Genomic DNA, 67,644 nt, shown 5'->3' on the forward strand with positions numbered 1-67,644 from the left:
AGTCCACTAGGGAATTTTTTTTTTTTTTTTTAATTCAGGTGATCAGATCATCCACCAATATGATTGAAAGCATCAGTGGACCTAATAAATGCCACGTGGCAATATAAAATAATCTTAAATACGTGGAAGAAGTATTATAAAAATCCCAGATAATTAACGCATTTAGGGGACTTAGGGTCGGTCCTGCCGAACCATTTTTAGTTATATTTCTATTTCCTCTCTTCCCGCCGATTCTTGGAAGATAGCTTCCCCAAACCCTAGATTGGCAGAACTCTTCGACTAAATTTACAGGCTCGTCTCTCTCTCTCTCTCTCTAGGGTTTCATCTGGTCTTTTTTTCTTTTCTAGGGTTCAATAAATTAATCGTGTCTAGGGTTTTTTTTCTAGTTCTTAATCACAAATTTCTTGTTTGATTTAGGGTTTAAATCTTCACGCAGAAAAAATCCTTTTTTTATTTATTTATAAATATTTTGATGTTATTTAAATTCTTCTAGTTACAGGAAATTCTTCTTGTGTTGGATTCTTAAATCTTAAAATCCCCAATCTTCTGTAATCTGTAATGGCGGGAAGAAATCGAGGACCTCCACTTCCAATCAAGGGTGCTCCACATTACGGGCTTCCCCCAATTCACGAGCCTCCATTCGGTAGAGATCTTGGGCCGATGCCCCATCCCGCATTGCTTGAAGAGATGAGAGAAGCTCAATTCGGTCGAGGGCCTCGACCACTACCACCTCACCCTGCTTTAATCGAGGAAAGACTAGCAGCTCAACATCAAGAAATTCAAGGGCTTTTAGTAGACAATCAGAGGTTGGCAGCTACCCATGTTGCCCTAAAACAGGAATTAGCGGCTGCACAGCATGAGCTTCAAAGGATGGCTCATATTAGCTGGATCGATGCACGCTGAGAAGGATATTCAATTGAGAGAAACTTATGAGAAATCGATGAAGATGGAGGCAGATCTTCGTGCTGCGGAGGCAATGAAAGCTGAACTTGTTCAAGTTCATGCTGATATTCAAAAGATCAATGCTTCACGACAAGAGTTGACGGGTCAGGTTCAAGCTCTTACACAAGATTTGAATAGAGCTAATGGTGATATTCAACAGGTACCTGCGTTGAAGGCAGAAATTGAGCGAATGAAACAAGAATTGCAGCGGGCAAGGTAACTTTTTGTATTGTGTTAGATGAATTATGAGTTTGACTCTATGTGGTACATTGTGCTTTGTGTCATGGTTTAAGTTATTGGTATCAACTATGACTAATACCAAACATTGACCCCAATGTTTCGGTTTTTTCATTAACCAATACATTCAATCGTTTAAATCTTGCTTTGTGATGTTTATATATGCACTTGTGGGTGTGTAGGGCTGCCATTGAGTATGAGAAGAAAGGGCATGCTGAGAATTATGAACATGGTCAGGCAATGGAGAAGAATTTGATATCGATGGCTCGTGAGGTGGAGAAGCTGCGTGCAGAGATTGCTAATGCTGAAAAGAGAGCACGGGCTGCAGCTGCCGTTGGGAACCCTGGTATGTGTTTGCATCAATTTTAAATTTGGAGGTTTGAGGGTTCTATAGGCTTTAATTTAGTTAAAAGTACTGCACTAGTGGAATAATCGTTAGAAACAGTACTTGTTATGTGTCGGATTAAATAATAGTGGTGTTTGGCTTAAGGATAAGAGGTTAAAAGCTGTTTGGTTTTTGGTGGAATAAGGGAATGATGAATATATTTATTCACAAAAGGCACATTTTATGAGACCTTATGCGTTTTCTTGCATTTGACGTAGCAAGAAGGATCCCTGAGTACTAGGACAAACCGTAGAATTTTAAGCAACTTAGATTTGGAGCCTTGAGAGTTTAAAGTTGTGCCAGAGGAGATTCCTTATTGACTGGTCATTTATTTTCCATAGGTAAAGATAATTTATTAAGAAAGAAGAAGCAAACATGCAAGAATGGAGGTTGAGAAGACCATCCAAAATCAAGATAACAAGCAAACCATAAGAACTAGGCTCAAAGAGGGCCATACAAAACACCCTGCCAACTAGGACTCATAACTAGACATAAAATCCCATAGATTAGTTGGTTTGACATATTGCAAAGCAAAGCAAAAAAAAAAAGCAACTTTGAGGTTGTGGTTTCAATTCCTACCCATAAAAAAATGTTCTCAAGAAGGAAGCATCTAAACCCATAAATAACTTATACCAAAAGTACAACAAACGCAAGACTATTATGACTTAACTAACACCAAGCTCTTTTCCCTCAAAGATATGCCTATTCATTTCCTTCTAAATTCCCAGAAATGGCAAATTTGTACCAGGTTTTGTTTGTTTGTTTTCTTGGGGGCCTTTGATTTATGGAGCATTTTGCTATAAATCCATTGCGGATATGTTTTTAGCTTTATCCTTTTGATGTTGACCTCCTTTATTATTCTTGTTCCAAGGAAACCTCTTCTTTTGTATGTTATTTTAATTAGCAATATAAAATTGTCATTGCCTGTACAAGTAAATATGATCAATAGGTTGCATATCATTTGTTCTTACCTACATTTCATGGATACAGGTATGGGTGTCACAGAAAATTTCAATTCTAAGGGGTAGAACTCATGAATTATTATAAATACTAATTAACTTCTTTTAAAAAGGAATGAAATAATTTTCTAAAAATATAATATGGCTAACTGCTCTGCAACCCATCTTATAATGACTAGGTTTGTTATCAACATTACAAAACAATTTATCTAGAAGTCTGGACATGCAGTATAGAAACACCATCCCAAACTCATATTTATACAATCAAACTATCTCTTATCGAAAAGAAAGTCAAAATCATGCCCCATCACTTCATTTTCATATTCGATAAGTTTTCTTCTCTCCTCAACAATCTAACTTCTTTCTTGCCTCTTCTTCACTCAGTACTTGCATATATCATTAGGATTTGAGGTTAAATTTTGTCTCTGCAGCTGCTGGTTATAGTGGAAACTACAGCAATCCAGAAACTGGATATGGAGGAAACCCTTACCCTGCAGGCTATGGCGTGAATCCTGTAAGCTTTTCATTGAAATTTTTACATGGACACGGGCTGTATTCTTTGTAAAGATTTCCTCATGTTTGTTTCACATTTTAGGTACAAGGTGGTGGAGAAGGTAGTGCTCAATATGGATCTGGACCTGGTGCGTGGGGTGCATATGACATGCAGCGAGCTCATGCACGCCGTTAGACTAGTGTGCATGTCATGCTAAGTCGTAGGTACTTAGGTTGGAGTCTGAAGTGTTTTTTCATGAATGACATTTTGGCTAATATACTCAATTATGGTGATTAGTGGATATCGAATATCCTGGTTTGCTTATATTGACATTCCATATTAGCCGTATGGTTCATCCATACTGTTTATTTTGATATGTTCTAATACTGAAGTTTGCATCTGGCTGCTCCATTGTTAAATGAGATAAATTCTGAATTTCTTGATATTTTCTATTTAAATTTTACATCAGACATTAATCGTGCTTACCGTTCTGTTTGTTATCCAAAGAGCAGCTATTGCTAATGTTTGAGATGTTCTAATTCTGAAGTTTGCATCTTGGCTGCTCTATTGTTAAATGGGATTCAACTGTGAATTCTTGATATTTTCTATCTAATTTTTACCTCAGACATTAATTGTGCTTACCTTTTTGTTTGTTATCCAAAGAGCAGATATTGCTTCTCCCTTTGCAGTTTTTGGCATCAAGTAATCCATTGTTTTTTATCTAATGAGTTTTAGTACTTTTGTCTATTCACATTGGCAGAAAATATAGCGCCAAGGATTCCCTTTGAAGTTTTAATAGTAGGAAACGTGGTTATATTCTACTATTTTGATTTACTCCTGCAACCAGATGAAGTGCCTATTGGCTTGCATATTTAAGAGCTTTACTTATTAGAATGAGATTTTCTTTAGTTCTCTGGGCACAACACGGCACAGGTTTTGAAAATTTGTCGTGGAAACTAATGGTTTTTTGCTTTGAAACACGTTAGGATCATGAGGTTGCATGTGAAGTAGATTGATGAGGGTTTGTTTGTTTGTCAACCTAGCATAACTGCCCTTCCAATCCTGAGACCAGCAATGCAGCATCCGAAGTGTGGACATTTGGATGCTTATTAATAACCTTCCTAGAAATCGTTTTTAGTCTATTCAGTGTTCTTATTCTTCCGAGTCATTGGTTCTTCCAATATTTAATTTGAGATCTCTTGTATAATCCTTTTTAAGGTCCTTGTTGGCATCCTTGTAAGTTCATTGTTTTGACCTGCTTTCCCATCCATTAGTTTTAGCATATGTTTTAAACCTGACGGTTTGCGAAGTAGTTGGTTCATCTTTTTCTTTATAAGATTTAATTCGGTGCTTTCACTCAAGCACTTATTTATCTACCCTGTTACCTGTCCAATTACTCACTGGGTTCATTAAGTCCAACTGAGACTTACAAGGCTATTAGTATCTTGTTGATGAGCGAATAAAAGTTTGAAGATTAGAGTTTTTTAGGCTTTTATTTTGGATTTATTTTTATGTTTTTGAGCTTATTTTCATGCTTTATTAGTCCATGGTCATAGTATAGATGTTTGAGGGTAGTTTGGTAACTTTAGTACGTCTTTTTATTAAGTTTAATGAGGTTGAAAATTTAGAAGGGATAAAGTTATGAAAATTAGAGAATTTTTGTAATTTATCTTTAAGTTAAGGGTAGTTTAGGTCCTTCCCTTTAGGCTTTTGCTTTAGTATTTAAACACATTTTTATGCTATTTTGTGAGTGCTATCGGTATAAAATTTATAGAATCTTCTGGTTTCTTGTTTGAAAGTTTGTCCATTCAACTTGGTGTTACCATGAAAATCACTGGGGTGACTCCAAGTTAAATCTTTCATGTTTTTTCTCTCTTTAATGTTCTTTCTCTTTTCTTGATTTCTTTTAATTTCCTTGTTCTTGATTTTCTTGAATTCAAGAACTCTTGAATTCTTGATTGTTCAAACCCTTTTTTCTCAATCCTTAACCTACAAATTTTAACCTTTAACCATTTCCTTTACCATATAATCCTAAACTCTTAAACATAATTGCAAAATGCTATGTTTAAACCCCACAACGAAACCCTTATTGGTTCCATCCTAAACCCTTTGGGTAATCCTATCGTAGCACAAATCCTTAGCCTAAATCCCAAACCAGATTCCCAAAACCCCCATATTCATCTTATTCCCTCTTCATCTTGCATCACTTGTGTAGTCAGATTCTTCTACGTAGAGCTCACTGTTGCTTCCAAATTCCAATTCTCAAATTTATGCTCAAAGGGATGGAGTTTGCCTTGTTTGTGCTCCTGTTGTGATAGATCCATGCCTCCCTTGATGGAATTGTGATTTTATCCAACAGCCACACTTAAAATGCTAGATTAAAGCCCATACTATTATCTTCTTCTTCTTTTTATTTTTTTCGGTTTCTATTTCAGATATTAGCTTCGTAGATAAGGCAAGGATCTCTCCATGATGGAATGTTTTCATTATTGTTTTATAGTTCTTGATTTTATTGAATCGATCACCTTAAATATTATATGCTATTTCATCCATATACATATTATGAAATGTGAAAACAATAAGAAATACATGTATATGCTATTTCCCTAGGATCATACACATAAGAAACATGACTTCCAAAAATAAGGCTTCCGCTATGCAAATTTTATTTCATACTCTCCAACATGCGAATTTTATGTCACTCTTCAATATTCTACATAAACTCAGTTGCTTTTTAACACCATGATGCCTATCTACACAATTCCTTTGCAAAAGGATGCATGGTTGGCATAAAATATGGGAACTATGAGAGTAAAGTTCAAGCACAAGAGTCAACTTCTTAAAAATATAAATGTGAAATGAGAATTTATAATTATATATATTTGTTTATTATTAGATATCTTACTGTTCTTTCAAATGTGTGCATAGAAAATATCCTTGCTGAGAATATGCGGGGACCATGGATTTGGTCCATTATTATATCTAAGTGCCAAAGACTGTTAAAGTGTGAAACTAGATATATTTATCTTGCTTTTCTTTGAAATATTTATATTTTAAGAATATATATTAATTTTACTTATGACTTTATCTGTATATTATATTAATAAGAATCTCTATTTGTATTCTATATGTTATGATTGTCATGGTCAATGCCTTATCCCTAAAATATGGAGCTACCTAAATGGATCTTGTTCCTCCATTATAATCTTTCTAAAGCCATGTCTTCTGTTAATTACATGCTGTTCATATCAGATTTCATGATCTCAGTTCAAGTCTGCTTTAGTCTTCCTTTTGCTCCTCAGTGGGCACTTTTCTTTTAACTGGAGCTGTTATCAATCTCAATCGACTTTCCCTTAGTTTATCGCCTATTTGGGCTATTCTATCTTTTTCATGAACTTGATCATTTCTTATTTACTTTTCTTATTCTTTTCACTCATCCATCTCAGCCTTCTTGTCTTTGCTATGTTATGCTAAATTTATGAACATGTTTGTTGGTTACCCAACTTTTGGCTGCATAAAGCACAACAAGTCATACTGCCATCTTATAATTTTTTTTTCAATTTGATGTGGCGTTTCGTTCTCGAAATGTTTCATAAGCACAGTTTGACATTATCCCTTCATTTCTAATTTTTATATGCAATATCCTCACATTCTCTCCATTATGATGGATAATAGAACCCAGGTAATGATAATGGTTGCTTCAGGGGGTTTCTTGATCACTCATTTTTTTTCTAGCCATTCATCTCTGTGTCATTACCAAAGTGGCATCCCGTATGCTGTCTAGGTTCTACTTTTTCTCACCTGTTCTAGTCCCCTACATATACACACACACTCATCATGCGCCTCTGTTAGCTTCACTAACTACTATTTTGGCTGCTTCTTCTATTTTTATTTATTTTAGCATTTTATATCTTTTAAATTTTTTTAATAAGTAATTAATTATTACAATTTTTGTTTCTTGTAATTTCTCAAGAATTTTAATATATCATTTTCCTTTGATGATTTTCTGAACCTCGTCGTTCCACCACCTTGTTTCCTTTTGTGTTTGCATGCATGCATGCAGAAGTATGTGTATGCATCCGTATACCAAACTGACATGCACACTATGTGCTTCCAACCTGTTGAACCTCTGCTTCTGTGTTGCATGTCTTCCAAGTTTTGTACTTATCAAGTTATCATTCTCTCGGGGAAGCAGTGCAGCATCATTTATGAAGAGTATTGCTATGGGTATGGGCTATCAAATGAGCTTGGTAATTTTGCTATGTTATTATTGAAGTTACTTCTTCCTTTTGTACTATCATGGCAGTCAATGTCTAGTGGTCAGATTACATTTCAATTCCATTTTTTAAACTCTCTTGATTTACCTATTTAATTGCTCTTATTCGGATCTTTGGTCAGTTGCTTGAATTACTCTAGTGGCTGCTTTTGTTGACTTTAGTTCAGTTTCAACAGTTAAACTGAGCTATCACTATACCTTCACCTTATGTCTGTCTGTTTTAGAGGTAAATTTGGTTGTCTAAGGGTTTTGCATTCCATTGATCCTAATATGATGCAGCTGTCTTTAGTTATATTTTGTTGCTCTTGCAAGCAACTGTCAGTAAAGGGCCCAGTAGTTACAATTATTGGCATGTATTGGCAACCTGTTATTAGTTTTTGAATGCCAACTCACTAGATTACGGTGTAGAAAGCTGTCATCTGTCTCTAGTTTTAAGTGTCAAGCTAATTAGATTAAGGCATAGGCAGTTGTTAGCTTCTGGTTAAGCTCATTCCATATGTTTAGATTGTCAAATAGTAAAGATAACCAAATGGATGTAACAGCTAATTTTAGTTTTACTGGCTTGAGTGAGCCTTTTTTATCCTTATGTTTTGTTTAGGTTCCTTTCTGGATTATTTTGTGGGGTTGTGGGGGTGATGAGGGGGAGGTTTATTAGGACAATATGAATGTTCAAGTCACGTCCTTCTAGAAGTACAGCAACAAGTAACAAGTGCAATAGTGCATCTTATTGATTGCATTGAGAATGGCTGCTGGTTTGACAAGACAGATTCATCAGTGAAGCCTCAGAATGGGTGTTATGGTCAAGTAAGTGTCTAGCTATCTAAACCTCTTGTATTGTATTACTTAAATTGCATCCCACTTATAGTTCTTCTATGCTTGCTTCAGTGCTTGTCAACGATCTCTTTGGATCTGTTATTACACCTCGAATCTGTAGATAATTTGTTGCTAGTGTCATCTTACCAATGCTGATTGTAAATGACCTCGTTCTAAATTAAGGCACTGGTTCATGATCAGAGAGTAGCGTTTCTGTCTTAGCACGGCCCTTGGATTAGTATTTCGTTTTGGCTGTCTTGAAGATTGTTTGGTTTATCTTGAGTAGAAGTCTATATTGTTGTCATCTGAATTGCATAAAAGATGAGTTGTATCATTATTATCCAAAAATAAAAAAATGAAAAGAAAAAAGAAATGAGGTGTCATTTCTCAGTTTTTTATTCTTTGCCTAAATTCCATTTAGTTTGTAGTTGATAAATTGTTTGATGGTTTTTCTTTTTATTTAAGCTAGATCCGCTAAGTATTTTTTGTTTGATTTTTTTTTTTTTTTTTCGGAAGAAGAAATTGTAGCTGCATGAACTTATGATAGGAAATCCACTCTGGATACTTTCCTGGTACTAAGAGAGAAATTAGCTTGTGATTGACTAGAGTAAATCACTTGATTGTTTGACCTTTTATTCTGCATTTCTTCTGCATTTTAAAATATACAGAGATACAAAAATAGAAACCAAAGCATGGAAAGGTTGGTGAAAAGATGAATGATTACCATACCAAATTTATAATTGGACATAGCAATCGTGTTATGGATTACTTTAAAAACCAGATGAGATTATCTTCTAGATTTGAGAAGGAAATATGAACTTCTTTTCCATCATGATATTGGGCAGAATACTGCCAGAGATTTGCTGATAATTGAGAGCAAGGGAAGGCAACATACCTATCCTAATCGTACGTTGTCTTCCTTAAGTACTACTTAATGAAGGTCGCTCGTTGACTATGCCCTAGATGACCGACGTCCCAAACAACACGCTTGATTGAATTCCCTGTCACTCTTTTTGTTAATTGTGGTCAATCCTGTCTTCCTAAACTTGGGCCCTCTGGATAGGACTCCCAAATTTAACATCGGCTTCTCTAATCTTGCTCCCTAGATTTTTTCTAGGCTCCAGATTCGATCTAAGGCCATCAAATTGTATATCGAAATCAAACTACAGGTCGATTTAGTCTCTCTCCTTACCCTTTTTCACATTGGCATAGGGTTACTATTAAGAGCCCCAATTTCTTGAAATCGCTTACATCCCCTTCATTGGAGTTCTCCGATCTCTCCCCAGTATTGAATTTTCTAGATTTGCACCCCCCCCCCCCCCCGGGTCTAGGACCAAGGCTGTGACAAATTTGGGGGTACAACTCAAAACCAATTGGCAATGAGCTTATAAGGAGAGAGACAAGGCAATGAGTGTCCGATGTGAGACTAAACTCAATAGGCTGGTCATATCCTACATACTTCATACTTCTTGTTCCTTAACTTATCATTGATTGACTAACGATTGTTGTCTGAGTCTAGTAGATTGGGATTGTCAGTCCTCAGAATTCTTACTGCAATTGTAGAACACATTGCAAGGTTCACGCCTTTTGATCACTATTTATGATGTGTTGATTGGGTTTCTTAATTACCTTGGATTGGTTTTTTAGCACATTTTAAGTGGAAATTAATGGTGGATTTCTTTGGTAAGAGTTGTCGACATAAATATCAATTTTTCTATTTTTTTCTTCATATTTTAATAGACCAATGTTTATGATCCTTTATTCAAATTTTGAGTTGGGAGGCTCCCCTGGCTTTCGTCTCTTGACGTTAGTGTTGGCCTAGCAACAGTTCTTTTGCTGTTAGTGTTTTTTCTAATCTTTGTGTATTTCACTGCTCCACCGGAAATTTTTTCTATTCCTTAGTTTCCAACATGTCCAACATCGCTTATCTCCACCAATGCATAGGACATACATCTGTCCCAACATGTCCACTACACAAGACATAGTAGACTTTCCTTAGGGGCTATGCAGATGATCTTAGATTTAGAATTTTGCCAAACTTGACCTCTCAAATCTAAATTCTGATCTTCCATTGGATTAGGCAGAGTTAAGTTGATGAAGCTTTCTTGTATTCAATGTCAAGCAGTGATCTCACTAGTTTAGGCCCTTCTATTAGTGGTGTTGGGGAAATTGGTTTTGCGACAGAGACAAGGAGATAGTGGGTTCATAGAGCCTATTCGTGATTTGGAACTGCAATGCACTCCAAGAGGGAAGCCAGAGGCTGAGAGACAATCCATAATATTTTTTCGTAAGGTCTCATTGAGCTAGTAGTGTAGTGGACATGTTGGGACAGATGTATGTCCTATGCATTGGTGGAAGTAAGCGATAAGGGAGCAGGTACTGTTTCTACTCTAGGACTAGGTTGCCAAGGCTTTCTGGAGGGAAACATGGGTTGGTTTGTCGACTGAACTTTGATGGGGAGTTTGTTGAATGTAGCCATTGAAGTTAAGAGGAAGATTACTGTCAATCGATGAAACTCTAATTTTGTGTTGGAATGTTAGGGTATTAGATAATTAAGATGGAAATGTGGTGGTTAAAAGCTTGATTGTAAGTTGAGGAGCCACATTGTCATGCCTCGAAAAATTGGAGGATCATATCGATAGTAATCCATGGGGTAATAGAGATTACAGGTTGAATGACTTCTTGGGTTTGGGTACAACATGCATTATCCTCATTCTTTGAGAATAAGACTGTTGAACTACAAAATTTTAGTTGGGGCCTTTTCCATAATGGTTTTTTGCAGTTATGTAGGGTAACAATTCTAATGAGTCCTCAATAGTGTGCTCATCCCCACTAATGGGAATTTTCATTCTTAGTTTTGGAAAGAAGCTGGATGATGTGGTGGGTTATGGGACTTATTTGATGCATTGGTAAGATTTCAAAATGGGAATTTTCATACTCGATTTTGGGAAGAGCTGGATGATGTGGTGGGTTATGGGACTTCGTTTGGTGCATTGGTAGGATTTCAACATTTTTGTGTCTTCTAATGCTAAAAAACAACATATCTAGGTGTGTAAGCGTGAAAGACTTTTGGGAATTTGCTAATAGAAATCTTCTCAAGGATCTTTAGTTGGAAGTAGCAATGTTCATTTGGTAAAATATCGTAGAAAACATTATTATTTGAAGGCTGGATTGATTTCATATATCTAGAAACCGAGAGAAATATTTCTTCAATGTTTCTCATATACCAATTCCTAGACTGACATCAAACCATGTGCTTTTTCCTTTTTGACTAGGGGTGTATTTCTCTCCTTCCTTCTCCCTTTCAGTTGAGAATGTGACTTCAAATCCACAACATTGAAGGATGTGGAGTTATGAAATTCATTCTCTTTTGAGGGAATGCCTTGATATTCTTGTAAAAAATGAAAAAAAGAAAAGAAAAGAAAGGAAAAGAAAAGAAAAAGTGAATGCCTAGATACATGTTTCATAAACAACTTAAAGCTCTAAAGGAAAAAAATCCATGGAGATGGTTGAGTTATATTCTATGTTATACTCTTGAGTCATCTTCCTACTATTGGCGACGAGTTTATGGAGATGGTGTTAGACTTCCAAGTAGATGTTGACCTTAACTATTGTTCTAAAATAGCATCTTCATTTCCTTGATTCCAAAGAGGAAACATATTGGCGTGTAGATTTTAAACCATTAGTTGGTGGGGAGCATGTATAAGATCATTCATTGTCAAGCTTGGTACCAAAATTTGCTCTGTGCTCCCTTCAATGATTTCATTTGTCTTGGTGGATTTTGTTAAGAGTTGGACACGTTCTAGATTGGGTTCTACATTAATGAGTGCAGTGGTTCAAGGGTTCAGTATGGGATTCAGAGATAATGTGCTAAATTCCTATGGAGAAGCTAATGACCTTGTTATTCTTACTTGGGAGGATGGGCTTTTGCTTGAAATGGGTCATGTGGATTTTCAAAGATTGTGTTAGTTCTGCTTCCTTTTTATTTATGGTAAATATCTCTCCAAATTCAGGAGTTTCTAGGGGTTGAGAAAAATGAAATCCCCTCTTTCTGTTCATCTTTGTAATTTTAAGAGAAGCTTTGGGGATAATGGCATCACCAATTGTTGACATTGGCCCTTGTTCATTTTCGAAGGGGACGTTAATACTTGGATTTATTAGGTTCAATTTGCAGGTAATACCTTTGTTTAGTATTAGACATTTCTCACTCTCAAGTACTTGAGGGATCATTTGTTGCTATGAGATGATATCTAGTTTGAGCGTCAATTCAGCTTAAACCGAGTTATGACAACTTGGAGAAATTGGTGGGTATATTGAGATCCAGTATTCGTATTTACCCAATGACATATCTAGGCCAACTATCGTCTTAAGACTTTGTGTGACCCTTTTAAAGTGAGGTTTAAATGGATTGGCCACATGAAAATATAAAAGGCCATTTTTCCCAGTTTTTTTTCTTGAAAATTGACCAACCCCAAGGATCTCTAGAGCGAAGAAACATCCAAAGTTTGTAGAAAAGAAACCAACCAAAATTCTCTTTAAAGAAACCTCAGGAACTAAAATAACGAAAGAATTCCCCAAAAATTATTCAATTTCAAAGTACTACTTGGAAAGCCATTAGTTCCTTGTGAAATTAAATTTATGTTTCATGTGCTCCCTCCAAGGCTGACAACCCTATTTACAATCACAGACCACTTACCGCGGATACAACAGACTTTACATCGTCTACATCTATTATTGCTGCATGAAGAAGATACCACGTCAATCGAGACCTTCAACTCATCATCTACGCGTTGCTTGACAATTGGGGTTTCTAAGATGAATCTTTTTTCACCATTCAATTGTATCTTCCATCAAACATTTCGTTGGATAGCTTATTTCTACTTCAATCCATACTAGTTTCTCCTTCCTCTTGCCTTTTTTTTTTTCTTTTATAATTAAAAGGGACGAATCTGAGGGACATGAAGCTGAATCTCAGTGGATTTTGGTAGCAAGACCATTATGTCCTCTTGCCTTCTTCAACTTGCACCAAAATGCTCATAATTGACGCCTCCATTAATCTTCATTGTATATACCTAAACCTCTTTGTCGACTTTCCTTATTTTATATTTTATTGAGATTTTCCTAAGATTCCCTCAAGCGTACTCATTTATTTTTTACTTTATTGCTTAACCCTATGCTATCTAGTCCATCGTTTGCTCAGTTAAAATTTGGGTTTGCAATTCACCACTCTAGAACAAGCCCAGTTCTTGGGGGTAGTCAGAGACAAATCAATTTTTGGTTCTCTACTTTGGTTTGCTTGTGAAGATATATAATCATATGTAAGTAACAAGTGCATCTACAATGTTAAGAAGTTCTAACGACTGTAATGGTTGGTTTGCAAATTGGTTAGCTTGGGTTTGGTATATTCCACAAACCTGGTGCAAATGGTTTCTCAAACTGGTTCCTTCATACTCGTTCGCAGTTTGGTCTAGTAAGAACGAATCTGGTTACATAGGTTTAACCACTCATTCATCTCAACAGCCCTATCTCTGCTACTCATTTTATGGACATGCTTATTAACTATTGTAGATGCAGGTCTATAAATTATAGTTAGTCTTATTGTTGTACTGTAAAAAAAGTTCTTTTAATTTGACCTGTAAGTGACATAATACACTAAAAGCCCATCTTAAATTTAGCCACCTAATACAAATTCTTTGACATCCCCACCACTATCTTTATGGATTGAACCATAAAGATTTACTAGTAAAAAATCAAAATTTGTTGCTAATGAGTAATAATGTCAGTCAAGAATTGTTTGGACATTGTAAGAGATGTGACAGCACTAGTTGGAGTAGAAATACAAGAAAACCCCTTTATCAAGAATCAAAAAATTACAAAAGAGATAATATGATCCACACTCACGTACATGTGAGCTTGTACTCTAGAGACTTTGGACCTCTCAAATTTAGTGCTCACATGTTTAACATTCCTGCTTTGATATTGGATATTGATTCTGATCCTTGGGTGAGGTATACACATTGGATATTGGCTCATTTCTATACATATCTGTTCGCTTATGTAAGCAAATTGACTTTTTTCTCCATTTGTTTTAGCAATAACAGAAACTTATTCTCATGTATGGTTTGGAATTTTGATTGACAGAACAATTAGATTGGATGCATAATCTATCTTCATTATGTTCACATGTATATCTTACATTAAAATTCCCGGTACTTCCAGGGGATGTCTCATGCTCTGGTGCCCAATTCACTGCTTATCTCATTATGCTGGACTAATGTCAACTCCACGAGGTATTTACTCTTACCATTCATTTAATTTTTTTCATTAACTTCATACAATTTTCACTATTGAGATGCTGTTACTGTCACGTCATATATTGGATGAACAAAGTGAAATTTGGTTATGCCTTACAATGTTAGTTCAATGAATTGGCTCTCAAGTATTTAAGATATGGTCTGTTTTCAGGTTATGATCTCTTATACCTCCCTGGGAAGATTATCAGACCAGGGTGTGTAGGAAAGCTCGATTTCTACTTCGGGGTTCAGTTCGGTGCTAAAGTTTTCATTCTATCTGATGAGCTGTTTTTCTTGATCGTAATACGTTGGTCACTTTGGATGGATGACAAATGTATTTCAAGTTCTCTTGTAAATACCTCAGGTAAGTGTACAGGCTAAATTATTGTCTGTTTCTTTATATGATCAAATTCTTAAAGGTGGGAAGAATGCATGTTGTTAGTTACCCAGTTAGGTTCGATCATGTTGGCACACAATTATACAAATAGATGCACGCTTTAATAAAAATCTTTACTGTTATTATCTGCTCCTCATCCTAGTTATTGGATTGGTTTATTTTATTTTAAAAAAAGGTATAGATGTATTGATGTTAAAATAAATGATCTGACCATCTTAGTACCGTGCTATAATTGTCAAGCCCTCGGGCTTGCATGGTGATTCCCATCTGAATAATAGATCTTCAAAGAACACATTCCTAAATTCCTCAATCAGCTTGCACACACACACACACACAACAAAAAAAGGCTGAACTGATTGCTCCTTCCCATAAAAAAATTTCGTCTATTCTTCTTCCTAAGACCCCGATTGACAGGAAAACAAATTTGATGGCACATCCTCCTCTCTCCCTTGAGATGCCTGTGATTGACAACTTTCAAGCAAAGAACAAATCGAAAAGGGCAGACATCCAAAGTAACAAAGAGAAGAAATGAGACCACACAAAACAAGTAACATTGCAATGAATTAGATTGATGACTCCCCATACAACCTTCACATGGAATAAAAGCTGACTGAACTAATGCCATGAGCCATGATATCATCCACTAAAAGAAATATTCTAGAAAACGGACTGGATGTAGAAAGTTACCCATGACATTGGAAATTTCAACTAACTTGGAACCTGCATAAGGGATTTATTGAAAGATTAGACAAAAACACTGGTGATTTGGTAATATTTGACATTTAACCAGTGAATCCAATTACAAGGGTTCTTGAGCATCAAAGAGTCTTCTAAAACTGAAATCTAATGTTATCTTATCTCTGGATTGCATCATGAATTTTTCAATAGGTAGTAGAGTTGAAAGAGAGAGAGAGGTTTTAATTGATTAATTACTTAGCCCTAATTAGTCTTTAAATGGATGATTACACATATTGTAGTTAATCATAGTTGACAAATCAAATGTGATTAGTGGCAACATAAACAATTAATAAAATAGTGTTTTATTTCAACACTCCCCCTCAAGTTGATGCGTGGATATCGGCAACACCCAACTAGGACAAGATACCTTCAAATGCGATTTTGCTAACACCTTGGTAAGAATATCGGCAAGTTGTTGAGATATAGGAACAAAAAAGTACAAACCTACCCAGAAACAATCTTTTCTCTAATGAAATGTTGATCAACTCGATATGTTTCATTCTATCATAAGGGACTGGATTTGTTACTATGTTAATAGCTGATTTATTATCATAATATAGTGAAAAAAGGGTTATCACGGGAAGACATAAATCAGTTAGCAAGGTTTTGAGCCACAAGAACACACACTCCAAGTGTCATAGCTCTGTATTTTGACTCAGCACTGGATCGAGAAACCACATCTTGCTTCTTACTACGTTAAGTTACTAATTTGCCACCAACTTTAGTATAGTATCCAGAAGTGGACCATTTATCAATCATTGAACCAGTATAATCTACATCTGTCCATGTCTCAATGCGAAGATGACCATAATTACTGAAGAAAATACCTCGACCAGGATATCCCTTGAGATATCTAAGAATGCGATAGACAATAGTAAGGTGAGATGTGCGAGGGGAGTGCATAAACTGACTTATAGAACTAACAGTATAGGCAATATCAGGACAAGTCATAGACAAATAGATCAATTTTTCTACAAGATACTAATACTAGCCAATATTAGACAAACACTCTTCCTCAGAATCAGCCAACCTGTGATTCTGCTCAATAGGAGTATCGGCTGGACGAGAACCAAGCTGACCGGAGTCACGTAGTAAATCAAGAACATATTTACACTGAGAGATAAATAAACTAGAATGGGACCATGCAATCTCAATGCCAAAAAAATAACAAAGATGCCCAAGGTCTTTAATCTCAAATTGACGTCCTAAGTAAGACTTTATCATGATAATGTCATCACAATCATCTTCAGTAAGGACAATATCATCCACATAAACAATTAGAGCGACGATTTTACCTTGGGAGTGACGAAGGAAAAGGATATGATCAACAGAACTTTGATGGAACTCAAATTGATGCATTACTTTAGTAAAACGCTTAAACCATGCGCGAGGAGATTGCTTCAGTCCATCGAGAGAACGACGAAGGTGACAGACATGTCCAGAAGAAGCAGATGCAAGAAAATCAGGAAGTTGGACCATATAGACTTCTTCCTGAAGATCACTATTAAGAAATGCGTTTTTGACATCTATCTGAACGAGGGACTACCCTTAGATAGTAGCAATAGAAAAGAGAACATGAATGGTGGTCATTTTGACAATAGGAGCAAATGTTTCCTGGTAATCAATCTCATAAGTTTGAGCATATCCTTTGGCCACCAGACAGGCTTTATACCGAGCAATAGAACCATCAGAATTATGTTTAATGGTGAATATCCAACGACATCTCACAGTCTTCCTTCCAAGTGGAAGAGGAATAAATTCCCAAGAGTTTTCAAGAGTATTCAATTCATCAATCATAGTTGTTCGCCATTCAAGATGTGCAATAACATCTGCAACAATATTAGGAAGAGAAACAACAAAAATAAAAGAAAGAAAATTCTAATAGGAGGGTGAGTGCGAAATCAGATACATATTTAGAAATAGGATAGGTATAAGTGTGCTTCCCCTTACGAGTGGCAATAGGCTGATCATCACAAGGGTCAATAGGAGGCGGAATTGGATGTTAGAGAGTGAATTGGTCTGGCATAGAAGTGACGGTAGTATCGTGTGCCTACAAGGGAGGAGGAGGAATAAGCATGGGAAGAGGAAGTAATAAAGAAAAAGGGGTCATCATTAGGAGAATCTAGAGGAAATTACTTAGACTGACTCAATGTAGAATGAGGTATGCTCAAAGAAAGAGACATCCCAAGAAATGAAATGCCGTTGAAAGGGAAGATAACATCAGTATTCATTCTGGATAGAAGAATAACCCAAAAAATACATTTGACGGCTTTAGGATCAAGTTTAGTACAAGTTTAATCAAGAATTTGAACAAAACAAACGCACCCAAATACACGAGGAGGAAGTGGAAACAAAAGACAATCTGGATGAAGTTGAGAGGGGGAAGTGGCAAACTAAAGAACCCGAGAGGGTGTCTGATTGATAATGTTAACCGTAATAAGAATTGCATCGGCCTAATAGGATTGTAACACGTTCATGTCAATAGAAATGACACGAGCTAACTCCAAAATATGGTGATTTTTTCTTTCTGATCGGCCATTCTGCTGAGGAGTCTTAATATTGGACATTTGATGCTCATTGTCAGACTCTAAATAAATCTTCAAGACTTCACTGTAAGTGTACTCGGTAGCATGATCAAAACGGGAAGTCTTGACAGTACGACCAAACTAAGTATGAACCATAACAAGAAATTGCTTGAAAATCCCATAAACTTAACTCTTATGTTTCATAAGATAAACCCGAGTGGTACGACTATGATCATCGATAAACAAAACAAAATAGCGAAAACCAAGAATGTATGTGACGGGGAAGGAGCCCTACACATCAAAGTGAATTAAGTCGAGAGGAGCAGGTACAGTAGTATTCACATTAATAGGTTAATGAGAACGAATATGTTTAGCTAACTGACAAGTTTCACAAGAAAAATCAATCAAATTTATATTATTAAATAAAGCAGCGAACATGTGTTTCAAATATCTAAAGGAAATATGGCCTTAATGTAAGTGCCAACGCATCACAAGGGCCTTATTAGATTGATTACTATTACTAAACTGAGAAATAGTATAAGAGTTAGGTGACACAGGTGTGTTCAAGAGATATAAGCCATTCACTTCACGTCCAGTGCCAATCGTCATCTTCAATTCCAGATCCTGAAAGACATAGTGAGAGGGAAAAAAAGTTACAATTCAAATGTTTGGTAATGCTACTAACAAAGATAAGATTAATAGTAAGTTGAGGAACATGCAATGTATTAGTTAAGGATAAATGTGTAACAGAAAAATAACCTTGACTAGCTATAAAAGGCAAAAAATCATCAGTAAGGTGAATCTTGCGATAATCAGAACAAACACTATAGGTTTTGAACAGGGAGGACATATTGGTCATGTTATCTGAGGCGCCATAATCAATAATCTATGGTGAGGATGTGGTGGAAACATTATGTGCAGATGCAAAGGTACCTAAATGAGCGAAAGTAGAGACCGGTTGATATGAAGTCTCCATCTGATTGAAAAATTGTCAGAACTTGTCAAATTCAACCTGGGACATAGGTATCGAATTTCAAGAAAAGGTAACTGAAGGAGATGCATGATCAGTAGTCGACTGAGAGACTGCATGAGTTGAAGATCGGTGAGACTATTGATATTGTTGATTAGGCCGATCATGAAGTACATAGCAGTGGGCTTTTACATGACCCAACTTTCCATAATGATCGCACTTAGGTAGTTGGCATGTAGGTAGAGATCTACTAGGAGGCTGTGGAGAGAGCGTGCAAGCAAGCATAGTAGAGTGGTCTCTAGAAGAGTGAGGTAGTACAGCTGTGCGATGACTCTCATCCGTTAAGACATAAGAGCACGTAGTCTGTAGGGACGAAAAATTATCCATACCCAATAAATGATCTCTCGTATAGTCAAACTCATTCCGAAAATTAGCTAGAAACTGGAAAACTCGATTCTTATCTAGAATCGACATATATAATCCTTCATAAAAAAGGTCCTTCCAAACATAGGAATAGCAATAAAAGGTTAATTCTTCCCATTGAGCATGTAGTTGTGATATATATGTGGTGACTAAAGAGTCACCTTGCGCAAAGCGGGAAATCTCACTCTCTAAGTTGAGGATCTAAACATTGTTTTGACGTTGAGAGTAGATGCTTTTTGCGAAATCCCAAATTTGTTTTGCGGTCTTGGAGAACATAAAACCAACCGCAATGTGGTTGCATTGTTGTAACTAGCAAAGAACAAACCATAAAATCATTCACAAATCATTGGGGGTAAAAAGTATCAGTTGGTGCAGGTTGTTTGTCCGCCATTGTTAGGTGACCGATCTTTCCTTTTGTACCAATAAACATCTCAGCCGATCATGCCTAAAGTAAATAATTGTGACCATCTAATTTCAAGGTGATAATTTAGATGCTTGAAAACGGTCGAATGAGAGGGAATACCACCCAATTCATCACTATGATTGGTGACCGAGGAAGAAGATGTCCTGGAGGCCATCAAAAAATTGATGTGTTTTGGGTGGAGGAGAGTTTAAATAAGAAAATGAGAAGATTCACAAGGAGAAATTGATCGCAGCACCCTAAAACTGGCAATACCGATTGGAAGAGGTGTGGAAGGTGATCAAACACTCTTATAGGTGACACGAACAGCCATCAACTCAATTGTAGGGCACTAAGGAGCAGTTTTGCAATTGTTGTAAACCTCAAACAGGGGTTTAGTGGCTGTCACGTGCCCCAAAAATTCTCGAACAGCAGCTTCTTGTTGTTGCAACCATCAAACAGCAAGTCTGTTGTGAATGCAGCCCTTTAGGGTGGTTACAAGACCCTATCACATGATGCAATTAGGGTGTGGAGCACTAAAATAATTGAAGGCGAGGTTTTGGAGTTGTAGCAAGGTGGGTGAGGGGGGGGGGGGGGGGGGGGTTGATACCAAGTTGAGAGAGAGAGAAGAAGTTTTAATTGTGTAATTACTTTACCCTAATTAGGCTTTAAATAGCTGATTACACAGACCGTAGTCAACCATAGTTGACAAATCAAATGTGAGAACAACTAAGAAAATAGTGTTTTATTTCAACAAGTAGTTTTTATTATATGATAAAATACAAAGCAGGAACCTGCATTTGCCAAGGGAGACATGCCACACCATTTATTCTCCCTAAAGCAGACTTTATTCCCCTTTTCAATCTTTTCTTTTTCTGATAACATTAACAAAACGGGGGAGTTTTGTCAAGGAGATCACCCATCCAAATAAAAAAAACAAAAGAAAATTGCAATAATTACACCAATCTCAAGCATCACATATAACATTCAATTTAAACAAAAAAGTCCTTGAAAGATATTCCTCTGAATTCCTTGAAATTCTTTCTCCAAAAGAAGATACGCCCCCATTACAAATGAAGTTATTTTCTTTAAAAAATCATGTCGCTATGCCCCAACCATGTACCCCTATTTACAACAAATGTGGTCAATCTTGAAAGATATCTTTTTTTGAAATTTTGGTAAGATAGTAGTGATATCCTTCCATACTCCAATCCTGAATGACAATCTAACCTTGCAAATCCCACAATCTGGATTTGACTCTCTAAATTTGGCCTTACTGACCCTTATTCACGTACACTGGTTTTTCACCCCAAACCTTCATAGTCATTTTCTCAACTAAGCATTCATTTCATTTAATCTACATGGATGCTCAAATACCCTTGCTCTTTAGGCTTATTCATAGCTTTTTTCCTTGTGCTTCTAATCTTGTTTTGTCATTTAACTAACCATGTATCGTACTTCTAGTCAAGAAAGTTCACATCTTTTCGTATGATCTCCGTCAAATGACATTTTCGGTTTTCCTTTTTTAAAGAGTCCTTGACTTGTTCTAAATATGTTCCTCTCTGCTATTGTTATTGCTCTTTCAAATATATATAGTGTTCGGTTGCCAAAGTCCTGTCCTACATGAGCTAAAATTTTCTAAATGAGCTGATTTTATTTTTTTATTTAGATCTTCTCAAAAAATCAGCTAATTTTGAAACTTTAACCGCAGCTTATAAGTTTAAGAGTCGTGGACCATCAGTTTATGAACCACTTTTGATGGGATTTCAAAATGGGCTGATTTTTTGTGAGGATGATCTCTCACCATAAAGATCACCCGCACAAAATATCAGCTCATTCCGAAACTTTTAGCCCATATAAGATAACTGACTGTTGAACCCGACCCATATATATATATATATATATATATATATATATATAGGGGGCAGTTCATGGGACATACGTAAAAACAATGGTTTTTCAAAATATGGGTTAGAGGTTTTGGATTGAGCTGATTTTTTGCGAGGATGGTCACTATGATGAGAAGATCATCCTCACAAAAAATCAGCTCAATTTAATACTTCTAAATCCATCAAAAGTGATTTACAAATTATTAGTAAAAATTGACGGTCCACATTCTAAATCACTTTTAATGGGGTTAGAAATTTTAGATTGGACTGATTTTTTTTTTCCAGATGATCTTCCCATCATAGAGATCATCCTCACAAAAAATCAGCTCAATCCGAAACTTCTAACCCTTATTTTGAAATTTTATTGATGTTAATAGTTTTTTCATGTCCCTTGATCCGTTCCCATATATATAGCAAACGGATCAAGGGACACATGTAAAAATCATGTAACATTAATAAATTTTCAAAATAGGGGTTAGAAATTTCGGATTGAGCTGATTTTTTGTGAGGATGATCTCTATGATGGGAAGATCATCCGAAAAAACAAATCAGTCCAATCTGAAACTTCTAACCCCATTAAAAGTGATTTAGAATGTGGACCATTGATTTTTTGCCAATAATTTGTAAATCACTTTTGATGGATTTAGAAGTTTCAGATTGAGATGATTTTTTTGTGAGGATAATCTTCTCATCATAGTGACCATTCTCGCAAAAAAAGTCAGCTCAATCCAAAACCTCTAACCCATATTTTTCAAAAATCATTGTTTTTACATATGTCCCATGAACCGCCCCTACCCACATATATATAATATATGAGTAGGATCAAGAGCCAACCATTTGGTCAAAAAATCCGCCACATTCCGAAATTCCTAACCCATATTGGATAAAACACGTTTGCCAAATAGTTGGCTCTTGATCCTAATATATATATATATATATATTAGCCCATTTTGAAACTTCTAACCTCTGGTTACAAGTTGAGGAAGTGTGGACTGTCAATTTGTAGACCACTCTTGATGGGGTTAGAAGTTTGAGATTATCCTTAAAAAAAATCAGCCCATTCCAAAACATCTATAACCCATATAAGATGAAACACATTGGCAAACTGTGTATATATATAGAAATAGCATTTCGTAGACAACGTTTGTCCTATATGACTTGAAAGTTTTGGATTGGACTGACTTTGTGAGGATCTCTATGATCATCCTCTAAAAAATTCAGTCCACTTTGAAACTTCTAACCCTATCAAAAGTGGTTTAGAATTGTGAATCGTAGATTTTTTAACTGTAATTTTATAAATTACTTTTGATGGGGTTAGAAGTTTCGGATTGGGTTGAGTATTTTTATAGGATAATCTGCTCACCCTAGTAATCCTCATAAAAAAATCAGCCCAATCTCAATCCAAAACTTTTAAGCCATATAAAGACAAATTGTCTCCCAACGTTGTATGTAATACAAGACCATATATATATATATATATATATATAGGGAAATGTTCAACACCCTACACTTTACCCTATGCTTTACCAAACGTGTTTTGTCCTACATGGGTTAGAAGTTTTGGAATTGGCTGATTTTTGGTGAGGATGATCTCTATGGTTAGAAGATCCTCCTCACCAAAATCAGCCCATTCCGAAATTTCTAGCCCCGTGTTTACAAGTTAAAAAATCGTGGACCGTCCATTTTTTGTAAATCATTTTTTATGGGGTTAGAAGTTTTAGAATGGGTTGATTTTTGGTGAGGATGATCTTCTCACCAAAAATCAGCATATTCCAAAACTTCTAACCCATGTAGGACAAAACACGTAGGGTAAAGTGTAGGGTGTTGAACGGGACCTATATATATATAGGGAAATGTCAACACTCAACATTTTGCCCAACAATTTACCCAACACGTTTTGTCCTACATGGGTTAGAAGTTTTGGGATGGGCTGATTTTTTATGAGGATGATCTCAATTTACCCAACATGTTTTGTCCTACATGGGTTAGAAGTTTTGGAATGAGGAGATCATCCTCATAATAATCAGCCCATTCCAAAACTTCTAACCCCATGTTTACAAGTTGAAAAATCGTGGACCGTCTATTTTTTGTAAATCATTTGTGATGGGGTTAGAAGTTTTGGAATGAGCTGATTTTTGATGGGGATGATCTCCTCACCAAAAATCAGTTTATTCCAAAACTTCTAACCCATGTAGGACAAAACATATTGGGCAAATTGTTGGGTGCCAAACAGGACCCATATATATATATATATATAATTTGAATCCGTGTACACACATATCTACTCGTATATGTACAATGTGTTTTGTCTTAGGTGGGCTAAAGTTTTTGATTGAGCTGATTTTTAGTGAGGATGATCTCATCATAGAAATCATCCTCACCAAAAATCAGTTCAATGCAAAACTTTTAGCCACTACAACCAAACGCGTTGTAGATATGCTAGTGGATATGTGTGTACATGGAACCCGACCCCCATATATATATATATATATATATATATATGGGTGACGTTCAATAGTCAATGTTAGGGAGTTAATTTTGTCTCATTGCTTAAAAGTTACGGATTGAGCTGATTATCACAAAAAATCAGCCCAATCAGAAACTTTTATTTAAATCCATCAAAAGTAAACACATATTATTGATAAAAATTGACGCTCCACAATTCTAATTACTTTTGATGGGGTTAGAAGGTTTAAATTAGGATGTGGAGATCATTCTCACAAAGAATCAGCTCAATCTGAAACTTTAAACCCATATAGGACAAATTGTTGGCTCTCTAACGCATTTGTTCTATATGACTTAAAAGTTTTGGATTAAGCTGATTTTTTGTGAGGGTGATCTCTAAGGTGAGTAGATGATCCTCACAAAAAATCAGCCCAATTTGAAATTTTTAATCCATTAAAAGTGATTTACAAATTATTAATAAAAAATCGACGGTCCACAATGCCAAATCACTTTTGATGGGGTTAGAAGTTTCAGATTGGGCTGATTTTTTGTGAGGATCATCTCCTAATTATTTAGATCAGCCCAATCCGAACTTGGATTTAATCCATGACCTCGAAGGTGCCTTGAAATGTGTCAAACCAACCGAGGTATGGGTCTCTAAGACCCTATTTCAAATATAAAGTAAATACGAACTGGTTTCAACTTCTCATTATCCCTTCAAATTGTCACACTTGAACCAAGAATCACATTTCAAATCCTCAGTAGCCTTTTAGAGAAAGTTATGTCAGGCAGTCCAATGGCGAGGGGTTTTCAGTGTACAATCTATTACTAACTGTGTTTTCTTCCATCTTTAATTAAATTCAGGGTTTCTCCTATTCGTGGTTTGACTTAAAACTCTTACTGATACGCGTTTGGTCTATCTTGTATTCTGTCTTGCAGAAACCAAGTGCCATCCCTCACAATGGTTACTTGATTAATCAAAATCAAACTTGAACCAAAATTTATTATTGGAATTACAGGTCTTTGTTTCAGTACAATAACCAGAATTATTATTAAATATAGTAAGTTTTGGCCCTTCTAATATTGGTTCCTAAATTTAATTGGACCAAGAATATGATCAGAACCCCTCACACGATTCAGGCGCTTTTTGTTTGGTGTGCATGGTTGATGAAGACAGAATTTAGCAGATTTGGTCTTTTTTGGATCCACTCTTGTAATTTTTTTTTAAATATTTTTAATTGAGAGATTCCATTGTCACACAAACATTTGCTAACGCCACCTCAATTCATATGTAAATGGGATTTTCCCCAAAACGTGTGCAACTTATATCCAAATTCCAGTTTTGGTACACTGTTCATTTTAATTCCAAAAACATGCATTGCGAGTGAATTCATCGTTTTTAAAAGTAATGAATCTGTCTCGTCATTTTTATAAGCAATGAAAATGAATTTGCCAGTATATCTACAAATTCGTATATGTTAAAAGTAACAAACTCATAAGTTTGTAGGTTATTAAAATGGCAAATTCATGTTTTGGGAGTTAAAATGAGCAATGTACTGAATTAGGATTTTTGTCATATTCAGTAGGGCTGCAACCTGTGCGGGTTGGAGAGTAAACTTGGGCTCAACCCAAGTAGCAAAACCCTCAAGCTGAGCTTGATATTCCAAAGTCAGGTTGAGCTCAAGTTAGGTAATTTTATATTTTAGAAAAGGAATAAAACATAAAAAATAAAACCTATTGACCATTAATAGACATGTATATATGCCCAAACAGAAAGAAAGGTCAGAACAATGTACACTTATTTTCCTTAGTTACTACAAATATATGTAAAAGGGAATAAATAAATATAAATAACAAAATTAAAAATATATAAATATTTATATGTTAGTATATAGCATCAGGTTTGGGTCGAGTTGGATTACTCAAACCTTCAACCCTAATTGAGGTCAGGTTGAGATTTTCCAACCTAAGCTCAATTCATGTTCTACATAACTCAGCCTAGGTTCGCCCATCAATTGTGTTGAGTTCGGGCCAGCCCACCCTGGTTGCAGCTCTAATATTCAGGGTACGAAATGGAGATTTGTCCCGTTTAATTTTAATTCCATGTTTAATATATAACACAAAACTAATTACCCGACGATTGACAATCTGATAATTGGAATTGACAAGAAATAAATACTACATCAAAATTTTCATTTTTGTGCTGATTTCTATATTAGAAAAGAAAAAATGTGGTTTGGGACTAAGGCTGCCTTACTTGGCTAAATGCATGTGCAGTTTCACATATTTTTGTTTGATATTAATTTTATGGATGATCAATCGTATATTCTTTTGAAGTTTATAAGTTTGCATGTGTTTTAAGTAATAATTTTTCTAAGGATTATAAAAATGAGATCTCAGTCTAGGCAATATTTAGGTTGGAGAAAATCATTGAAACAATTTCAGACATCACAAAATATTTGATATGTTTCAAGATCAATGTTTTGTTTTGGTCTTCAATGAACCAATCGTTTAAGAAACTATGCCCTGTAGTCAGATATTGTCGATGTAGGATCTACAAATCTCCATTTTGTCCATCTTATTGGATTAAATTGGCATAAATGATGGAAATCAGATGTGAACATAAAAGTACTTTTTTCGTAAGTCTGTCATTCTCGACCTGTACATAATTGGTGATAAGTAACTTGCCAATACAACAACAATTAATTAAAGGGAAGAGTTAAACTTTCTGCTCCATTGACGCCTAACTATTTTTGAAGCATTGGTTTGAGTCTTAACATTTGGTATTAAAGCCAACTCCATCAAGGGTTTGAATCATGGGGAGGCGATTATGGAGGGAAAAAAAAACAGAAGAAGAAAGGGCTTTTTTAAAGTATGGGATATGGAAGGGGTTCTAAAAAAATGGACTTTTCTATAATATGGGATATGAAAGGGGTTAAAAAAAAAAAAAAAAGAGATGGGATATGGAAGGGTCCACTAAGTAGGCCACTGTGATTAGTCAATGAGCGAAAAAAAGGTGATGGTACTTATACTTGGAAAGAAGGTCAAAGGGTTGGGGGGCTCGGGGATATGGAAGGGTCCACTATAGTAGGCCACTGTGATTAGTCAACGAGCGACCTATGAAAAAGGTGAAAATGGTACTTATACTTGGAAAGAAGGTCAAAGGGTTGTGGGGGCTCGTCATAAAGTGGGCTAAAGAGGGCGTCTGCCTTGAAGCAATGGGGTATGTTACGATCCTTAAGTTAAGACTTAAACCTTACGCTTCATTGATGCCTAATCGTTCTAAGAACAAAATAAAACGATGGAACTTGTTAGAGATTCAAGTAATTTAGAACAACAGGATCAACATCTCGTTAAAATGTACTGCTACATCATCTAATCCATCTAATAAGATCCAAAGTTATAAGTGGTACCTACCAAATGGCAGAGCCTGTATTCCTACAATCTCATACAAAAGTTGGGATTGGGTCTGTAAAAAATTGGTTGGGCTAAACTATGAATTAGTGGGTGCAATTATAATCATGATTTTAAATCTTGTCTGACATGTTTAGTTATCCTCCACCAACGAGATGGATAGACAAGTCAAACATATCAGATGAGATTTAAAATCATGATTCATTTGTCTCATTGTTGATCAAGACGATTCAAACAAATTGGAAAACTTGTCCGTGATGACTCAGTCTTGTTCATGGACGAAATGAGACGTCAAAACGAGTTTTTTTAACCATGATTATAATCTCAACAACTGAGAAATCAATAACTTTATAATCAACCCTGCAATTGTAGTAGTCATATCTTGGAATCTCTTAGATTTATGTAATATCTTCCTTTCTTAATACCTGACCCAATAGATTAAAAAATAAATAAATAATTATTTTTCTATAATGCATCTCCCAATAATGGTTGGGAGATGTGAGCGATTTCACATCAAAATAGAATAAATTTCGGTCCACTACAACTACCACCACATGGAGAGAAATTTATTAAATATATTCAAATCATATAAATCAAACCTTAATCAACATTAGGAATGCTCTTCGTATCATTGATAGTTCTTTTTTTTTTTTTTTCAAATAATTTAAATCACACACACTTGAAAACAATAAATTCAAATCTAGTACTGTATGATCATATCATACGTTGATGTAGGATTAGGATTTTCTTACGCTATTTTTTTTTTTCCATAAGCAAGCGAATTAGTGATTAGTCGATGGAGGTAGGTTTTGAACCTATGTTGTGATATTAAAACTCTTAAGCTTTAAATAACTTAGCAAGTTAGCATCTCTAGTACAAATAAAATATGATTATCTCTTTTGTGTATGTTAAACCGAACACAAGTTCAAATTTGGCTCATTCTAAACAAATACACACCAAATCCTAAACTTTTTTTTTTTTTTTTCCAAAGTCCAAAGAGAACGACGGAAAATGCTGAAGTAACTGCGAAATTCACCACATTTCACACTGTTATGAGTCATAGATGTTTTTCATCAAGATACGACCGAAAATATCTACAGTTCTGTGCGTACCTTATCATCTGCACGGTGTGAACCGCAATGAATTTCGTAGTAACTCCAGCACGACTCTAGAACTATAGGTCATCCCTTCGACTTTAAGTCATTTTGAGGAATGGGGGTATAGATCATGATACCTATCTGATGTGATTGTATTAGGTTATGACATTTGGATTAAAAACTTCTAACTTGTTAGGGTGGGGACCCAGTCTGCTAATAGAATACATTCGAGTACATGATATATGGTGTTTATAAGTAAAATTATTTGTTGAGGTCATCTTACCTTACGCTCTGCAGACTAATAAGACAATAATCAACCAGGCCCATACACTGATTAAAAGAACACATGATCTGATATGACATCATATCATCTATGTTATAGGAAAAAATTCTACACTGCCATGTGTTGTTCTAAACAACATATTTTACAATTAAGGACCTCAAGTCTATAAGTAACTAGCAATCGAAGGTAAGTATGCAATCTTTATGAATCTAAGCCAAAATTATGTCAAATTATCTTGATTGATCATAGGGATCACCAAGAGTTCAGTAGTCTAAGTGTTGTCTCCAAAAGAAAGGATGGAGTAGGAGGGATCGAATCATCGAAAGGACCCATGATGATTAAATATGATCTCATATATCAGTAAGGCTCTGAAATTTTTATGAATTATCTTGGGTTGAGTTGAGCGGTTTGGTGGGTAAACCCTAGCTCAACTTAAGTGGTAGAGCCCCCAACCCTAACTCAACTCAACCCAAGCATTCAACTTGATGTCGTCAATCCAAGCTCAACCCGAGCTTGAGATTCTACACTCGGGTTAAGTATGGATTAGTCTGAGTTAAGTAGTTTTGGATGGGTTGGGTTGGTTGAACAAGCTTCATTTTATTTTGATTAATTTAAAAAAAAAAAATCTTAAAAAAGATATAAAAATAAATAAATATGTATAGTATATTTTATAGCCTCAGGTGCAAAGGTTGAGATATTGTAATCCAAGCTCAACTCATGGTCTAGATAACTTGAACCAAGCTAGCCCATTGAGCTTGAGCCAGCTCACCTAAGTTGCAGCCCTATAAGAAGTGGAACCCTTTTAGAATATTTGGTCAAACTTAAGGGTAACATTTAGATAATTACCCAAAATAACCAGGATTTATGAACATGTAGATGTGGTATCACTAGTTAGGAATTCAAAGTGATTGACAGTTCTACATAATGAAAGCAAAACATCTTTTGAGAAAATTGATAATAAGAAAAAACATTTTTCAAAGATGATACACTATGTGAAAATTGAAAATTTTAACAAGAATACTTAACGCACCAAAGCCCAGAAAGCAAATTTTGATGGTTTATAGCAGTTAAAAATTTTTATGATCCTCAATTCAACGGCTTAGAGTCATCAAATTTCTCCCATCCTCCATTAATTTAACAGTTTTGGTCTGTCAAAAAAAAAAAATTTATAATACAAATTTTGACACGTTGGTCCATCAAATTTTATGAAATTCGACGGTCTTAGGCCATCAAATATAGGCTTTTTTCCACGTTGTGATAATCCTCCTATTTGATGGAAACTCTATATACATTGTCAACATTAGTAAAATGCTCAGTGTGACATTCAATTGTGACCACTCAAGATTTTCAAGCAATTGAAAAAATATGTCTAATGTGTTTGAAATTTGAAGTTTTAACACCATTGGTATAATTGGGTTGTTCAAAAAATGGTATGTTTTTTTTAAAGAAGTTTTTTAACTTGCACCCCTTTGTTAACCATTTTTTTAAAGACTTGTCTATTTAAATGAATTTGTTGTCTCTCATTTGCAAGCACTTCAATCATACAAATCAATAGAAAAAATCTGTAATTTTCTTCCCATCAAGTTCTTCTTTGTCAAAGTGTTCTTGATATTTTGACGTTCGGTAGAGCATGATTAGATTATAGAAATCAATCACAAGAACTCTGATTCGATCCGTTATATCTTAGAATCAATTTTATCGTTAATCTATTACTGATCATGTTTAATGTGTTGGGAATAAGTATCGTTTTAAAGATGATGATATTTTATCGTGCCTCACATTGACTTTTTGCGTTTCCTAATCTTTATTTCTTATTCGCTTTTCAAAATTTCCAACATAATGCACACATTCAAAAGTTTAATGCTTGGTGACCTACAATATTACATGTAAACCTCACCTATCCAAAAACATATAGTACATGTGAACCTTAATTTATCTATGAACATAACAAGAACATTTCATAGCATCATATAATTATATGTGTAGAATATATAACTTGAACTTTTTTTATTTTTACATTTTTTTATATGTTATGGATACCTTAAGAGAGATTCTATTGCAACACTAACTTTTGCTAACATCACCCCAATTTTAAATGAAACATTTCTCAAAAGTGATCAACTTTTGACGAAATTTCGATTCTGGCTCACTGTTCATTTCAATTCCCAAAAGATGAAGAGTAGGATCGCATGTTTTTCAAAGTGACAATCTCACTAATTTAAAGTAGTGAAATTGCTGATTTCTTTTTTCAAAGTGACAATCTCATTGGTTATAAATGTGACGATCTTGTATGTTCACAATGATCTCGTTACTTTAAACCAACAATATCGTCATTCTGAAAAATCTGTGATCTGACTTTTTATGTTTTGAAGATTAAAATGAACAGTGAGCCCGAATTGTAATTTCATCATATTCAGCTCATGAAATGGTAAATCACCATATAATTAGCATACATCTTCGGGTGCCATTAGTAAAAGTTGGTAAGGCAATGGAAGCTCTCCAAAATAATCATGATAGAGAGTTACCATTTTAAGGTGTAGAGGTCACTGAGAATTATCATGAAAGCTTTTTCATATCCCATTAGGGCTCGTTTGATAGAAAGTAACTTTGAGAAAAAAATAATTTTTAGAAAATAGAAAATAATTTTCTTTTATCTTTAAAATATTAGGATTTTTATTTTATAAAAGTAATTTTGTAAATTAAATGCAAACAAACTTCATAACTTTAAAAATAAAAAAAACTTTTCTTTCCAAACAGGTTCCAAGTCAAGTGGTCAAGTGTCCAACTCGTTTCCCCCTCATCCCAAGCACCTCTCCATTGGTTACACGTGGCATTTTAAGGAGGTATTTCAAATTTTGGGATAAATGTCGGGGCGTGAAATAAATTCTAAAAAACCACGTGTCTAGTAATCTAAAGGGTTTCTTCAAAATTTGAAACGGGCTGCCCGCTTTGGAGTCAGACTCATCCCCAAGGCCAAGTGGGAACACTGTCAGTGTAGAGAGAGAGAGAGAGAGATGCAGTCCTCTCTGTTTAACGTGAGAGGTGTGATTCAATTTGAAGCAAAACCAAACACAACCCATTCAAGAACTAAAACATTTCTCTCCAATTTCAAACCCTATTCTACTTTGATCTTCCCAACTCACTCTTCATCTCTACTCAGATCAACATCTCTAATACTACCCACTAAACACAATCTCTTTTGTAAAACTTCAACAAATTCAAACCCATCATCATCTCTCCCACTTCACTCCGCCAATTCAACTCCCACCACTAGTGGCAAAGACCGTAGTCTTCTCGGTTGGATCGAATTGGTGGGAGAAGTGTTATCTACAGCATTTCCAATATGGGTGGCATTGGGATGTCTTCTTGGCCTCATTAAACCAAATTCCTTCAATTGGATTCAACCCAAATGGACTATTATGGGTATTACACTCACTATGCTTGGTATGGGTATGACCCTTACTTTCGACGATCTTCGAGGCGCTCTAGCTATGCCCAAGGAGTTACTCTCTGGCTTCGTTCTACAATACTCGGTTTGCCCATACATTCTACTCTCTTGTTTTTTTTATGTCAATTGAGATTTAGTTACACTTTGCTTGACATTAAATTGATGTTTAGTTGGCTAAAATGATGAATGAGTATTACTTGTTTTTGAGATTGAACTATAGAACACTATTTAAAAAATCTGTTTTAGAAATTGCTTAAATGGTATAAGATGCTAGTAGGGAACTCCAAAAATTTGCTTGGATTGGTGTTTTTGGGCCCAACAATATTCTTTGTTGGTTAAGTTGAATGAATCTTGTTTTAGGGCGTGTTCGGACTTTGGGTACTGTTCTTTTGATGCCCTTGTCCAATTTTGTGTCTAGACTTAATCGGTGATGGTAGACCATCGTTTATAGGAATCCAATATTTAAAAATAGTATCTAGAAGAACTGGAAAAGTGTAAACAAGAACAGATATAATTTGATCATTATGGGCAAATCCAAATCTTTGTAGATAGAGCCAATCATTAGTTCCCAACCATGGGCCGAGTGGAATTCAATATATAAATCAGTTGATAAAATGATAGAAAAAGCAGAATTAAGAATGACAATAGCGCAAAAGGTGGCAAAAGTGAGTTGAGTGTGGCCAACTTGCTGACCTCTACAACGCCAAATTTGCAAACACAAAATTGTGAAAGCGGTTTTTGATCCCAGGTCTGAGGTATCATCTCCATCTAAATAGCCAGATATAGCTCCCTATTCTCTTAAATATAGGCTTTTGAGTCTCCATTTTGTCCGTCTACGTCTTCAGCATTTGTCAATGACACTTGGGTGTTATGAACACATTTTTGAGCTCATAGTTCCATCCTCTCAAAACAACCTTTTGTTATTTCAACTAGCACATCATATGACGGTTTAATGGATTACAACATTACAACTGAACTACCGACACATGGTGACCATGCACAAGAAATTTTAGATGCAGATTTGACATTTCATCCACTCCCATGTATTATGCATAAGGACTAGATCTCATTGTAAGGGGGAGAGTAGGAGGACTTTTCTAACTTGTAACAACAGTCTTTGTACTGAAATTGGCCCTCAAAGCCCAGGGATGTAGTTGATGAATCTAATGACAAACCCTGTAAGAATTCAGCACGTCTTTTCTTCTTAAAGTTTTGTAATGCACATTGGATTATGGTTGTTCATTAAAGCCGGGAATTTGATCCAATAATTGTTTGTTATAAATTATCGTTATCGAGGTAAATCTCAAGGCATGAATGACTACTCAGATTTTTATACCGATAGTGCTTATATCAATAAACCTGAACTTCTCAATCAATGGACCCCATGGAGACCTTTTTGTCATAAACAAGCTTTTTCAATTGATTTACCACCTAATAAGTGCATCTTTTCTCGAGTTCTCTGGCCTTTATATTTCTGGCAATCCAAACCATCGTTTGGATGGTTGGGATGATCCAGTAGGGCTGAATATAAGTCCATAAATCTTCTGGATCAGGCCACAATTTCGACTGTTTTGGTTGGTTAGAAATTAAGAATATTGGCCCCTTGAATCGGGGCTATAGTTGATATTAAAATGATGATAGTAAAGAGAAATGTTAGGCTTCAGTTTGTTTGGCCTAAATATGCATCTAAAAGAAAGCGTGACTGGTTGCAGATAATGCCATTATCGGGATTCTTTGTGAGCAAACTCTTAAAGCTTCCTTCCTATTATGCAGCTGGTTTGATATTAGTTGGTTGCTGCCCTGGAGGTATGTTTGTGTTTGTAATGTATTTACGTTTTTTATCCCATTTCTTCCCCCTTTTATTAGTTTTCTGGTTAATTATGGTGCAGGAACCGCAAGTAATATTGTCACATATATAGCTCGGTATGTGAATTCTAAAAAGTTTCATAATCCATTTTACTTACAATGTTACCAGAGAAATCCTAATGTGTTTGTTGCATTTCAGAGGAAATGTGGCTCTCTCGGTCTTGATGACAGCAGCAAGCACGCTATCTGCTGTGGTATTGAAACCATCACCACTTTTATCATATATTCTTCTTTTCAAGTAGCTCGGTTTTCTTCCATGGTTTTTGGAGGAGTCCTGATTTTCTGACACCCCCTCTCACACACACCCCTTGACGTGCCATGGGTTAGAACCATAGATTTTTTCCCTCGGGATACACAACTCCACATATTTATGGGGATGTACAGTTGTGTATCCCGAGGAAAGAATCTATGGTTCTAGCACATGCCACGTCATGGGGCATATGGGGGCGTTAGAGGGGGGGCGTCAGAAAATCATTAATCTTTTTCGAGAGCTTACATTGCCACACCAATTTTTTTGTAGTACTCCAAATGATGAAATTAAATGCGGTGTTTGGGGTGCGGATAACCATTCTTCCTATGAATAATGCATCTGGTTTTCATCTCTTCTTCTCCAAATAAGCTCTTCGATTTGAGATTCTACTCATGTGTGTAAAAAGATCTTTGAGCTCTAAAGGGACTAGTTATGAGAGTAATCATGGCTGCTGTCGGACGTCCATCGCAGCTGCTCCCTTCTTCTTTTTTATCCTTTTTTTCTTTTAGGACACCTTTTACAGTCTATATCCTTATTTGATGTTATCTACTTATATATAATTTCATTAATAGGTCAACCATAACAAAAAAATTGGTGTGGAAATATAAGCCCTCAGTTTAAATGACACTTTTAACTGTTTGGTTTGCTATTGCAGGTGATGACCCCTTTTCTCACAGCCAAACTTGCTGGGCAATTTGTCACAGTAGATGCGGCTGGCCTTCTTATCTCCACATTACAGGTTGGTGGGTTGTTTTTCCTTGGTACCCTTCCGTCTACATTTTTTCATGTTTGACATGTGCCATGCACAACAGGTCGTGCTTCTCCCTGTAGTGGTTGGTGCTCTACTAAACCAATATTGCCGAAGTGTGGTTAAGGTAGTGTCTCCTTTCATGCCACCCATTGCCGTGTTAACTGTAGCTGTTTTATGTGGTAATGCAATTGCCCAAAATGCTTCTGCGATCCTTATGTCCGGTCGACAAGTTGTTCTTGCTACATGTCTCCTCCATGCGTCTGGCTTTCTATTCGGTTATATACTTTCAAGGATGCTTGGGCTTGATGTGTCATCCTCGCGCACCATCTCCATTGAGGTTGGCATGCAGGTAAGTAACGCATTCCATCCAAGGGTGTGTATGTTAGAGAAAATGTTTTCCCGATAAAATGGATTTTGTAAGAAAATGCTTGATTGTAGCTGGCAAAATGGCAAAAAGGGAGGTGGTTTGGTCATTTCCCACTGACGAGAAAATCATTTTCCAAGAGGTTTCCAGTTGGAGAATATAGTATAACCCCAAGGAGTTGGCCTAGTGGCAAGCCGAGCCTTGATAAGCTCCCAAGGAAGGGTAGGTCAAGTGTTCGAAACCCCACGAAGCAATGAATTCCTTGGGACCGCCCTCCAGGGTCCGGTTGACCTTCGACTCAGCCAGTTGGACGCCATGTAGGACTTTCTGAGGGGGTGTTGCGAGTGACCGTGGGATTAGTCTCACCCGAAGAGTGGGGATACCCACTATAAGTGAGAAAAAAAAAGGTCGGAGAATATTTTTCCCACCAAGACCGGATGTGAGTTTCCAATGGAAATGCATAATATAATATCTGCAAATAACATTTTTCCGCACAATCATAAATTCCCCAGGGGATTTTTTACCTCTGAATTTCTTCATTTTTACTTCAAGTATACTTGACTTTTAACGTCTACCTTTCAGAACTCGGTGCTTGGAGTGGTTCTTGCTGGTCAGCATTTCGGAAATCCCTTGACGGCAGTACCTTGTGCAGTTTCCAGTGTTTGCCACTCAATTTTCGGCAGTGTGCTAGCTGGAATCTGGAGATGCACTACACCGACCCATAAGCAGGATTAGCACCGAAACAAATTCATATACGTTCGATAAGGATTAGAATCGGTATGCTTGTGTTCTTGCTTCTCTAATTTTATTGCCCAAGCATTGGAGTAAATCATAATTGATTATTTCATCATTTGTTGTTGAAATTAAGAGGGATTTAGTTGTTCCTTTTCCTAACTTGAATTTTTTTTAATAAGAATTTTCATCAACAATGCCAGTTTTATAGTATGGATGGTTCACGATTTTGATTCATTTCAGCTCACATACGGCCTTGGTATCTATCTATATATTATAACCAAGCTGAGATGCCTGAGTTGCAATTTTTATGCTTAAAACAGTGCTGCCGTTTGACTATGTACTATTGTAGTTTAAATTTGTGTGTTTCAAATTGTTATTAAAGATTTGATTCTTCAAAAATCTAAGGTTGTGTTGTTTTCTGTCTATAAAAAGCACGTTTGAGAGTCAAAAATCTTGGTGCTCATATGGCTTTCGGATTCCCACAAAAGCTAGAAGCCAAAAGTGGGTTGGAGCCAGTTAATTCATCATAAATTTACCCAAAAATCAATAATCAAAAGCCAAACTTTACCTACACAAACCCACGTGAGAGAAGGGGCCCAAAAGATTTTGTCCAACAGCCAAGGCATCCCGGCCTCTTAAAGCCCCCGACAAATCCTCGGGCACCATCCCTCCCCCAACACATACCAAGTAATTTTTGGGATAAATCCTTGAGGATGGCTTCCAAGGAGCAATTCAACATCAAGACCTTTGTTTCTTGAGGCATGGTCCTGGTCATTGCTCCAACTTTCATTATCAAGCTTAGATTAAACCCATCTTCCCCTCTTGACCCAGACCCTATCTTTTGTGTACATCATTGTTACTCAAAAAAATAATAATAATAATAAATAACAATGTTCATAGGAATTTTTTATAATAATTTTATAGAATAATGCTGAAGTGACCTAAAGATTAGACCTCACATCGCACACCCCCATCCTAAAGTGAAAGTGTATGGGAACCATAGATGCTTTTCCTCGAGATATAAGTGATATAAGTGAAAAAGCTTAAAAAACCAATCGAGCTTCTATTGGCACCCCAACTTTTACTTATTCTCAAACATTCACTTATGATTGTGTTTCAAGTGTGGAATCTATAGTGCCCATTCATGCATTGGCATAATCAAGCAACATCATATTGTGACCCTTTAGGGTTTCACATAATGAAAGGTGCGCTGATAGTAAAATAGGTTCAAAAAATTGATTTTATTTTAATTGTTTCTGTCACTTAATCATTTGACATCTCTCATCTTCATTGCCACTAAGGTTTAAAATGCCTCTAGGCAAGGAGAAAAATCACAATGGTCAATATTTTGTTCCGGTCTTGGTTGAAACCAGAATGTCGTAAACGAAACATTTTGAAATGGTACGAAACCCAAACATGGTTTTAAATCTCGGCCTCATTCAAAAACAATACGGATACAGGTTCTCTCAACATTCACATCATCTAACGAGATAAACAAGATGTCTCAAACGATATTTTGAAAATCTCAACCAAGTCATTAAAACTCGACTAAGTCAACCAGGATTTTGTAGAATTTGATTAACATAATTGATTTTTTTTTTTTTAGAATTTAAATATTTATTATAACTAAAACATGGTTTAATGACTAAATGCTTTCTAATATACCTTATTTTATTAAAATATTTTCATTTAAATATATGTAAAACAATTATTATAAATAGAGTTAAATGGATTGTCTCAACCCAAGTTTTGAAACCATGAATCCAAACCTTGATGACCGCCACCCCCACTGCCACCATGGAGTATTATTCAAGTACAAGATCTAGGTGGGGTAGTAGCTAGAATTTGAGTAGAATGCCTTTGCGGAAGTCCTATTGGGAAAGATGTCATGGTATTAGATTTGACAATAAATGAAATATTTATCTAATTTGTGGCTTCAGATCTTTGGTTCGAAAAGACTTTTTTTTTTTTTGGGATCAACATCTGCATTATATGATGTAAATGTTGCTTGTGAACATCTCCCCAATAGAACTCTTTGTTGACAACAGTGTTTTAAAACTCGGTTTCGCGTCTCGTCTCATCCAAGTCTAATACTGAGTTGTCTCGGACGAGTTTTCCAATATGTTTGAGATGTCTCGTTCAAAAAATCAAAAAATTGAATGTGAGGTATTAAATCTCGGTCAAAAAAGTGACTTGTGCATTTGTATCGTTCAGCCTTGATACCGAGTTAACTCAGATGATACATCTCAGTCTCAGACGAGTTTTGAAACCATGGTTGACAGCCGAATGTTGGAAGTTCATTTTGGGTTTTGCTACCAATTCTCAATACTACAAGACCAATCTCCACACCCCACCTTCCAAACACATGTTTAAAGATAATGGTACCAATACATAGGTTAAGAAGTAGGAAACTCTAGTAAGCAAACTTGAAACCATGATATGTCAGACAAAACTAATGGTCAAGTAGGGTTATAGAGCAACAACCACTTATTGTTTCTGTTATCCATTAAAAGATTGAAAGAAAAAAAAATGAACATTGGTGGGATGATACCCAAGTAGCATTAATCTTCTATTAAGAATGATGCTTCCCCCTCTGATCATAAAATGGTTCAATTTCATACTTTTGATCAAATTCCCACTCTCAATATAGAACCTTTTCCTAGCATTTCCTATAACTAAGAACACAAATTTTTTTATCACTAACAAAAATTAACTAAACATAGATGTGGATGTTGCGATGACGAGAGATAATACAAGGACATATAAAATTAAAATGAATAAACGTGAGGGGATTCACAAGTCAAGCAGAATTTTATGAAGTACAAGGCCAATGATGGTACCAATGAAAATGAGCATTTAAGTATAAGTTGAAAGACTCTAAAAAGGTGATAGGAAAGCCAAAAACAAAGCTAATTGAGATTAGGAAAAATATATTCGAAAAGACATACCTTGGTAGAAGAAAAATCTCCAGGTAATGGGGGTTTTTGTGGGGGTAAGTTAGACTTGTACCCACGAACTCAAAATTGCATTGCAATGTCTCAACAAATCGAGCCATGTGATATCATCCCAAAACTCTTAAACTCATGATCAAAATTAATTAAACTCATGTGATGTTGCGTATGCGCCTGTGGGATGCCCATAAATAAACAATGGTGGTGTCATCATAGTCACCAAAGTCTCTGACTTCTTGAAAAAGTCGCGATTAGATTGTGAATATTTTCCTTCACTGATTTAATCACGTCTTTTTAATAATACATGACTTTTACGAACTTTGCAATTAAATCACGAATAATACATAAAATAATGAGAATGACATTGATTTGATGTTTTTGGTCTGTTAATGAATCCTAATCCGGACTCATGATTGTGGTATATTTTATATTGTGAATAATATAAACCTTGAATCTGTGATTACTTGTTGTGGAACATGAGAATTCTTGATTTATCATTCTAGTTAATATGGAACTTGATGATATAATATGAAAACACCCGCTAATTGGAACAATTACATAGCCCTATCCTAGCTCGATTTTTTCCCGACTTTTTTCCGATGTTTCCCGATTTTGCCCAATTTTCCCATGCCGACTTATTCCTGAACCCCGACTTGGTGACTATGGGTGTCATAAGAAAACTTTCACTAAGCTATCAACATGACAACTCATTTACATTAATATGTAATAACGTTTCTTACAGATATTGTGGAACCTTCACACACTGCATGGCTTCTGGCATGAGGCTGTGATCAGTGGGTTTCAACCCTCTCTGATGCCAATAGTTTAAGAGAGAAGCTTCCAATTTCCTAACCTGAATTTTTTTACATTAGCAGTACTCACCAAGTTCTAGCAACAACAAAGAAATATATCCCTAGAGAGCTCCATCACCTTGATTTCTACTACAATCCAAAGAAGTTATAAAACAAGGAAATGAAAGTAAAGGAAGACTAACCTGCTTAACGACAAAAGGCTCCTCAAGACTAAAGGGTTCGGTTAAAATAGTCAGAAACCCATTTTGATTTCCATAAACAATGTCTGTAAAAGGCCGATCACCAACCTGGCATGCAGAAATTGGCCACATAAGTAAATAGAAATGATATTGAACCACTGAACGTGTACAGATATCTACCATGACAAGTAGTGAGGATGCACAACCAAAATATTTTTCAATGTCCTCGGCTGTTCCAGCTGGCTTCTTCACCCCTGAAGTTTAACATACATAAGTTAATTAAGTAGTACAAATTAACATAAAGTGATAACTTGGGTAAAATATCCTCCCAAATGGTTAAGACATGGAAGCATTTGCTTGTGGAGTTTTCGAAATTTATTCTCAAAATTTTACCTAAATTCTACAGTAGGATGGTTTCCAAGGTAGGGATTCCTTTCTAGGAGGATCACTAGTGTCTCACATTGCCTCTTAAAATGCAATTTCCAAATTGTTTTCTATTTTCATTAAAAATAAAAAATAAAAAGCAATTCAAAATTATAGTTTCCTTCTATCAATTACTTTTCCTAAATGATACTAAACTCTCAACTTTTAATCATTGTCTTCCACCTCTTCGTGCAAACATCCATAGCAATTCACCTATGTTGTATAGTTAAACTCTCTCTTGGAATAACATTACAATCTTTGCATATAAAGTTTTCCTTACTTCTTAAAAGGAGAAAAGTTGATATGCCTTTTGATTGTTCCAATTGTAAAAGGAATTTTAGAATTGGTATTTGCTAAATTAGGTTGTTGTGACAAAGTCAAGGATTCTAACTACTATCTCAGTTCTCACACCAAACATTGTCCTCCATGGACTATTTCATATCTATATTGGCTTTCCTTATATGCACATTTAGGTCCCTTACTATCGAAATACTTTCTACATCTAGAATTTTTCATTTTATTGATAGGTAAATGCAACATATATTAAAAGGTGGTCGAGGAGACCAACAAGAAAAGAAAAAGAAAAAGAAAAAAAAATAAACAAACCAACCCAGCGATTTAGACAATCTACATTTTAAATCCCATCTCCCCATAAAGTCTTCAAGGAAGACACCTCTAAACTCAACAAAGGCCTTACACCAAGAATAGAGAGAACCTTTAATAGAAACAAAATTTTCCTCTAAGGGTATGTTTGATTGCATGGAAAGTCACTTTCCATGGAATTTGAAATCCATGGAAAATTAGTTGTGGAAAATAGGTATGGTTGGAAAATCAAACTCCATTGTTTGATTTCATTTGGATAAAATCATGGAAAATTATGAGAAAAAAGAAGAAGAGGAGAAGGACGAAGAAGATGAGAAGAGGGGGAGAGGAAGAAGAAGATGACGAGGAAGAGGGAGGGGGGAGGATGTGGTGACGGTGGCAACGAAGGTGGTGGCGGCACAACGGCGACGGTGGCGGTGGCGGTGATGACGGCGGCAACGGAGATAAGCAAGGAAGATGGGGGGAGAACGTCGTGGTGGTGGTGGTGGTGGTGGTGGTAGCGGAAGAGGTGAGGATGAAGAAGAAGGAGAAGAAGAAAAAGAAGAAGAGAGAGAGATAAAGTGGTCGGAGACGGAGCCGACAGCAGTGACGACGATGGCGAGGTTAGTGTAATGGTGGTGGTGGTGGTGGTAGTGGTGGTGGTAGGGAAGAATTGAGAATGGAAAATATGGGTGGATTTCATTTTCCCACCCATATGGGTGGGAAAGTGAAATCCATGATTTAGTGGACTTTTTGAATGGGGTGGAGAATGAATTTCCATTTCCATGTGCAATCAAACACTTGAAAAATGTCATTTTCCATGGAAATTGATTTTCCACCCTATTTTCCATGTGCAATCAAACATACCCTAAGGTCATTTCTAACCTATTGAAGACTCGGTGATTTCTTTCTTTCCACACCCCCCAACACATCACAAATGGAATAATGGACCACACAATTTGTTTTGCCGCTGTGAAAGATGCACCCATACTCGGCCAAGACTCGAAAAGGGAATTCATCGACCGAGGAAGACAGTCCACAACCCAAATAAGCCCACGTGCAATGAAGCAAAAGGTGGCTAGTAGTCTCCCCACCCCTTTTACTCATGATGCAATAACTCGGAGAGCAAAACCCCCTTCAAATCAAATCGTCCATGGTGAGGATACTATACCAAGTCGCATACCAAATAAAATAAAATAAAAAAGCAATCTTAGACGGGACTTTTGGACCCCAAATAGCCACAGAAGGAAAATTCCCTGCCCCATTAGAAATGAGGGAACGATAAAACGATCTAACCGAAAAAAACGCCATCCTTGTACTCTTTCCAAATACTTGTATCCGTTGAGTCCCGGACACGGGAGTATCTACTAGCCATCTCGTCAACAACGATATCTCATCCACCTCCCTATCATTAAAAGCCCGTCCAAAACCAAAATCCCAACCAATCATTCCAACACTAACCACCAAAAAATCAGAAAATGTAGCCCCTTTCTTGGAAGACAACTGAAAAAGGAGAGGAAAACTATTTTCAACAACGTATCCCCACACCATAAATCCTCCCAAAAATGCACCCGCCTACGATCCCCCCACCTTAAACCTTGCTCTTTGATGAAAGAACTGAGACATCTTTAACATACTCTTTCCATACCACACAACCAAAAATTACCCCTCCCTATCCCGCTGTTCCACCCAATCTCCCCAAATTTTGCAACCACCACTCTCCTCCAAAGATTATCACTTTCCACCCTGAACCTCCAAAGCCATTTACCTAACAATGATTTATTCATAAGGCCCAAGCTATGCACACCCAAACCACCTTTACATTTCGAGATACACACCCTTTTCCACCCAACCAAATGGAATTTCGTCTTCCCCTTGTCGTGCCACAAGAACTCCATAAACAATCTCTCTAGGTTGCTTAACCCCCTCTGGATAGCAGTTTCGCCTTACAACTATTCAACCTCCTTCCAACCCTTTCAACCACAGAATACCACATGGCCTTACTAGTCAAAGGTGCCCCTAAGGGAAGCCCCAGATAAGATGAAGACAGTGAGCCAACCTGAAAACCAGCCGCCGCCGCTAACCACTCCAGATTCGACACATCCGCAACACCAAACAACTTGCTCTTCATGAAATTAACAGTCAAACCCAAAACTGCACCAAAGTAGCAAAAAACAGCACTCAAGAAGCACTAATTGAAATATTGAAGCCTCCAAAAACACCAAGGTGTCATAAGCAAACTGTAAATGCGAAACCAAGGAACCATTCTGGCCAACTGAAAAGCCGGATAACTCCCCACATTCCACACTTTTTGATATCATCCTCCTTAGAGCCTCCACAACCATGAAAAAGAGAAAAGGTAAGAGGGGGTTACCCTATCTAAGACCCCTTGAGCTTCTAAAAAATACATGCAGAGAGCCATTAATGAGAATAGAAAAAGAAGGAGAACTAACACATTTCAAAATCCACCCAATCCATTTCTGACCAAACCCCATCCTTCCTTACATGTATTCAAAGAAGTTTCAGCTCACATGATCATAAGTCTTTTCCAAATCAACTTTATAGATCACACCAGGGGCCTTAGCGTTTACCCTCGAATCGATGCACTCGTTCACAACCAACACACTCCATCGAGGATCTGTCTACCTCTCAAAAAATCACCCTGAGCTGAATCAATAATGCTCGAACAATTTGGAAATAATCTTATAAGTAGCTCCATCTAGAATTTTTCCATTAGAGTACTCCATCTTTTTACAAATTAATCACTCAGTATTCTCATCTAGTCCTACTTAAGGTGCATAAGTGCTAATTAACTTCTCTCATAAGACTAGTCAAGTTCACAAAAACTTGTCACTTACTCTAGCATTCCTATATCCTACATATTGAAGAAGTTTGTAGTCATTCCCACCAAGATTCCAATTTTTAACAGATGCCCTAACCAACCATTCCTTAATTGAGACAACACCAGTTAACGTGTAGTGTGAATTTTATTCTAAAATTAAACGGATAATGTAGCAGTTAATTTCATCAAATAGGCAATATAAAGGTTTACCAAATTAACAGCATGGAGCATGGTTTAAAAAAATGCCTGAGTTATCTAGGTATGGTTCATTAACGAAACGAGATGCCATGGCCAAATTCCCCCATTTTCTCCCTCTCCTCCTTCGATTTCTCCTTCTTTTTGGTTCCGAAACCCAGGCAAAAATTTCCATCATGTCCGAGATGTCTTGCGAGTCATCTCGGTATCATTGATGAACAAGATGAGATGAAAATCCAAGATTAAAAAACCATGATATAGAGTTTAAAGTTGTACAAAGAATTGCATCAAATTAAATGGGGTACTCAAATTTCCATTAATTGTTGCAACCCATTAGACCATTTTACAATCTATGCTAATTCAATTTGGAACTAAAGATGAAAAAAAAAAATTCAGAAAATTACCATGTCTTATAACATGAACTCCAACAAACTCCTCAAGAGCTCTTGCTTTGGACCCATCAGCATCATATTGATAAAGCCCTAATATACCAAATCAAGAACATGAAAAACCAAACAAGCAAACAAAAAATTGAAGGAAAAAATTGGTGAAAAAGCAAAACGAATTACCAGCAGAGTTACTAAAAACAACAACATTATCACCAAAGACAGATTTACAGTTATCCAAAGAAGGAACCAAACGTGGCCACAATGTGAGAGAGTAAGGAGGGGTAAGGGTATTATCTTTATCAAACACAACCCCTTGAAAACCTATCTGCTTCAGCTCCACCCAATCGATCCACGTTATATCTGGCACTCTGAGGTGTGGGAGAGCCAGGTGTGAGTCTTTGGTCACCACTGACACCGAAGAGGAGACACCCTCGAAGTTGAAACGCTGCCCTAATGAAGCTTTTAGATTCGACCACCACATGTTTGTAGAAATGTCTCTCTGAATCTTGTTGTTGTCTATACCTACAGAGAAGGAATGAGTTTCCTCTGATAATAACAGGTTATTTGTGAGAGGTTTTTTTTGCTGAGTTTGATTCTTGTTGTGATGAGAACATAGAATGGTTCTTCTTCCAGTCTTTGTTGTTTTTGTTGTTGTTGGAGTGGCGATCTGGGAATTATGAGCAGAGTTGAGTTGCTTATGGACATGGGGATAACAATAAGTGGGCACTGGAGAAACGAAGGTTGCTTGCATTTCGGCTTATTTTATTTTATTTAGGGGCTGTTTGTTTGGGCTTATTTTCAGCACTTAATGCTGAAAAAAAAAAAAAAAAATCAGTACTTTTTATCAAATCAACATATTTGTTTATTTCATAATTTTAATATTTATGATTAAAAAAATAAGTGAAAATAATTTAGTGAAATTGGGTCTCTTTTTGTTTTTATCCCAAAGAGATGAGAATATCTTCTCTACCCTATCAAGTATGTTATATGGTCCCATAAGACAATTTCTACTAGTCCATTAATATTGCCACACCAACTATTTTATAATATACACAAAATAATTAATAAAGGACAAATTAGACTTTTACTCTCTACGGTATAACATAATTCCACATAACCTGTTAGCTTTCTGGTAATTGCACTTATCTCCCTTGTCGAAAATGATTCTCTCTATTAATTTGTATTTTTTATTGTTAAAATAAATAAAATTTAATAAAACAAAAATACACCCATCTTAATTGGACTTGGTTTTGTCTCCATCTCTCCTTCATTCTCTTTACATCTCCTATTAGGGTTTTTCTCAATGATCGACTCAGCAACCTCTGAGGATTATTTTAAAAATCGAATCGGGCCAATGGTGTGATCATGTCTGATCGGACTTTTAAAAATAACTGGTTCAATTATCCTTGAACCAATATTTTATAAAGAATCATTTGTTTTTCAAAACCAATGGTTCAACTGTACAACCATTTTTTTTTTTGATAAGTATCATTATATTCATAAAAATAAGGCTAGACCGGTCGAGATGACCAACCTAGCAGAACCTTACATAAGGAACTACTCACGAGAAATACAATGAATCCCCTCCCAATTGTAAAGAAAGTCCTCGAAAAACAGCCCCCTAAACTCCTTATAAACTTTAGACCAACAAAACAAAAGACCCAAAATAGATACAAACATGTCTGTGCAATCCATTTGTTTCCCTTCAAAGATGCGTCTATTCCTCTCCAGCCACACCCCCCAACAAATTGCGAATGGTGTAATGCTCCACAGAAGTCTCCTTGTGCCTCTAAAAGAATACCCGATTGACGGCCAACACGTGAGAAGGTCCTTTATTGTTTTTGGAAGACAAGTTAGGATTCCATACAACTTAAAGAATTGTGCCAAAATACCATGAGAAAATTTGCAATGAAGGAGAAGATGATCCAAGGATTCTCCATTTTCCATACATAAGACACAACAACTTGCCCCATACCACCCCCGCCGCATCAAAAAGTCCATCGTTTGTATCCTTCCTAGCGATGCCGTCCAAGTGAAAAAAGCAACTTTGCTTGGCACCTTTGGTCCCCAAATTGGGACACAAGGGAATGTATTATCGCCATTGTTACCCAAGGAATGGTAGAAGGAACGTACCGAAAACTTGCCATCTTTGCTTGCCATCCACTCTCTCGTCTTCCCTACCCAAGCGAAGGTCGATACTCGAAGCTACATCGATTAATCTGCCAACTTCTACCAACTCCAAGCCATCAATACCTCTTCGAAATCCAAAGTCCCAAGCCCGTTCTCCGCCTACATCTCGTCGGAAGGATGCGATTGGGAACCCTTTTTTTAAGGATATGGAATACAAAGAAGGAAATACTTCCATAAGAGGTTGATTGTTGCACCAAATATCCTCCCAAAATCTTACTTTGTTCCCTTGCCCTACTATAAATTTGATTCTCGATTTGAGCATAGGGATGACTTTCATGATGCCTTTCCACATCCCACAACCATGAGCATGTCTAACTGGACCACTTTCCCACCCCGTTCGCCTTTCTCCGTATTTTCCTTGAATGACTTTTCTCCACAAACTGTTCTCCTCGGATCCGAATCTCCATAACCACTTCCCCCTCAAGGCCATGTTCATTATTCCAAGTCTCTTAACCCCGAGGCCACCCTTCTTCTTATCTGAGCAAACTTGTTTCCAGTTAACTAGATGATGTTTTCTACCCCCATTCCTGTCATGCCAAAGAAAATTTCGGAATAACTTATCTAACCTTAGTTCCACGCTACGAGGTAATGAAAGTACTGAAAGAAAGTATATTGGAATGCTCGATAAGACGCTTTTAATCAAAGTCAGCTTACCCCCCTTAGAAAGATAATTTGCTTGCCAATTTGCGAGTTTTCTTCCAATTCTTTCTATTATCGGATCCCAAATCGCCACTCTCCTATACGGAGCCCCTAGCGGAATCCCCAAGTAGGAGGAAGGCAAACTACCCACTTGCCATCCCAACGATGCCGCAAGTAAAGGAACACATCTGACCAAGCCAACCGAAAACACCTTGCTTTTCTTCATATTGACTGGGATGCCTGACACTGCTTCGAAACAACAAAGCAATCCACCCAATCTTCTTGTTTGCTCAATGGAATCATCTAAGAAGACTAGTGTATCATCTGCGAATTGAAGGTGCGAAACAGTTACATTACCTGCTCCTGCAGCAAAGCCTGATAAATGCCCAATCGCCACCCCTCTCTCCAACATCTTCCCGAGTGATTCTGCTACAATGATAAATAAAAAGGGGGAGATAGGATCTCCTTGCCTGAGACCTCTAGAGCTCTTAAAGAAGCCGTGAGGTGTCCCATTTACCAATACCGAAAAGGATGGAGAAGACACGCATATCATGATCCAGGAGATCCATCTACTACCAAATCCCATTCTCCCTAGCATGTATTCCAAGAATTTCCAATTGACGTGATCATATGCTTTCTCAAGGTCTATCTTGCAAACCACTCCTGCTTTCCCAGCCTTAATTCTAGAATCAATACATTCATTTGCTATTAGGACCCCATCTAGAATCTGTCTCCCTTTGACGAACGCACTTTGGTTACAGCCTATCAACCCTTGAATAACGCACTTCAGTCTTCTAGCGAGAATGCTCGTGATGATTTTGTAACTAGTATTCACCAAGCTAATGGGTCTCAGGTCTTTTATATCTTCTGTCCCCACCACTTTAGGGATAAGAGCAATGAACGTACAATTGGACCCGATATCAAGCACTCCATCTCTGAAGAACTCCTCTATGACTGCGATGAAGTTGCTTTTGATTATCTCCCAACATGTCTTGTAGAATTCCACAGGAAAACCATCCGGCCCCGGTGCTTTCTCGTTTTTCATGCTTGAGATGGCCTCCCAAATCTCATCTTCCCCACAAGGTCTTTCCAACCAGTTCCTTTGAAACTCGGTGACTCTTGCAAACTGCAATAAATCGGGTTTTGGTCTGATATGAGTATCATCAGAATACAACTTCGAGTAGAAATCCACAAAACCTCTAGCAACCGTCTCATCCCCTTCCATCCATTCCCCGTTCACCTTTATTCTTGTAATGCGATTGTTCCTATTGCGAGCATTAGCCATACTGTGAAAAAACTTTGTATTACTATCGCCTTCTTTAAGCCATCTGCATCTAGATTTCTGTTTCCAACTGACTCTTCCATAAGAGCCAACCGTTGATACTTCTCACGAAGGTTGAATCTAGTTGTCTTATCATTCATTGATATTGGATTCAACTCTTCAATTCGATCCAGTTCCTCAATTCTAGCCAAGGTATCTTTTTTCTGTATATCCACTCTTCCGAATGATTCCTTGTTCCATTTTTTTAAAGCCTCTTTTAGAGCCTTCAACTTCTTTCTAAACACTTCCCCCGCTGTTCCTACAAACACAAAACTTCTCCACCAATCAGCTACCAAGTCCTTGAAATTATGATGCTTCAACCACATAACTTCAAAGCGAAATGGAATAGGACCCCTACTAAACGGCTCCGCTTCCAACTGAATGGGGCAATGATCTGATATTGGATTAGGGATGGCCATTTGAGAGATCTGACAGAATAACATTGCCCAATCTTCTGAAACAAGGAATCTTTCCAATCTATTCAAAATGGGTTCTGCATGATGATTAGACCACGTGAAACTTCTGCCTTGAAGGGGGATATCCACTAAGTTATTCCGATTCACAAACTCCCCAAATCTCCTCATCCTTGAAGTTATCCTCGATCCCCCTTTCCTCTCACATGCGAATCTAATGACGTTAAAATCTCCCCCCAAACACCACGGGTGATTCCAATAAGCTCCCACATCTTCCAATTCCTCCCAGAATTGCTTACGTTCACACTCTTTAGTAGGGCCATAAACCCCCGAGAACACCCAACTATCTTCTTTTCCTACGCATCTGCACAGGATTGAAACAGAAAAAGCTCCCAATAATGAGTCCAGCACTTCGATCAGCTTCTTATCCCATAACACCCAGACTCCCCCTGCTGATCCATTAGCTGTTATATACTTCCAACCCATACAACGAATACCCCAAATATCTCGCATCACCGCATTGTTTACTTGGCTCAATTTGGTTTCTTGTAAAGTTACAATGTGGGGTTTGTACGACTGTAGCATTGATTTGATAGAGGCCCTTTTAGTCTTATCGTGAATCCCGCGCACGTTCCAAGATAGAATTTTAATCGACATTTGTAACGTTAATTCTTCTCCCGCTTCTCAAGCCTAAGGACGTCCCAATCTTCCCTCCGGCCCCTGATCTTTGCAGTTCCTCAACCTCTTTGACCAACCTGACCCTTAATCTCTTCACTCTGTTTTCATCTGCCATCTCTACTCCTTTTCCTTTGTTCACATGGTCTTGCTGACCCAGCTGATCCTTATCCACCTCTGACCCAAGGATGAATTCCACCTCTTCCCGGATAGTATCCTATTCCTCGTCAGACATATCTTCCTCTCTGATCACCGTATCAAAGCTGTCCCTAATCCCGTTTCGTTTCTTTAAAGCCAATTCCAGCAGCAACCCGGCTCCTTCGTACTGTCCTTCTGTAACTAGTCCAGCAGACCAAGAAATCTCATTTAGATTTTTAATAATCCAATCTGCTAGAACTCCCACCACCTGGTGTTTCGCTTTGCCTCTATCCCAACCCCTCGAATTATCCTCTAATTCTGCCATGCCGATGGTACATGTTTCTGCAATAGGCCTTACTTGATCATCTTCTTCACCAAACTCCCTTCTATCACAACAGCCCTTGCGGTGATCTGAACCTTCGACGGATTGGAGAAGCTGTAGAAACCCCCCTTGGCCAGTGTTGTGCAAGCCTCCCCACCTCAATCCATCATCCACCTCCTGTAGTGTCTCCAAATGCCCTATCACCGGTGTATCATTTGTTGTTGTCCAGTTGTAATCTTGAGCATACTGTTTACCCAGCGACGAAGCTCCCTCTACCATTGTTGTAGTCAATGGGCTTGCTGTTACTTGTAACGTTGCATCGGGCTCCAGTTGGTCTACGTGATCTGCCCCTTTGCATTCTGAACGCAACATGCTACTACCGGTCGTTCCACCTGACTTGACTTTATCCAGCCCGTCTGCCACAAAAAGCTCCATCTCTAACATATTCTGTATCAACTCGTCCTCTAAGAACACAGCGTCCCTAGGCTTCGTCACTGCTAGCTCAAGGGAATTTACAAATTCAGCGTCACTAGCCACTGATTTGCATCCTATGTTAGTCAATACCATTGGGCCGTGCTGGACTGTTGGGCCGTGTTGGACCGTTGGGCAATGCTGAACCGTTGGGCTGTGCTGGATTATTGGGCCGTGCTGAACCGTTGGGCCATATTGGACTGTTGGGCCTTGCTGGTCCATTGGGCTGTGCTGGACTATTGGGCCGTGCTGGACCGTTAGGCCATATTGACCTGTTGGGCCGTGCTGGACAGTTGGGCCATATGGACCCATTACCTGAAACTCAACGCTATCAGGCTGTGTGAATTTCGTGGGCTTGGCCCACATTGGATCTTGCCCATGGTTATCCAAAGATATTAGCCCGATCTGATCACCACTCGTGGGCTTGACCCCAACGGGCATAGCAGGCCCTATCACCTCCTCACTCGTATCTACCAACAAAATTGCTGCACGAGTCCCACTTGCCTCCGCCACGTGGCCAATTGATTTCAACTGATTTGGCACAAGTATGTCTGTGATTAGGCCTGCCCCCAACTCCCTCTCCCTGCCAACTTGGTTGCTTGTCTCACACACTTCTTGACTACTGACCATCGCCACCTTGCCTTTCCTTTGATTTGCTAATTCTCTGGACAACTCCGCCTGCCCCTCTATTGTCAAATTCGAATTTGAGCCAACATTAATTGCAGCTGACACCAAATGCTCTGATATTGCCACACCTCTATTGCTAACACCAGGCTTCATCTTCTCCGGTCCAACATCCCAATTCTCAGCAACTTTAATGCCTAGTGTGATTGATCCACCTCTAGCTGGGATTTTAACCCATCTAGGGATATCTAAGGCCCTCCATCTTACTTTAATGCTTGCCACCGTGAGATCCGCCAACAGACTAGTAGATTTTTTAACTTCCAACAACCCACCCAACAAGCCACCAATGAACTCGAAAGACTTTGTTTCCCATCTATGAAAAGGAAGACCGAGGATGTCTATCCATGTGCCAACCTGGTCCCATCGATACGTTAAAATGTTGTAATTAGCAAACCATGCTCTCAAATCAACCACCGCATCCTGAACTTTTAGTTGTTTCAACTTCCTAAAAGCATCAAAGTCCTTCTTAGCGTGGCACAAAAAAATTCTTGAATTAAATCCGCATGGTCTTAAGATAATTTTTGAAGGATTTGAGGTCATTGAGTTAACAACTCTAGCCGCCTCCTCCCAACAAATCATCTGATCACCAGCTTCACAAATAATTGCCCACCTCCACGCTCCAAAGTTATCTGTGTATCCATGTTCATTGTTGGATACTGGTGATTTCTGCAGATACCTATTATTACTATCAGCCACGGTTCTACCTTCGAACCCTTTCCTCCAAGGGTTAGCAAACACTACTCCTCCTTCAAGTAAAGCCTCCGAGAGATTCTCCCACCCGATACCATCATTTCCTTCAGGAATCATTAGGGATGGGAACCATCCTTGCCCTGAGAATTCAGAAATTTTTAGAAATCGTCCATACTCATTTTCAAAACCTCGTGCCATCTTACATCGCCCCATTACTGTCGATTTTTTCCAAAAATTCTTTTCTGCATTCCATTTCTTTGCATCTACCAGGGTCTGTGCTAACCACAGACGTTCCTTTTCAAGCAACACTAGTTCCGAACCACCCTTATCTCTTCTCTCCACTATCCTGGTGGCCAAATTATTCTTCACCCAGCAACTTTGAATCTCAAAGACCTTATGATCGACCTGTGCTAGGGTAGCCCTCCCAACTAAGTAGTACCTTGGCTTCTCCTTCATCCTTCTTCTTCCATAAAACAAAGGTTAGCGCGCTATCTCCAACAACTAAATCATTTGGCAGTAGAGTTCTGTAAAGATTTGGTGGAAATAATTACAATCAACCATTAATTCTCATGAACTGGTTCTTGAAATTTAAAAAATTATTATTTAAAAAAATCATTTTTATTATGATTTTTTTCAAGAAAGGAAGCTGAAAACTTTGTAAATTTGAAGAATTCCAAGGAAATCTTAAATCCCTTGTGTGATTTTTAATCAATTTGTGAATGATTTCATAAATTTTCTTTTTCTATTTTTAATTTTTATATATAAAAAATTAGTTAATAAATACAAATCAGTCTGATTGTATTAAACGTCAATCGAACCCCGATCAGACCATTTGAACTAATTTTCGATTTGGTTATCAATCTGGTTCTTAAAACATTGCCTCCAGGTAATGTTTCTTTCTCTTCTCTCTTGTTCAAATTTAATCTTTTAATTATTGAAAAACTCTAATCCCAAAATTCTCAATCAATTGAGAATTTGTTATCTAAGTGTGTGAGTATTTGAACTACAATTTTGCATCCTTACCCTGTATTTGATATCTATATCTGATTTTGCTAAGAATATCAGTATCCAACTATTTATCCCATAGACACCCCAATTTGAATGGGCCCCCATGCAAAAATGTCCAAAAAGATATTCTAAAAAAAAAATGGGCTTAAAGGCCCAAACCAAAAAAATGCTTACTTTATTAAAAATAATGCCTTGGGGCCTCTTTGCTTGGCCTATGGGCTAGAAATGTGTCACTCCTCACTACCTCACCTCTCAATCCAACCCAATCCTATACTAATCAAACCCAACCTAACCCCTAAGCCCATTGAACCTAAAACAACCCTAAGTCCAATCCAACCCAAATCATTACCCTATCTTAATCCCAAACCTCTACCAAAGTCCAATACCCATGATCACTACAAAGATCAATAATTATCAAAATGGGACACATGTCACCACCACAACCCATCTCCCTAATTCATCTACCCAATCCCATCATCATTTTAAAAAAACTAACAAACTCACACCCATGTCATAACCTATCCCTATCATTCTCTCAAAACCCCTCATCATAAGTCATCCCATAGCCCTTCTCCTTAATTAACTCACTTTACACACACCCCCACAACTTTTTGACACTTGTTATCGTCTTCTTCACCCTCTCAAAAATATCAACAACCATCCCTTTACACCATCAATTTTTAATCAAAACCCACTCTTTTTAATCTCGCTTGATACTCAACCCATATGGGTTGAAAAAACCCACTTACACCACTTTCCACATATACCCTCCCTTTAACCTTAAATTTTATATACCTCATGTCATTTTCCACATTTTCACATTTTCACCCCATTCTACTCCTAAAAGTCACCTTCAAAATCTTATAATCCCCCTCTCTCTCATAAAACCCCTAATAATTGAATCCCTCTATCAAGCTTCAACTCCCATCACTCAACTCTCTCACCACTCAACCTTCATCTCTTTCAATTCTAAAGCATCTTCAACTCTCTCATCACTCAATTCTCATCTATGCATCAACTCATTACTTCAATTCTCAAGATCTATAATTCAAGTCATTCAAGTCAAAGATAAAACACACTTCAAGAAGACTTAGAATAAAAACTCAAAAAAGAAGAATAAGAACAAGGTAGGGTAGGGACAATGAGAAAAAAAAATAACATTCCCCCTTCTTTCCCCTCCATATTTTCCTTTTTTTTACTTCTCCTTTATCTCTTTTGTTCTTAGTTTTCTTGCAACTTGATAAGAAAATATCTGATCACGATTAAGGTAAAGATTTGCACATCATGATCAAAAGATCCAATCGGGAAATTAAGATCCATTCTTCATCAAGATCAGATTGGAAAGTCTATCTTACAAACGTTGACTTTGGGGGTAACCTCCAATCCTTGATGAAAATTTTTATCATTCTACGTGGTGTCTTGATCCAAATCTCACTATTGTGATTTTTGTTTGTATTTTCAAAATCGATTCCCACAGACGAAGCCAATTTGTAAAGGTAAAATCTCGGATGTTGTCGATTCCTCGAGATTTACCTATAACAATCAATCATCGGTGTTCTTGATGCATACAAATGATAAAAAATCACCCATAAAAATAATCAAAGAAAAAGGAAAAAAAATAGAAGACAAGAAGCAAGATTCGTCCTAAAGTCGAATTACGTCCCGGAACTCCGAATAACTTTTCCTCTATTCTTCAAACCATTATAAGATTTACAAAATCTAGCCTCCTATATTTTTTTCCCTCCCCTGAGCCCTCTTTCTTCTACCTAATAGCTCTTCTTATATGGATAAAAAATCAAGCCCTAAAAAGAAAATAAAACAATTCAAGATTCTCTATAAATAAATATTCTCTAGTCAATTAGGAGACTTTCTATTTCTAGATAAGATTACAATCTTAATCAAATAAAATCTAATCCAAGATATATCAATCAATGCCTCAAGATATGTATTAATTGTTGTGTGATTGATCATCGATATTCGCCTTATTTACGTCAGGTGTTTAATATCGATTTTACCCTCTACAATAATTAAGTGTTTCAATTAATTAGGGAAACCTCTATTTTTTAATCGATTAGAATCCTTTGATGGGTTGAATTCTAATTCAATCCCAAAAATTGTATATGCATTAACTGAGCTATTGTAGTATAGTACGTGAGGTGATAAACATTGCATTAGGTATCCATCAATCATAGATTTGTGAAGCAGTTGAAAGCATAACTTCTTCTTAGAAATATAATGCAAATTTAACAAACTGTCATATTAATAAAAATCACCATTAATGCACCTCAAAACTATTATTATAAATTCAGCAAATTATGTTTATGTAAGTACTATATATTCAGCAAACTCGTTTAGGATTTTTATTAGAGATTTTTAGTTTTTATGAAAATATGAGATTTTAACCTTGATTTTCACAAATATATTGAAAGGATTTTATAGCCTTGATTTTCAATAAACTCCATGTGCACAGACCATAAAACTGAACAGAAAAATATTTAGCACTCAAAAGATTTTTTAAGTCTAAAAGGTTTCTACGAGAAGAGGTAAAATGTGATTCAAATTATGCTTCAAAACCAAATAGGTCAAATGTAAATGGACAACAAGATTTATTAAGAGATCCAAAGATTCCATCTTACAACTCCTCCAAAGCTAAGAAAAAGATTTATTAAGAGAAGGCATACAAATTACCTTAATTAATCAGGGCTTCAACTCAAATTGATCTACTAGGACTTGATCTTCGAGTGGATGAGAGACTTGTAGCTAGGGCAAACAATTGAGAGAGAAAGATAACCCCATGAAAAGTGATTACAAACTAATGGTTCACGATTCTTCATCTTATAAACTTGGGTTAGAAATTTCAGAATTAACTGATTTTTTGTGAGGATGATTATCTCACCATAGAGATCATCCTCATAAAAAAAAAATCAGCCCATTCTAAATTTTTTACCCCATATAAGATAAAAATGCTTCGTCTAGAATGTTATCTAGGATTTTGTCAAAGGAACGCCACTCAAATATATATATATGTATATATATTTGATGGCGTTCAGATACCCTAAATAGAGCCAAACATTGTGGCAATGTATAGGTTAGAAGTTTTGGAATGGGCTGATGTTTTGTGAGGATGATCTTTATGACAAGGAGGTCATCCTCACAAAAAATCAGCCCATTCCGAAACTTCTAACCCCATCAAAAGTGGTTTACAAAAACATGATGATCCCACAATTTTTCAACTTGTAAATTAGAGTTAGAAATTTCGAAATGAGCTGATTTCAGGTGAGGATGATCTCTTCACCATATAGACCATCCTCACAAAAAATCAGCCCATGTTGAAACTTCTAACCCCTATTTTGAAAAATGTTTAGTTCTCTTTAGGGCATCCAAACACTTCCTTATGTATAGAGAGAAAAGGATGGGGGGTGGGGGAGAGAGTGAGCACATGTGAATTTATAGAGAGGCACTTGACCTACAAACTTAAAAAAAAAAATTACATTATCTTTTTGAGAATTTGATATATTTTGAATTTGCCCTTACCCCAACTCAAGTTTTTGTGATTATTAAAACCCTTATGTTTGGATCATATTTGGTAATTGCTGCCACCCCCACTGATTACATTGCCCCTTGACTTAGGTCTTCTCTCACATACAAATAAGACATGACCTAAATAGTTTTTTTTTTTAAACCTCTAACAAAAAACCCATGAATTTTCGCCTAAAAAGCACTAGTCTTCATGTTCTTTAACCTTATCAGGCAACTATAATTTGCCCCCACTACAAAAACTCCTAGCTTCGTCCCCTTGTGTGTAAGAGAGATATTAGGGTAAAATGTGAAAATCTGACACAAAAAAGCAATTGATATTCCCGAAAAAAATGGTGTCAAAACCCATCTCAACAAACATAATCACAGGCGGTGTATCCAGAACCGCCCCTAATAAAATCTTATTGTCGACATTATAACATAATTGCCTCTATTTATACGTATTTTTGGGTGGTTTCACAAAACCACCTGCTGCTAATTTGCCACTAATTAGCAATGTTTTTGTAGTGTGTGTTTGCAAATAGAACCCGACGAATGGTTTGGTATTTAGAATTCAAAACATTATATTTGAGAACGCCATTATTTCGATGACTAGTTTAAAATCTTTCTACCTCCCAAGATGAATCATGATACTTTACATTGAGTCTATTTGATGAATAAATCACAACTATTTGATGAATGGATCACAACCATTATTATTTTTCCCTACAGTTTGAATAAATATGATGATCAATTTAGTAGTGAATTGATAGGACCCACCTAACTATACAATGAAAAAGAAAGTGTCAGGCTAGCCTGACTAACTTCGTAACATTTCAAATACTAAGAGAAACTCCAACGCACTTGGGTTTAGTCTAGGCATCCCCTCCCAATTGCCATTTTGTAGAACTAGAGCTTCAAGAAGGGACTCCAATGCACTCTATATTTAGAGAGCCATTTTGAAAATTTTTAGAGAGAGAGAAAGAGAAAGAGAGAAGAGGAGAGTGAGATTCTCTCTCTACTTGTTGGTGGTAAAAAAATGATGCAGTTGGGAGTTATTTTATTGTAGATGAATTAAAAAATTTGTGGAGAGCTGTTTTGTTGATACAATTGGAGTGCAAATCCCTTGAATAGAAAATATGCCTCTTCGTGTTAAAATGCCTACCAATTATGCCTAGCCGTTATGGATCTACGTTGGAGTTGCTCTAAGGGTCATAAGCTCAAATTGTGGCCTTTAAAAACATGTTTTCATGTTGTAAGGGGATTAGATGACAAAATTTTAAGAACTATTAATTTTTTATTTAAAAAAAAGTTAATTTTCACTGTTGAATTTTAATTATAAATTTGGAGTTTGGTAGTCATCAATTTTCAACACCTTGGATGAAGTTCAGAACAAATATATATATAGGGGGCGGTTCATGAGACATATGTAAAAACAATGGTTTTTCAAAATATGGGGTAGAGGTTTTGGATTGAGCTGATTTTTTGTGAGGATGGTCACTATGATGATAAGATCATCCTCACAAAAAATCAACTCAATTTGAAAATTCTAAATCCATCAAAAATGATTTACAAATTATTGGCAAAAAATCAGCAATCCACATTTTAAATAACTTTTAATGGGGTTAGAAGTTTCAGATTGGACTGATTTTTTTTCCGGATGATTTTCCTATCATAGAGATCATCCTCACAAAAAATCAGCTCAATTCAAAACTTCTAACCCATATTTTGAAAATTTATTAACGTTACATTATTTTTACATATATATATATATATATATATATATATATATATATATATATATATATATATATATATATATATATATATATATATATGCGTGTGTGTGTGTATGTGTGGGTGACGTTCGGAAGCCTTAAAGAGAGTCAAACATTGTGCCAAACTTTTTTCCACATATGGCTCACAAAAAATCAGTCCATTCCAAAACATCTAACCCGATTAAAATTAATTTACAAAAATCGACGGTGCACAATTCTTCAACTTATAAACTAGGGTTAGAAGTTTTGGGATGAGCTGATTTTTAGTGAGGATAATCTATTCACCATAGAGATCATCCTCACATAAAATCAGTCCATTCTGAAACTTCTAACCTCTACTTTGAAAAATGTTTGGCTCTTTAGGGCCTCCGACACTTCCCTACATATATTCAATTTTTTTATTATAAATTTTTTGTTTTGATTATGAATTTTTCCTTGAAATTTAGAAGGCTATGGAGTTGGATTGACACTGTGATAATCCATGTAGGCTAAAAGACCCTTAGCAAGATTTGAAACCTTATTAAGTTAGTAAGGAAAGTGTGTTTAAAAAAGAAAACCAAATAAACATCAGCGGCTAAAATCAATTCCAACAAAATTCAAATAAAAGAGCCAACTTGAACCCCGCCAAATTTAAACGACAGAAACTCACTTTTTAAATATATGTTCCCGGGTTTTTTTTTTCCTTCCCACCGCTTCTGTGTTCTTTTAGATACACAGAATCTTTCAAAACCTCTCTCTCTGCAATCAAATCAGAAGAAGTAGAAATGGGGAGCAGATTTCATGGCCTCCACCCTCTAAAGAGATTCAAACTTCAGCAACAAAATGAAACTGAAGAGAATCCAAACTCACCACCTCTTCCAGCCAAGAAGAGAAAGGAATCTTGGAACCCTCTCCCCACCACCACCACCACCACCACCACCACTTATTGCTTACCTGCCAAGAAAAGAGTCTTGGCTCTACAACCTCTCTGCAACAGCCCACAAAAGCCCATTTCATCCTTCGATCTCAACGTCGAATACCAACAATCCCCCGAAAAAGAATCACCCATTTTACACAAAAACCAATCTGAGATCAAAGAAGGAAAAAAAGTAATTGAGGGATTTAAGTCCCACAAAGATGAAGAAGAAGTAGAAGAAGAAGAAGAAGATGATGGGATTGTTTGTGTAGTTTGCAATAGCACTGATGGAGATCCATCAGACCCCATTGTATTCTGCGATGGATGTGATCTGATGGTCCACGCCACCTGTTACGGCGATCCTCTCATCCATAGAATCCCCGAAGGCGATTGGTTCTGTACCAATTGCCAAATCTCTTCACCTTCTCCAAAAATTTGCTGTCTTTGCCCGGTAAAGGGAGGAGCCATGAAACCCACTACAGATGATCGGTGGGCCCACATCTTGTGCGCTTTACTCGTACCGGAAGTCTTTTTTAAGGATCCCGACGGTAGAGAAGGGATCGATTGTTCACGGGTTCCTCTCAAAAGATTTGAAGATGTTTGTTATATTTGTAATTCGACAAATGGGTGTTCGATCGAATGCTCCGAACCCAAATGCTCATTAGCATTCCATGTTACTTGTGGGTTGAATGAGGAACTCTGTATTGAGTACAGAGAAGGGAGAAGTGGTAGAGGAGGAGCAATTGTTGCTGGATTCTGCAAAACCCACACTGAGCTTTGGAAAAAGGTGATCTTTCTTATTTCAAAATTTAATTTCAATTTAAGTCAAAATCTGATTTTAATGGATAATTTGATGTGATTTTATTCTTGTTTTTCTTTGTTTGCAGCAACAACAAACTGGAAAGTTCAAAATTGTGGCCAGGGAGGATCATAAGAAGTAAATCAATCACTGATAATTGTTCTCCTAGACAAATGTTAATTTCTTTTATTTAAACTTGCTTGCATTTGGAATTTGTAGTGTTAACTTGCGAAATTTAGTGATTTTACATGATTTATTGACTGGTTTTTACCCAAAAACATCATATTGTATTGCAATTTATTAGCCAATATGCATTGGTATCGATTGAGACCAAAACGAAACCGACTCTGAAACATTAATTGTTTCAGGAATTTATCAATTGATACAATATCAATTTTTCTCTTGACTGAGACATTGTGTTTCGACGAAATTTTAACCTTCGTTATCAATATATTATTGGTCTTGATCCATTAAGCTAGTTTTTGGTTAAAGAATCTTTTTCTAGTTGCTCTGAAATAATTAGGAGATTCTCTAGAAGAATTTGAGAATGAAAAGTTTCGGTGCAATAATGGAGGTAGAGTGTAATACAACAATGTTGTTACATACACTACCAGAGTCCTAACAACTTGGCTATGGCATTAAGTTGAACCGATATACTCTTCATCTTGATTCAGTTTGTAGTGCATTGCTTACGAACAAACTTCTTGTTGATTTGGATTCACTTTTGGTTACTCAATGTTATGGTTATAATGATGGATTTTTCAATCCACTTTAGTAGGATCTAGGCATCAAGCACTAATCAAATTAACAATTAAATTAATGTGATTCATAAAACTAAATCTACATACTTTGAATCATGAATAATAATATAACAATCAATGAGGTGATTTTCTTGATGCCTCTAACACCAATTTATAACAATCGTAAAAAGCAAAATCGTGTTGATAGTTCTATCCCAATCTCTATTAGGTAGTCAAATAGATGGGAATTCATTGTAATGCTTATGGGATAGTGACGGCTTCTTATTTATAGGATTGTTTATTCCTCATATTTATGCCCATCATAAAGTGGGGAAATGGATAGGTGATTACTCTTGCGTTGAGGGAAAACCACGACTCACGTTTTGAATTGGAGATCATTAGATTGCACGATGGTTTTTCATTTCTAACCTTAGTTAATAAGTTAAGCAATTAATTAACCCATTAAAAATAATGTTATGTGTCGGATCAAAATAGTTTTCAAAAGATAATAATGTTGTTAATTTAGAAATTGCATGTTTAAAATAAAACACTAGTTAAAACTTATTAATTTTGAAAATGTTTCAACATATAAATCACCAATAAATCATATTTTTCTTGTACATGTGCATTGAGAGATGTCGAAATGTTCATAAATCAATGGACCTACACAAAAAAGATATGAGGAAATTTTTAGGGGCTATGAAATCAAGCTTTTTATACCATGGGCCTTTTTTTAACGCAAATTTTTGCCTTGAGAGACTAGTTGAAACTTCAAATGTTTTTTTAGAGGGTATTGGGCTTTTAAAGACATGCTTGTGGGCCTACTTGGAAGGAGAATGTGTAATGAACTTAATAAATACGGATGTGGAAAGAGTTTTCTCAATTTCAATTCAAGAAAGAATAATGTACATGTAAATAGGAAAATGCTGGAGTGATATTAAAATTGACATTGTTTCGCACATTGTTGATGTGGAGGTGTATATTGAACCATAGATGCATTTTGTCAAGATACAAGTGAACATCATCTATGGTTCTGTGTGCACCTCTACATCAGCAATGTGTGAAATGATGTCAAGTTCAATGTCACTCCAGCACTACTCATGTAAATAATACCAAGTTTAGGGTTTGCCTATGCTAGAAAAAGGTTCCATAAAATTTAGTTTTTCACCTTAGGATTTGTTTGTTTTAAATAGAAAGTTTAAAGTTGCCATCACATAAATATAAAACTAAATGCCAAACAATAGAAAAAGAAATATATAATATGATTGTTGCACTATATTATACATTTTTAGCTTCAATGTTGTATTGGGTCTTATAATTTGCATGGTATTATGATTGCCCATCTCGATTGGTGTCCAACACTTGTCTTCTAGATAAGGCCTATTGAATGGTGTATCTAAAATGATGTAAGACCATCTTGCTCTAGCCTTGGGCTATGTTTGGATTGAGAGAAGTGGAGAGTAGAGAAGAGAAACTCAATTTCACAAGAGAGAACTTGGGACAACATTGGAATTTTAAAATATCATAAAAGAGATCTAAGGGCAGAGTTAGAATTGTAAAATATTTTCTCTCCATTTCTCTACTCTTCTCTCCACTTTTGGAGAGAAAGAAAACTAACATTTTTTTCTCTCCTCTTCTCTCCAATTCTTTTTTCTTCTCTCCCACTTAACAATCTAAACAAGAGAAATTCATTTATTTTTTCTTCTCTTCTCTCCATTTCTCTCAATCCAAACATAGCATTTAGGTTCCTTTGATATCTTCAAAACAAAAATGACATAAAAGAAATTTAATGTTGAATAGTGGCCTTTTCAATTTTACAAAATTTGAGTATTTTTTGGGCCTTTAACTATGGCTTTCAATGTATAAGATTCATCTCACATTAAAGACCATGATGCGATGAAGCAAAAGAGTCGGTGCCTAGGTAGTGTACTAGGCCAAAGTAGTTATCGATTTTTGAGGAAGTTAGAAAGCATATATCAGTTGTGAAGGAAGTGGTTGACGAGCTCACATCCATGATTGGAAACTTCTTATATAAGCATTGGTTATAGAGGCAAGAAAGGTATTGTGGAACCCACTTCATTGTAGTTGGCTTAATAGGGATTTTTATCCCTCACGAAATTATAGCAAAGTAGGATAGAGCGTTGTGTTTTATTATATACTACAGCTTTTCCATGCCTATGATGCGGGAATCCTCTTTAGGGTTAAAGGGGTAAAATGGAAAAGATAGTAAAGTCAAAGGGGTACAAAGTTGGTTGAATATATATCATTGAAGGAAGTGAGGGGGAGAGATAATAAAGTTGAAGGGGAACTTCATTGTAGTTGGATTGAGAGGGATATTTATTGCCCCACAAAAACTATTCCATTTGGTAACCAACTTTTTGATCAATACATTTTGTCCTATATGTGTTAGAAGTTTCAGAATGGGTTGATTTTTGGTGAGGATGATTTTTATGGCGAGGAGATCATCCTTACTAGAAATCTGCCCATTGCAAATGTAAATGCTAAAAATCGATTCTCTAAAAATGCAAAAATAAATATTAAGAATTGAAATATGAAAAATGCCCAAAATTATATAAAAAAACATACCTTCAACCATTGATTTTCACACTCTTTCACTGTACTTTTTCTGTCTCAATTGGCATTTCCAAAACTCAGATTCATTCTAATAGATGGTATAGATTGAAGGAGAGATTGAGAGAGTGAGAAGTTAGAGGACCAAACGGATCTAAATATAACCAAATCAGCCAATTGCTAATCCATATAAGATAAAATATGTTAGTCAAATAGCTAGTTGTCGAACAGAATAGGTTCTCTTATATGACTTAAAAGTTTCGAATTGATTTTTTGTGAGAATGATCTCTATGGTGAGGAGATCATCCTTACAAAAAAAAAAAAAAAGCCCAATTTGAAACTACTAACCACATCAAAAGTGGTTTAGAATTGTGGATCGTCAATTTTTTACCGTTAATCTGCAAATCACTTTTGATGGGATTTGAAGTTTTAGATTGAGTTGATTTTTTGTGAGAATGATCTCCCCACCAAAGAGATCATCTTCACTAAAAAAGGCCCAATCCAAAACCTTAAGTCACACACACACACACACACACACACACACACACATATATATAGAAAAAGAGAGAGCGAGAGAGGGATCATAAAAGAGGGGGGATCATACTTCAGAAAAATTACTTTCAAGTTTAACTACTTTAACAATCACATGATGACTTAGGTGTTGTTTGTTAAACTGAAAAAAAAAGTGTTGAATAGCATTAAGTGCTGAAACTTATAAGCGTTGAATTTAAGTGCAAAAAAAGTTGTTTGTTTATATGCCGAATCATGTTTGTTACACATTGCTGAAATTGATAAATTGTCTTTTTTACCTTTACAATCATATTATACATTATTTGCATGTTTCAAATGCCTATTTCTATCAAAATACTAAAATATATTATTTTTCATAAAATTAAAATACAATTCATTTTTAAATAAGAAGTAATACTCAAAATTTCAATTTGTAAATAATAATTTTTATTTCTAAAAGTCCACAAATTTCAAATTAAAAATAATAATGTCATACAAGTCATTAAAATTTGAAATCAACATTAAAAGAACTTAATTTTGAATGAATAATTTTTGATGGAAATGAAGGATGTGTAATTATAAAAACACCCTATGAATTAATAAGAGCAATCCACACCATAGCCAATTTTTTTTGTCTTATATGAGTTAAAGTTTTTGGAATGAGCAAATTTTTGGTGATGATGATCTATATGGTCTAGAGATCATCCTCACCAAAATTCTGCCCATTCTGAAATTTCTAATCACGTCAAAAATGGTTTCCAAAGAAAAAATGGATGATTTATGATTTTTGAACTTGTTTTGAAGGAATAAGAAGTTTTGGGATGGGCTAATTTTTGATGAGGATGATCTCTTCATTGTATAGATCATCTTCACCAAAAATCAACTCATTCCAAAACTTTTAACTTATATAAGACAAAATAATTTGGCTATGGTGTGAGTTTATTAATTTGTGGGATGCTTATATACTTATCCATGGGATATAAGAGGTAATATCCTTTTAAGTATAAGAGCATACTTGTCCGTGCTCAAAAAAATAAAAGGCATATATGTCCGTTCCAAAAAAGTAAAGTGCTTACCGCTTCAACACTTTTTTCAACATCAAAATAGTGTTGAATTTTTGTCACTTATTTTTAACAATAATCGCTAGAGATATAGAGTAAACAAACACGTTATTTTGACAAAAAGTGTTGAATTTTTTTTTTCCAGCAATAAACGCTGAAAAATAGCACAAACAAACACCGAGTTAGTAACTAGTCTTTTGCGAATTTTTAAGATGGATGATTATACAAGAGAGATTCTATTGACACACCTACTTATACTTACAACACATCGATCCTTTTGAAATTTACATTAGAATGGTGTGTTATGAGTAAAAGTTGGTGTGTTAATTAAAGTTTTCTTATATAAACAATACAATAAACACATAAATCAATTAGAGTTTAACATGCACAATCTCAATAAAAATTTGGATGGCATATTAAATCAATTATGGAATTTAATACTAATTTTGAATTGTTCGGTACAAGATCACATACAATATTAAATTTCTACTAAAAATTCAAGTGAAACATTTGCAATACAAAACACACACACGTACTTTACATAATTCAATGAAAAACTAATTATAAACCTAAAAAAAAAAAAATTATTATTTGCATAGTTTAAAAGTTCATAGAAAAGAAATATTATAATTTGAGCCAAACCTTTGTACTGTTTGAAGAGTATGTTTTAAATCATTTTTTTGAAGAGTGTGGATATCTAAATTAACTTATAAAATTGTATTTGCTCAAAGGGTAAATACGGAGTTGAAGAATACAGGAGTATCTCTAATATTGATCAAAATGTGCATTGGGTTCCAAATTACCCTTAAAAAATTGTAAATGTAGAGAATAAAAAATTTCTTTTGATTTTTAAGGAGGTGGAGGATAAGAGAATAACGTTAAAAATGAAAAAAAAAAAACTCATTTTGCCAGAGAGGGATAGAAATTCATTTTCCCTCTTAGGGTGGAACATCAACTAAGATTGAACATCCAATTAGGACTAATATTTTACAACAATATTATGAAGATGAGTGTATAGATATAAATTTAAATATAACTTGACACGTGAATGTGATTATAAATGGTTCTTTCAAAATTTTGGAAAGTCGGAATCTAAAAGGGAAGACTCGGGATCCAATATGGTGCTCGTTCCTAGGAATGGTGTCTATTTGCAGGGTCACACTACGTCATGTTCCTTTTTTCGCGACTCCACAATTGCGTTAAAAACGACTGTAAAAGACTGTCGTAAATCGCGACAGCTATTAGCAGTCGTTTAATCGTCGTTTTTACTCACATACGACTTATTAGTTATATGAACTGTATTATATCAACTCTCTCTCTCTCTCTCTCTCTCTGCTCTCTCATTTCTGTCCCTCTCAAATCTCTCGATCACACTCTCGCTCTCTCGCACTCATCTCTATCTCTCTCAAATCTCTCGATCACACGCTCGCTCTCTCCCTCTCTCGCACTCTCTCTCAAATTCTCTCGATCTCTTTCTCTTTATATTTTTCTCTCGCATGCACTCTCTCTCTGCAGCATCCAAGATCTAGGGTTTGTGAACTCGCTCCCAGATGCATCTCAAATCTACGAATCTGAAATTGAAATCAGATCTAGGGTTTGCGCACTCATATTGGATTTAAGGTCTAGTTTGCTTATTTCTCTATTGGTGGAGCTTTATATCTGGTTTAATTTTTTTTTCCTTTTTTGGATTACTGTTTAGATAGCTAAAGTATTGATTAAAATCGCACTTTAGTATTTGGGGCTTTGTTCTGGTTTTTTTTTTTTTCCTTTCTTAGATTACTGTTTAGATAGCTAAAGTATTGATTTAAAATCGCACTTTAGTATTTGGGGCCTTGTTCTGGTTTTCATTTTTTTTTTCCTTTCTTGGATTAATTTTTAGATAGCTAAAGTATTGATATAATGACCTGATACTTCTTGTTCTTTTTTTTTCTTTCTAGATTTTTTTTCTCCTTTTTGGTTTATCTATTTTATTCAGAGGTTATATATTTTGTATGGTTCTTTTTGAATTGAGAAGCATCTGTAACTTGCATCCATTGCAGAATAGTCACCAGAGACTTAGTTTATTACTGCTCAAAATGTAAATATGTTTAGGATGTTTTAATATTTTATATAGAGGTGACATGTGGATGCACAAGCCATAGGTATGACGGTGTTCGTGATAACATTCCTTTTCCAATATCTCCCAAAAATCTACCACTCCGTCTGCCTCTTACGTCGTATGCAAACCTTCTCTGGATATATTTTTGTCACTATTTGGTGGGGTATTGCACTTAACATGATCGTGTACTTTGTTGCATCTCATGTGAGTATTCGTTCCACTTCAATATCACGATATCGATAACTTCTCTAGTTTTGAGTCTATGTCACTTAACAGTTTCGATAAATTTCTTATCTATATTGGAGGTACCATAGGGATCGATTTGCTGCATTTTCACAGAGTGGAAGAAGCAATCAAGC

General features: G+C 36.2%; 5 protein-coding genes across 6 annotated transcripts; 4 read left to right on the forward strand and 1 right to left on the reverse strand.

Annotated features, from left to right (window-relative positions):
* Positions 1 to 357: 357 nt before the first annotated feature.
* Positions 358 to 3,461, forward strand: LOC147387851 (protein FLX-like 1). Its single transcript, XM_086420045.1, is given in 5 exon segments — positions 358 to 882; positions 884 to 1,158; positions 1,362 to 1,525; positions 2,955 to 3,037; positions 3,119 to 3,461. Coding segments are annotated over 5 exon segments (939 nt in total). The 5' UTR covers positions 358 to 558; the 3' UTR covers positions 3,212 to 3,461.
* A 3,788-nt stretch (positions 3,462 to 7,249) lies between these two features.
* Positions 7,250 to 25,275, forward strand: LOC147387852 (uncharacterized). 2 transcript variants are annotated; one of them, XM_086420046.1, is made up of 4 exons: positions 7,250 to 8,096; positions 14,325 to 14,395; positions 14,571 to 14,762; positions 25,125 to 25,275. In XM_086420046.1, exons 1-4 carry the CDS (start codon positions 8,080 to 8,082, stop codon positions 25,160 to 25,162), a joined length of 318 nt encoding a protein of 105 aa, XP_086276172.1. In that variant the 5' UTR covers positions 7,250 to 8,079; the 3' UTR covers positions 25,163 to 25,275. The 2 variants fall into 2 exon arrangements, with proteins under 2 accessions (XP_086276172.1, XP_086276173.1); XM_086420047.1 differs by lacking the exon at positions 25,125 to 25,275 and having other exon boundaries at positions 14,571 to 14,918.
* A 6,690-nt stretch (positions 25,276 to 31,965) lies between these two features.
* On the forward strand, positions 31,966 to 36,596 carry LOC147387853 (putative sodium/metabolite cotransporter BASS1, chloroplastic). Its single transcript, XM_086421772.1, has 7 exons — positions 31,966 to 32,512; positions 34,140 to 34,233; positions 34,317 to 34,350; positions 34,433 to 34,487; positions 35,199 to 35,282; positions 35,356 to 35,643; positions 36,241 to 36,596. Exons 1-7 carry the CDS (start codon positions 31,994 to 31,996, stop codon positions 36,391 to 36,393), a joined length of 1,227 nt encoding a protein of 408 aa, XP_086277898.1. The 5' UTR covers positions 31,966 to 31,993; the 3' UTR covers positions 36,394 to 36,596.
* A 3,203-nt stretch (positions 36,597 to 39,799) lies between these two features.
* LOC147387854 (phosphatidylglycerophosphate phosphatase 1, chloroplastic/mitochondrial-like) lies at positions 39,800 to 45,574 on the reverse strand. The gene is made up of 5 exons (XM_086421380.1): positions 44,947 to 45,574; positions 44,782 to 44,859; positions 40,516 to 40,589; positions 40,339 to 40,443; positions 39,800 to 40,197 (listed from the first exon to the last, which is right to left on the reverse strand). The coding sequence occupies exons 1-5, from the start codon at positions 45,515 to 45,517 to the stop codon at positions 40,081 to 40,083; spliced, it is 945 nt and encodes a 314-aa protein (XP_086277506.1). The 5' UTR covers positions 45,518 to 45,574; the 3' UTR covers positions 39,800 to 40,080.
* A 13,735-nt stretch (positions 45,575 to 59,309) lies between these two features.
* LOC147387855 (uncharacterized) lies at positions 59,310 to 60,664 on the forward strand. Its single transcript, XM_086421336.1, has 2 exons — positions 59,310 to 60,293; positions 60,394 to 60,664. Exons 1-2 carry the CDS (start codon positions 59,376 to 59,378, stop codon positions 60,445 to 60,447), a joined length of 972 nt encoding a protein of 323 aa, XP_086277462.1. The 5' UTR covers positions 59,310 to 59,375; the 3' UTR covers positions 60,448 to 60,664.
* Positions 60,665 to 67,644: the final 6,980 nt, after the last annotated feature.

This window comes from Akebia trifoliata, chromosome 13 (genome assembly GCF_017979445.1).
Source record: "Akebia trifoliata isolate Shusen 1 chromosome 13, ASM1797944v1, whole genome shotgun sequence".
NCBI lineage: Eukaryota > Viridiplantae > Streptophyta > Magnoliopsida > Ranunculales > Lardizabalaceae > Akebia > Akebia trifoliata.

Excerpts from the sequence above, each read along its gene's own strand:
- LOC147387852 (XM_086420046.1), top strand. Across the intron at positions 14,396-14,570 it reads ACTAATGTCAACTCCACGAG|GTTATGATCTCTTATACCTC; the intron begins GTATTTACTCTT and ends GTCTGTTTTCAG. Across the intron at positions 14,763-25,124 it reads TTCTCTTGTAAATACCTCAG|AAACCAAGTGCCATCCCTCA; the intron begins GTAAGTGTACAG and ends TCTGTCTTGCAG.
- LOC147387853 (XM_086421772.1), top strand. The coding sequence starts at position 31,994 with ATGCAGTCCTCTCTGTTTAACGTGAGAGGTGTGATTCAATTTGAAGCA. Across the intron at positions 35,283-35,355 it reads TTCTTATCTCCACATTACAG|GTCGTGCTTCTCCCTGTAGT; the intron begins GTTGGTGGGTTG and ends CATGCACAACAG. Across the intron at positions 35,644-36,240 it reads CCATTGAGGTTGGCATGCAG|AACTCGGTGCTTGGAGTGGT; the intron begins GTAAGTAACGCA and ends TCTACCTTTCAG.
- LOC147387854 (XM_086421380.1), bottom strand. The coding sequence starts at position 45,517 with ATGCAAGCAACCTTCGTTTCTCCAGTGCCCACTTATTGTTATCCCCAT. Across the intron at positions 40,590-44,781 it reads AGTTCATGTTATAAGACATG|GGGTGAAGAAGCCAGCTGGA; the intron begins GTAATTTTCTGA and ends GTTAAACTTCAG. Across the intron at positions 40,198-40,338 it reads AGCCTTTTGTCGTTAAGCAG|GTTAGGAAATTGGAAGCTTC; the intron begins GTTAGTCTTCCT and ends AAAAAAATTCAG.
- LOC147387855 (XM_086421336.1), top strand. The coding sequence starts at position 59,376 with ATGGGGAGCAGATTTCATGGCCTCCACCCTCTAAAGAGATTCAAACTT. Across the intron at positions 60,294-60,393 it reads ACACTGAGCTTTGGAAAAAG|CAACAACAAACTGGAAAGTT; the intron begins GTGATCTTTCTT and ends CTTTGTTTGCAG.